The sequence below is a fragment of the Lolium rigidum genome, chromosome 7 (assembly GCF_022539505.1).
Source record: "Lolium rigidum isolate FL_2022 chromosome 7, APGP_CSIRO_Lrig_0.1, whole genome shotgun sequence".
In the NCBI taxonomy this organism is placed as follows: Eukaryota; Viridiplantae; Streptophyta; class Magnoliopsida; order Poales; family Poaceae; genus Lolium; species Lolium rigidum.
In genome coordinates this window covers 161740854-161812942 of record NC_061514.1, presented here as the reverse complement: position 1 = coordinate 161812942, position 72089 = coordinate 161740854, and the positions used below count along the sequence as shown (strand labels likewise).

General features: G+C 46.2%; 2 protein-coding genes and 1 pseudogene across 2 annotated transcripts; all 3 read left to right on the top strand.

Moving 5' to 3' along the window:
• Window positions 1–31695: 31695 nt before the first annotated feature.
• On the top strand, window positions 31696–33107 carry LOC124675767 (probable aldo-keto reductase 2). Its single transcript, XM_047211840.1, has 5 exons — window positions 31696–31905; window positions 31978–32181; window positions 32276–32448; window positions 32577–32679; window positions 32766–33107. The coding sequence occupies exons 1-5, from the start codon at window positions 31711–31713 to the stop codon at window positions 33105–33107; spliced, it is 1017 nt and encodes a 338-aa protein (XP_047067796.1). The 5' UTR covers window positions 31696–31710.
• A 16076-nt stretch (window positions 33108–49183) lies between these two features.
• On the top strand, window positions 49184–55465 carry LOC124675766 (annotated as a pseudogene).
• Window positions 55466–65405: 9940 nt separating this feature from the next.
• On the top strand, window positions 65406–66898 carry LOC124672202 (probable aldo-keto reductase 3). Its single transcript, XM_047208471.1, has 3 exons — window positions 65406–65458; window positions 66368–66470; window positions 66557–66898. The coding sequence occupies exons 1-3, from the start codon at window positions 65406–65408 to the stop codon at window positions 66896–66898; spliced, it is 498 nt and encodes a 165-aa protein (XP_047064427.1).
• The last annotated feature ends 5191 nt before the right edge of the window (window positions 66899–72089 follow it).

The window sequence follows — 72089 nt, the reverse complement described above, 5'->3', positions numbered from 1 at the left end:
TTGGCTTTATGCAAATTTGCCTAAACTCCACTAGCCAAATATCATGTAGATAATCATGCCTGAAAACTTCCACCATATAAGTGTCATTTGCCAGTACATCATTGTACTGACCTCCATTCGTGGGGCTGCATATTCAAACGTGCAGGTTCGTCTGAGGAGGAGTACTAGGTAGGATCTCGAGTCTACATTCCAACATGTCTGCCTGTGGCGCATGAATATGATGGTGGCTCACTGAAGTTATTTCCGTTGTGTTTGCTTTGAACATTTATTTTTGAGCTAGTCTATTTGACTATGCAATTTGTAAGACATTATTTTTATCTCCTGTGGATCTACGTTGTAGTAAATTTGATACTATTGCTATGGTTACTACATTTTGAAATGTGTGTGCTATCAGTGATCCCGGGAATAGCACTATACATAGGTGTCTTGCCTTTATCAAAAGGTAGGGTGCTACAGAATGGTATCAGAGCACAGTGTTGCCTGTAGGATCGAGACCCTAGGATTTGGAAGCCATAGGACAAAATTTATTTGGAAAATTTGACTTCTCTTAAATTACACATAAATCTTTTAATCTTATCTTTCTATTTACCCCTTACCCTGTTTTAATTCTTGTCTTTCTTTTCTTGGTCTTAGATGCCTCCACGTGTTTATGTTGCTGTTGCTGGGGAGGACACCACTAACATCTACAATGAGACCCTATCCGAGTTGGCTGTGTACGCTGGGATTCATGCTCCTTCTTTTCGCGGCATGTTTATATGGCGTGAAAGTGGGTTGGAAAAGTGGAGGATCAAGATTACCATCCCAGGACGCACCGCTGACCCTGAAGACAAAAGCATGGTGTACTCAGAGTATTACCTAGACTGGACGTATTCTGTAGACCTGGCCATGCAGGGCGCCATCGCCCGCATCTGCCATGAGTATCATGACCGTATTCCCAGGACTTCAGCATACTTTCAGTTCGGAGAGCGAACTGAGGAAGGAGACCCCGTGGAACGCATAGGATCGGATAGGTGGACTATCGTCCATCGTTATTTGATGGAGAGGGAGTTCTCTACCGTAAACATGGAGAACTTACTAAGGGTACAACTAGCTGGAATAGAAGAACTTAAAGAGAAGCTCAAGGACAACATCCGAGAAGTCGTGCATGCTCGAGATATTGTTGAAGAACTGGATGATCAGAGACTGGCATTAGAACAGCGCTTAGAGCTTCTTGAAGACCCATTGAAGATGGAGGAGAAACTGATTTGCAGCGACGTCTGGACGGAAATACCCCAGAAGATGTTGGTGCTGACAATTGAAAACAGGAACGCTGAGGCCAAGAAGACGGAAGCACTGAGGAAGGAGATGGAAGCGCTTAAGCTGGAGAATGCAAAGCTGAAGGAGTCTCTCTCCGAGTTCACATCCTCGGAAGAGAGCCCATCCGATAGAAACTCTGCTCCCAGGAAACGCATGAAGGCTTCCGAGTACAGCAATTTGTTCGTGCCAGCACCTAGTACTTAGTTTGAGTCGTTAAATGCCTACCATGAGACTTGTAATTCATTACGCTCTTTTGTATTGTCCTACTATTTGATGTAAGGCAGTACCATATATCTTAGTCGTATCTTCGAAACTCAATAAGTTTTAGTAAAGTTTGAATTTCTGGTTTTTGATGCTTTTGTTTGGTGGTGTGACTTGTTTGTGCATGGGTAGGAAATTTTACTTCCTAGATCTATCTATCTTGTTCTTATCTATGCTAAAACTATATCAGATGCTGCCAAGACGTGACCCTACTCAGGACGCACTGAATCAGATGATGATAGCTCAGGCACAGCTCATGCAGATGATGACCCAGTTCATCCAAACCACCCAGAACAACAACAACAACAACAATCCACCACCACCACCTCCACCACCGCCACCACCTCCACCACCACCACCCCCGCCCCCAGTGGACAGACTTGCCAAATTTCTGAGACTCAGACCAGCCAAGTTCTCTAGTGCCACTGAACCAATTGTAGCTGATGACTGGCTTCGTTCTATCAGCAAGGACTTAGTCACCTGTGAGTGCACGGAGGCTGAGAAGATTAGGTTCACCGCTCACCTGCTGGAAGGACCTGCTGCGATGTGGTGGGAGACTTATCAACTCACCCATCCTATAGATGACTTAGACTGGGAAACCTTCAAGGAGGGATTCCGTACTGCCCATATCTCCTCGGGCATTATGAACCTCAAGAGGGATGAATTCCGCAGTCTGAGACAGGGAGGAAGGAGTGCGAAGGAATACATGGATGACTTATGTGCTTTGGCAAGGTATGCCCCAGAAGACATTGACACTGATGCGAAGAGAAAGGAGAAGTTCCTCAATGGACTTAAGGGTGAACTGAAGATTCCATTGACTGTAGCTTACGCACCCAGTTACCAGTCCCTACTTGATCAAGCCATCGCCCTGGATAATAATATCAAGAAGGAGGAGAACCGCGAGAGGAAGTTTAGCAATAGCAAGAACCACACTGAGCCGTTTCACAAGAAGCACCATTCTTCTGAAGGCAGTGGGAGTCACAACTCACACAAGCATAATGGTCATTTCGGTAAAGGGAACGGCAACAACTACAATGGTCATAGGCACAATGAAGGATTCAAGGGAGACCATTCCGACAGTCACCCCAATGGTAACAATGGTCATCACAATGGAAACAATGGCCAGCACCATCCCAATTCAGGGGACAATAGGGACCTGTCCAACATCACATGCTACAAGTGTAAGAAGACTGGGCACTTTGCCAAAGATGCCCCGAGAACAAGCCTGAGGAGGTTACCAAACCTAATCCATTCCAGAAGGGACAGGTGAACCACCTGTATGTGGAGGAAGTGGTGAATGAACCTAACACTGTGATGGGTATGTCTCCACTCAACTCGTTACAGCATTAGTTTTAATTGATAGTGGCGCATCGCATTCATTCATATCAATAGTTCGATTTACATCCCAATTACATATTGGTGATATTAGGCTAAACATCTTAAGGGGGTTAGCCTAGATCAGATACCCATGGTAAAGGAATACTCACGCCAAGACTATATAGTTCTGCAAGGTTCAGTGGAGTCACCATAGTGAGGAAGAGGCAACTTGGGAAGGTGAAGAAAACCTTCGAGAATATCACCCACACCTAATTGCTAGCCTTTCCGAAGCCCGGGGACGTGCTTCATCTTAAGGGGGTTAGTCTGTAACATCCCAAGTTTTCAAAATTCAAAACTTGCATGCATTCATATTATCTTTGCATTAGTTTGATCACATAAAATAATAATCACAATATGAAACAACTATAGCTTTAAAATCCTAGTGTAAAACTCTTAATTTTCCTACCATGCCATTTTGAAAAAAATCATGTACTATTTTGTCTAAGTCAAAGCCCTTAATTTTACAAAATTCTAGAAACTGGTTTGAGTCATTTTGGAATTAGGATTCAAGAGTTATGAAGAAAACAGTAAAAGAAAAAGGAAAATGAAAAAGAACAAAAAAAAGAAGACACGGATCAGACTGGCCGAGTTGGGCTAGCCCGACCGCATCGGCCCAGTCGGCCTGCCAAAGGTGGCCCTTGCCCGCACCGCCTTCCCTTCTTTTTTTTCTCCCCTCTCGCTGACAGGTGGGGCCCACCCGTCAGCGGGGCCCACTGTCAGCGTCGTCCCCTACCTCCGACCGTGGCCGACATGGACTCTCCGTCCCGCCGCAGCCCTAACCCTAGCCGGCCCCACCTCGATGTCCGCGCCTTGGAGAGCACGCCCGGCCCCCTATAAATAGCGCAGCAGACCCCGCTGATGTCTACGCACGCTTCTATTCTTGTAGATAGTGTTGGGCCTCCAAGAGTAGAGGTTTGTAGAACAGCAGCAAGTTTCCCTTAAGTGAATCACCCAAGGTTTATCGAACTCATGGAGGTAGAGGTCAAAGATATCCCTCTCAAGCAACCCTGCAATTACGATACAAGAAGTCTCTTGTGTCCCAACACACCTAATACACTTGTCAGATGTATAGGTGCACTAGTTCGGCGAAGAGATAGTAAAACACAGGTGGTATAGATGGTGGTAATATTGCAGGAAGTAAAGATGCAGTAAAACAATAAACAAGCGATGTTTGCAGTATTTGGAAACAAGGCCTAGGGATCATACTTTCACTAGTGGACACTCTCAACATTGATCACATAACCGAATAAACAAATACTACTTTCTCTACACTCTCTTGTTGGATGACAAACACCATTCATTGTGTAGGGCTACAAGAGCTCCCTCAAGCCGGAGTTAACAAGCTCCACAACATTCGGTGTTCATATTTAAGTAACCTTAGAGTGCATAATAGACCATTGCAATTATACCGAGTACTAACATAGCATGCACACTCGTCACCGTCGGGCTATGAAAGGGGGAATAGATCGCATCAATACTATCATAGTAATAGTTAACTTCATAATCTACAAGAGATCACAATCATAGCTTATACCAAGTACTACATGATGCACACACTGTCAACATTACATCATGAAGGAGGAATAGACTACTTTAATAACATCACTAGAGTAGCACAGAGATGATATTCAACTACATCACAAAGCTCATGATCACATAAAGATCACATGGGAGAGAGAGATGAACCACATAGCTACGGTACAGCCCTTAGCCTCGGGGGAGAACTAGTCCCTCCTCATCATAGGAGACAGCAGCGGTGATGAAGATGGCGGTGGTGACGATGGAGATGCCTTCCGGGGGCAATTCCCCGTCCCGGCGGCGTGCCGGAACAGAGACTTCTGTCCCCCGAATCTTGGCTTCGCGATGGCGGCGGCTCTGGAACTTTTCTCGTATCGTGGCTTATCCGTATCGAAGATTTAGGTCACGAGGCATCTTATAGGCGAAGAAACGGAGTCAGAAGGGGTCTGGGGGGCGCCCCCCCTCTGGCCGCGCCGCCACCATGTGTGGAGGCCCTGGGCCTCTCCTCTGGTCCCTCTTCGGTGGTCTGGAAGCTTCGTGGAAATATAAGATCGCGGGCCTTGATTTCGTCCAATTCCGAGAATATTTCCTGTGTAAGATTTCTGAAACCAAAAACAGCAGAAAACAGGAACTGGCACTTCTGCATCTCGTTAATAGGTTAGTTCCGGAAAATGCATAATAATGACATAAAGTGTGTATAAAACATGTGGGTATCATCATAAAAGTAGCATGGAACATAAGAAATTATAGATACGTTTGAGACGTATCAAGCATCCCCAAGCTTAGTTCCTACTCGCCCTCGAGTAGGTAAACGATAACAAAGATAATTTCTGAAGTGACATGCTATCATAATCTTGATCAATACTATTGTAAAGCATATGAGATGAATGCAGCGATTTGAAGCAATGGTGAAGACAATGAGTAAACAACTGAACCATATAACAAAGACTTTTCATGAATAGTACTTTCAAGACAAGCATCAATAAGTCTTGCATAAGAGTTAACTCATAAAGCAATAAATTCAAAGTAAAGGCATTGAAGCAACACAAAGGAAGATATAAGTTTCAGCGAGCTTGCTTTCAACTTTCAACATGCATATCTCATGGATAATTGTCAACACAAAGTAATATGATGAATGCAAATAAGCAAGTATGTAGGAATCAATGCACAGTTAACACAAGTGTTTGCTTCTAAGATAGCAAGAAGTAGGTAAACTGACTCAACATAAAAGTAGAAGAATGGCCCTTCGCAGAGGGAAGCATGGATTACTATTTTTGTGCCAGAGCTTTTATTTTGAAAACAAGAAACAATTTTGTCAACGGTAGTAATAAAGCATATGTGTTATGTATAAGATATCCTATAAGTTGCAAGCCTCATGCATAGTATACCAATAGTGCTCGCACCTTGTCCTAATTAGCTTGGATTAACATGGATTATCATTGCATAGCATATGTTTCAACCAAGTGTCACAAAGGGGTACCTCTATGCCGCCCGTACAAAGGTCCAAGGAGATAGATCGCATTTGATTTCTCGTTTTTGATAGATCTCAACTAAGGACATCCATACCGGGACAACATAGAAAACAAATAATAGACTCCTCTTTAATGCATAAGCATTCAACAACAGATAATATTCTCATAAGAGATTGAGGATTAATGTCCAAACTGAAACTTCCACCATGGATCATGGCTTTAGTTAGCAGCCCAATGTTCTTCTCTAACAATATGCATACTCAAACCATTTGATCATGAAAATCGCCCTTACTTCAGACAAGACGAACATGCATAGCAACTCACATGATATTCAACAAAGGTGTAATAATTGATGGCGTCCCCAGAAACATGGTTACCGCTCAACAAGCAACTTATTAAGAAATAAGATACATAGCTACATATTCTTCACCACAATAGTTTTTAAGGTTATTTTCCCATGAGCTATATATTGCAAAGACAAAGGATAGAATTTTTAAGGTAGCACTCAAGTAATTTACTTTGGAATGGCAGAGAAATACCATGTAGTAGGTAGGTATGGTGGACACAAATGGCATAGTTTTTGGCTCAAGGATTTGGATGCATGAGAAGTAATCCCTCTCAATACAAGGTTTAGGCTAGCAAGGTTGTTTGAAACAAACTCAAGTATAAAACGGTGCATCAAAGCTTACATATGAACATATTGCAAGCATTATAAGACTTTACATCGTCTCCTTGTTGTTCAAACACCTTAACCAGAAAATATCTAGACTCTAGAGAAACTAATCATGCAAACCAAATTTTAACAAGCTCTATGTAGTTCTACATTAATAGGTGCAAAGTACATGATGCAAGAGCTTAAACATGATCTATATGAGCACAACAATTGCCAAGTATCAAACTATTCAAGACATTATACCATTTACCACATGCGGCATTTTCTGTTTCCAACCATATAACAATGAACGAAGCAGTTTCAACCTTCGCCATGAACATTAAGAATAAAGCTAAGAACACCAGTGTTCATATGAACGAGCGGAGCGTGTCTCTCTCCCACACAAGCATGAATTTATTCAGAGAATGAAACTAACAAAACGAAAATAAAAGCACACAGACGCTCAAGTAAAGCACATAAGATGTGACGGAATAAAAATATAGTTTCACCAGAGGTGACCTGATAAGTTGTCGATGAAGAAGGGGATGCCTTGGGCATCCCCAAGCTTAGATGCTTGAGTCTTCTTAAAATATGCAGGGATGAACCACGGGGGCATCCCCAAGCTTAGACTTTTCACTCTTCTTGATCATATTGTATCATCCTCCTCTCTTGACCCTTGAAAATTTCCTCCACACCAAACTCAAAACAAACTCATTAGAGGGTTAGTGCATAATCAAAATTCACATATTCAGAGGTGACATAATCATTCTTAACACTTCTGGACATTGATCAAAGCTACTGAAAGTTAATGGAACAAAGAAATCCATTCAACATAGAAAAAGAGGCAATGCGAAATAAAAGGCAGAATCTGTCAAAACAGAACAGTCCGTAAAGACGAATTTTTCAGGGGAACTTAACTTGCTCAGATGAAAAAGCTCAAATTGAATGAAAGTTGCGTACATATCTGAGGATCACGCACGTAAATTGGCAGATTTTTCTGAGTTACCTACAGAGAGGCATATTGAAATTCGTGATAGCAAGAAATATGTTTCTGCGCAGCAATCCAAATCTAGTATCAACCTTACTATCAAAGACTTTACTTGGCACAACAATGCAAAAAAATAAAGATAAGGAGAGGTTGCTACAGTAGTAACAACTTCCAAGACACAACAAAACAGAAGCAAAATAAAACATGGGTTATCTCCCAAGAAGTGCTTTCTTTATAGCCATTAAGATGGGCTCAGCAATTTTAATGATGCACTCGCAAGAAACAAGAGTTGAAGCAAAAGAGAACATCAAAAAGCAAGTATGAAACAAATTTAAGCCTAACCCACTTCCTATGGGAAGGAATCTTGTACACAAATAAATTCATGAGGAGCAAAGTGACAAGCATAGGAAGATAAAACACGAGTAACTTCAAGATTCTCAACATAGAGAGGGGAAACTTAATATTATTAAGACGCATATAACCATGTTTCCCTCTCTCATAATAACTTTCAGTAGCATCATTGATGAAATCCACAATATAACCATCACTTAAAACATTCTTATCATGGTTCATATGCATAAAGGTATCATTAATTTTGGTATACGAAAAACTCTTCTCATTAATGGTAATTGGAGCAGGATCATTATCAAGAATTTGAACATGGTAAACAAGTTGCATACTAAGGGAATGATTTTTAGCGATCCCATCATAACTATGAAAAGTTTCATAAGGATAATTATAACATGTGTCATAGCATTCTTTATAATAATTGTCAAAGATTGGAGGCATAGTGTCATCATAAGAAATAGAATAGTTATATTCCACAGTATGTTCATCTGTAATCTTACCATCATTGTTACTAGAAGGAGATGTATCAAACATATAATCATCAGTAGCAAAAGGATTTTCAAACACCTCATCCCCAAGCTTAGAGCTTTCTATATCATTATGGGAAGAAGCATGAATAATACTAATACTATGACAATTATTAACATCATCTTTTTCAGAATTAGTTTCCCAGAGATTTTCAATATCAAAAGTAGTGTCCTCTTCTAAATCATAATCACTAATATAGGTAAAGGGCATAGGAAGATCATTGTACTCAGATTCATTATCATAATAATCATTAGGAGCAACATACTTACGGTTACCTATCGTTATCTCATACACGCGGGGATATGCCGTTACCTCTTTGTTTTTATTTCCCCTCTTCTTCTTCTTCGTTCCCTTCTTCTTCTTCTTTTCCTTCTCCTCGTCACCTTCTTTAGCGGGGAGAGGCTTGATGAGGGGCTCCTCCACATAACCTGATTTGTTTCCAGAAACAATAGAAGAAACTTGGGAGGATTCCTCCTTTTCATTAATAAGTTCAAAACACACGACGGTCCTATCATATTTTGGCAAAGTGTCATCTTCTAAAATATTTTGTATGTAAGTATTTGTATGGCAATTATCAAGGCAATAAGAAAGACACCCATGCAGGACATCATCAATATCAAGATCACTCATATGTAACAAAGAGATTTTTCTTGATAACTCTTCACACCACAAAAATAAAGTAAGTTCGTCATGCTCGATTAGGAGTAATTTCATCATCACAATACAAATTTGCAGCACTCATGGGGTTCGAATTATCATTGGAGGAGCATTGAAAATTAAAATGACCCACTCTATGGCAAAGTTCACAAATAAAAGGATAGATGGCACAAACTTTTTTACCAAGATCATCTAGACCTATAGACCACTTTCTAGTTTTTTCATTCCCATGATGGATACAATATTCAGCTTCGATTTGATTAATTCCACAAGGTCTATGCATTCCACAAAAATTAACATGCTTATAAGAAATAGTATTTTCAGAAGTTTGGGCATGCTTATTGCAATCATTAATAACAATTTCATCCTTCATGCAAGCGTCTTTAAAAGGTTCATGATAGTTATCAAAATTCTTCCTAGGCAATTCAAAATGAGAGGCAAAAGCTTTATAAAGATTTGCAACAACTTGAGAGTCAAGACCATAAGTAGCACTCATATTTCGAATTTTATCAGTATCCATAAAAGTTTCAATGCATTCATAATCATAATTTATACCCGACTCTTTACCTTTGTTGTTCTCCCATCCTTCAGTATTCTCCCGAATCCGATCAAGAAGGTCCCTTTTAAACTCTTCTTCATTGCGTGTAAATGATCCGGAACAAGTAGTATCCAACAAGGTTTTATCTTGAAAAGAAAGTCTTGCATAGAAATTATCAATGATGATATTACCAGGAAGCTCATGAATGGGGCATTTGAGCATTAAAGACTTCAATCTCCCCCATTCTTGGGCAATACTCTCTCCATCATGAGGCCGAAATTATATATGCGGTTCCGGTCTTTGTGAATTTCACTTGGAGGATAGAATTTAGAGTAAAATAGAGGCACAATATCCTTCCAATCAAGAGAATCCCCATTCTTAAGCAATTTATACCAATGCGCCGCTTTACCAGACAGCGATATAGAGAATAGTTTCTTCTAACTTCATCCATAGAGATACCTGCACACTTGAATAACCCGCATAATTCATGCAAAAACAGTAAATGATCTCCAGGATGGACAGTTCCATCCCCTTCATAGCGGTTATCCATAACATGTTCAATAATTTGCATAGGTATTTTATACGGAATACTTTCAGCAGGTGGATTTAAAATATCAGAAGCATCATTAGAGTTATCGCATATGGGAGATAAAGCATTATCAGAGCAAAATATTTCTTCCAAAGCTGAGGAGAAAAAAAGATTATTTTTATATAAACTAGCTTCCCCAAGGTTAGACTTTTCCATAGCATTAGCAGTAATTGCATTCATACTAATAACATTGCTACTATCATGCAGATAAGGTTCCATAGGTTTTTTAATTTTCGCATCAAACAATTCATATCTTAACTCAGGAAATAGATTAAAAAGCTCATTGTTGTTTTCCATTATTCCTAACTAGTGAAAAATAAAAACAAGAAACAAAAAGATGCAATTGCAGGATCTAAAGGAAATAGCTTCGAGCACTCACACACCGGCAACAGTGCTAGGAAATAGCTTAGTAGTCGGAGGATGTGAATACCTTTTACCTTACCTCCCCGGCAACGGCGCCATGAAATAGCTTGCTGTCCACAACTGGCGCGTGGTTGACGTGGGAGGTAGAAATCTCTGTGGTGTAGCTTTTCTTCGTTCCCCGGCAACGGCGCCAGAAAATAGCTTGATGTCTACGCACGCTTCTATTCTTGTAGACAGTGTTGCGCCTCCAAGAGCAGAGGTTTGTAGAACAGCAGCAAGTTTCCCTTAAGTGAATCACCCAAGGTTTATCGAACTCAGGGAGGTAGAGGTCAAAGATATCCCTCTCAAGCAACCCTGCAAATACGATACAAGAAGTCTCTTGTGTCCCCAACACACCTAATACACTTGTTAGATGTATAGGTGCACTAGTTCGGCGAAGAGATAGTAAAACACAGGTGGTACAGATAGTGGTAATATTGCAGGAAGTAAAGATGCAGTAAAACAGTAAACAAGCGATGCTTGCAGTATTTGGAAACAAGGCCTAGGGATCATACTTTCACTAGTGGACACTCTCAAGATTGATCACATAACTGAATAAACAAATACTACTTTCTCTACACTCTCTTGTTGGATGACAAACACCATTCATTGTGTAGGGCTACAAGAGCTCCCTCAAGCCGGAGTTAACAAGCTCCACAACATTCGGTGTTCATATTTAAGTAACCTTAGAGTGCATAATAGACCATTGCAATTATACCGAGTACTAACATAGCATGAACACCGTCACCGTCAGAGCTATGAAAGGGGGAATAGATCGCATCAATACTATCATAGTAATAGTTAACTTCATAATCTACAAGAGATCACAATCATAGCTTATACCAAGTACTACATGATGCACACACTCGTCAACATTACATCATGAAGGAGGAATAGACTACTTTAATAACATCACTAGAGTAGCACATAGATGATATTCAACTAGATCACAAAGCTCATGATCACATAAAGATCACATGGGAGAGAGAGATGAACCACATAGCTACGGTACAGCCCTTAGCCTCGGGGGAGAACTACTCCCTCCTCATCATATGAGACAGCAGCGGTGATGAAGATGGCGGTGGTGTCGATGGAGATGCCTTTCGGGGGCAATTCCCCGTCCCGACGGTGTGCCGGAACAGAGACTTCTGTCCCCCGAATCTTGGCTTCGCGATGGCGGCGGCTCTGGAACTTTTCTCGTATCGTGGCTTATTCGTATCGAAGATTTAGGTCACGAGGCATCTTATAGGCGAAGAAACAGAGTCGGAAGGGGTCTGGGGAACCCACACACCAGGGGGCGCCCCCCCCCCCCCTCTGTCGGCGCCGCCACCATGTGTGGAGGCCCTGGGCCTCTCCTCTGGTCCCTCTTCGGTGTTCTGGAAGCTTCGTGGAAATATAAGATCGTGGGCCTTGATTTCGTCCAATTCCGAGAATATTTCCTGTGTAAGATTTCTGAAACCAAAAACAGCAGAAAACAGGAACTGGCACTTCGGCATCTCGTTAATAGGTTAGTTCCGGAAAATGCATAATAATGACATAAATTGTGTATAAAACATGTGAGTATCATCATAAAAGTAGCATGGAACATAAGAAATTATAGATATGTTTGAGACGTATCACCCGCCTCCTTTTCCCCCAAACCGTGCCGCCCCTAGCGCCGCCAATCGACGGCGATTGCTCATCGGAGTAGCCGCAGCCGCCGCCGCCTCCAGCCAAGCGCCGCCGCCGCTCTAGCCTGCCTCTGGCCGCGTCGCTGCCACCAACAGATCCACGAGGTCGCACCGCCCCCCGTCGTCTACCTCGCCGAGCTCGGGATCCCCCGCCGCGCCATCGGCGCATCACGTCCGAGCCCCGCGTCGAGCCCGCCGCCGCCGCCATCAACCCCGGTGAGCTCCCCTCCCTTTTTTTTTTTGCTTTCGGCCGTCGGATTTAATCGGGCGGCCCAGGTTAAATCTGAGCCGAATCAGTATCGGCCAATCACGTCGCGCCGCGTGGCGGTCCCAGTCAGCACCGCCGGTCAGATTGGTCAAATCGTTTTTAAATTCGAATTTCAAATCTCAGATTTGTTGTACAACTTGTAAATTCGATATAAAATCAACCACTGGGCCAAATTTTGCAAATTTTATATCGTTGAAAATATCATAACCTGTACAACAACTTTATGCAAGGATACTGTATAAGTTTTGTGTTAGGTTTCGCACTAAAATTCAAATAGTGAAATTAACTCATTTGCACACAAAAATTAGTATAAAATAATCTATTTGCTCAAATTTTATGATTTTGTACTTTCTGGAATCCTCAGATCATGTACTTCAACTTGGTATAGGAGTTGTACAACTTTGATACATGCACAAACTTGCTTTAGTAAAATCTATTCAAATCAGTAATTTGATGATAATTCAAATTCTATAAAGTATTTTTGAATAATTCTAATTGCTCTACTCTTGTATTACTGTAACCTATCCAGGGAAATCAAGTTTATATTTTTACTAAACCTAAATCGTGCGGTAGCTAATTAATAGGATTGTATATGTTAAGTAGATACCCAATTAATGTTTTTCTAAATCAAATTAAATTTCCAGAAAACTTTATTAACATTGTACATATCAGAGAACACCTAATACAACACTTACACACTACTTTTCTTGTGAAATTAATTGGTGCATATCATGCATGCATACATGTCTATGATTGTTCATATTGAATGTTTGTTTATTTTTGTTTTTGCTTGCTTGTTTAGATTGTGAAGGAGGTCAAGGTTACTCTTGTGATTGCTGTGATTGTGCGGGTTGCTTTGATCAAGGCAAGTAACATTCAAATCCTACTTATTTTCTTTATGCATTAGTGTTTTAAAACTAGTACGCATGGTAAGATTTTGTTTTCAAAAGTAAAGTATTATGCTATGCTTAGCAAATCCTAGTAGTGTGTAGCTACTCCTAAACCCATTGCTAGGATATTTTAATTTTTGCTTTGCAACAATCGAAATGCCAAATGTTGTTTCGTTATTGGTTGTGAGTGTTTGAAAATTTTAAAATTAACAACTCTAATGAAACACCTGGGTGGATTGGTTGATTGGTGGGCGACTGCTCAGGTCCACGCCCCTAGTGGGCTAAAGTGGTGAATCCCTGAGAGTTCGCATTTGTAGAGTGGTCGCTTTTGACTTCACACCTGGTTTTCACCAGGGGATCGTGTGGGGGTTTACTACCTGTGAGGGGTTTTAAGCTTGTGAGTTCCACTTGTGGTTGGCCACCCAGGATTAAAGAGATTATTATGTCGTCCATATTTTAGATAGCTTCCAGTGCAGCCTTATGGTATTATGGGCTCTGCCGGGATTAAGTAAGTTGTGGGGGTTCAACTTGTGGCTAGACAGTGGGTGGAGACGACGGCCAAGGGAACGGGTCTAGTTTGTATGGTTGAATTTTCCTTCTGAAAGGTCTTGTCTCATTCTTCTCTTGGGAAGGGTGGGTCGTAAGGTGAAAGTGCACAACCTCTCGAGAGTTAAACCTAAGATCTTAGTCGTGTCCCCGGTGATGGACAATTTGAGCTTCTAGGCAAGGAATGTACGGAGGAATCTCATCACCTTTTCTGAATGAATTAAAATTTGAGTAGCTACTGTCGGATAGTACATGGGAGATATAACCATGATACTGTTTATGACAACATTACAAGTTTTGTAAAATGTTTTGTTTTGAATAAAATTGTAGGATAAAATTGGCTTTATGCAAATTTGCCTAAACTCCACTAGCCAAATATCATGTAGATAGTCATGCCTGAAAACTGCCACCATATAAGTGTCATTTGCCAGTATATCATTGTACTGACCTCCATTCGTGGGGCTGCATATTCAAACGTGCAGGTTCGTCTGAGGAGGAGTACTAGGTAGGATCTCGAGTCTACATTCCAACATGTCTGCCTGTGGCGCATGAAGATGATGGAGGCTCACTGAAATTATTTCCGTTGTGTTTGCTTTGAACATTTATTTTTGAGCTAGTCTATTTGACTATGCGATTTGTAAGACATTATTTTTATCTCTTGTGGATCTACGTTGTAGTAAATTTGATACTATTGCTATGATTACTATATTTTGAAATGTGTGTGCTATCAGTGATCCGGGAATAGCACTATACACAGTTATCTTGCGTTTATCAAAAGGTAGGGTGCTACACGTTGGGAGAGGAGGTGCCGACCAAACCGTCGCGCATTGGAAGATGCACGTACATGCTGAAATATACTCAACTCAGTTGATGCCACTAGTGAAAAACGGGGCAATAGGCCCGGTCCATTTGGGCCTTTAGACCCGGTTCCCGAACCGGGACCAACTAGGCGGGACTAAAGGGGGTACCCTTTAGTCTCGGTTCAAAGATAAACCGGGCCTAAAGGCCTCGACACGTGGTGCGGCCAGGGAGCTCGCGGTGGAAGGCCTTTGGTCCTGGTTCGTGGTACGAACCGGGCCTAGGTTCTCTCGCCGCGGCGAGAATTGCTATTTCTCCGCCGCGGCACAGGTTTAGGCTGTACCAGCGTTGCTGCGCGGCGCAGAAACAGGCGTTTCTCGCCACTGTAGAGTTTCAGCAATGCATATATATCATTCAAGAAACCACAAAAAATCGTCATGAATATATATAGACATCGTCAACGGTACACGACATCGTCAACCAGTACACGTAATGCATGCATATTTACAATACAACATGTCCTCGACGGATTTCGTTCCCCGTCACGATCCGCCGATAGTGCTCTCCACCTGGGGTAAGGACCTCGGTAATAAAGAATCCCGCGATTTCCTCTTGAATTGCTTTTATTTGATCCGCTGTTATGAGAGTGTCCCGCAGGCGTGTCATCTATATTTAAAAAAGGAGATCAATATATGAATGGAACTCAATACAATAGATGGTACTAATTAAGATTAATTGTGAAAATTTGTTATCGTACACGAGTGTGGTGTATTTGGGCATCCCCACCCTTGGGACAGGACATGTCACGCATGAAGGTGCATACGTAGTATCCACATAAGTTATTCCCTTGTTCCTGCCTCATACACTTTACGAAAAAATAGTTCGATCAAACTAATAATCAAGCATCGTATTGAAAGTAAATATCATATATAAAGTTTCACGACATAGCTATATATATAGTACTACTTACAGTGGTAATCTCTAAATGTAAGCTCCGGTTTCCATTCACCCGGAACAGTATTGATGAACCGTTTCCAAGCCCTGCCCGGCAAAAAATAATGAGTAAATGAGTAATTGATTAGTTGATGATATCTTCGAATTAGAGCATATGAAGATGCCAATACGAAATTGATTGAAACTACCTCCGGAGGATGGCAGCCATGTCCGCCCATTCCGCATATTCTTTACGTTTCGAGTCCATGACGTTTACGACTCCAAGGTGAAGATCAATGATTAGGAGAATAAAGTGGAAACCGCACAAGCATAGCTCAATGATTACGAGAATAAAGTGGAAGGTGCACAAGCATAATGTATGTTATATATAACACTCACTTGAAGTTGTAGGGAAACAATATATCCTCTTTGTCTCGCTTGCTTCTCTAAAAACATTCCGATGTTGTCCTCTCGTGTCCTTGGGGTACCGTCGAACCGTAACTTCATGAACTCGTGTTTGGGTCTATGAACCCCAGCGGTATGAGCTTGCCTCTTTTGTATTCCAGCTTCTTCATTCTCGCATAATTAAATGTATAGCGTACACAAAGAATATAATGAGGATAATTGTTAGTGCAAATGAATGAGCTACAAACTTAATTACACAAATAAATCACTTACATGCGAGTAGCAACCGATGACAGCTTTGTCGAGGGCGTCTTGATTGAATAACCGAAACAGCTTCTTCTAACTCAAGGTTTATCTCGTCTTCCCCCGGAAGTAATGCTCATCTCTAAGATACACCGTGAGGTAGCTTTCACTTCTTCGACAGGCTTCGAGTACCATTCATGCAACCTTCGCATCCGAGTCCCTAGACGCGCGAGCTCGCCAGTGTTTGACGAGATCTTTTCCGTATCTATACGTGTTTACCACTTGAGCCGTTGGATAGTAATATTCGTACTCAACCGATGCTCCCCGAGCTCTAGCCGCCCGTTCGATCATCGATGCCGTCTCCGGATCATGATATGGCTCCACGATGAAGTGGGGTGCGGCCCGAATGTCCCGCTGTCCAAGCCGGGCGACTTTTTTTGCTTCTTTGCTCGCTCTAGAGGACTGTCCAAGAGAGCGGTCATAATCAGCTCTCAGCTCAGGTCTCTTCATTCTCGTCTCGGCAAAGTGCTTCACCGTCTCGCGGTCGAATAAACACCTTCTTCGGTGCAAGAAACGCCTTTTGCTCTTCGGTCCGCTCATGTGGTAACAACTCCGGAGTCTCGTGCCCTCATTGGAGTTGATGATCTCTTCGGAGCTGTAGGAGGTGCCGCGGACAGCTTCCTCTTTTGCTTAAGTGGAGGCGGCGGAGTCTCCCGACGAGGAGGAGGAGGCGGCGGAGTCTCCCGACGAGGAGGAGGAGGCGGCGGAGTATTTTCACGCGGAGCAGACCGGTCATGGATAGGGGAATCATCATCGCGCACGGGAGAATCATCACGCGGAGGAGACTCAGGTGGCGGAGGAGGCGGAGGTGGCATGCTTGTTGGCTTCGCACCCGGAAACACAATGTTCTCCTTCCGCCATTGCACGGTGGTTCTACGGGCTTCTCCCAGCTTCTTTGATTTCCCCATCTTCACCTCGCAGGTGCTCAAGCACCAACCCCTCATAATCTCTCATCACTTCATCCACCATCACAATAGCAAAGTCGTCTTGGACCGAACGGCAATGGTAAGACCTTGTAGGTAAGAGGATGTCGACCGCCGCCTTGAAGGATAGGTTGAAAACTTTAACATGCAGCTCACAAGGACGGCTCTCAGTGAGATCATGCACGGGGGGGTAGCGAGGAGGCTCGACCACCTGGTCATCATCATCATCATCATCCACCTGCCGAGAGGAAGCCACGCTGCTTTTCCGGTGTGGTTGAGATTGCAGCTGGGCGATGGCATTGAGCAATGCAGATCTACAGCCTGCCCCCGAGCCATCTCGAGATGTAAGTACTTGGGTTACCATGGTTAATTGGGCTTTCATGGTGCTCATACCCTCCTCTAAGTTAGCCAGGCGGTCTGTTTCCCTTGCCTTCCTCCTCTCATGGCTTTTATCGTAGAAATCTCTTCCTTTCCGCAGAAAGCCATACTTCCACGGAACGGAGCCTTCTGTGCCTCGTGTTCGTCCGCCGTGTTCTTTGTTCCCAAGGGCGCGTGTCAGCTCATCGTTCTCTCTTTCGGGCTGGAACAACCCCGCCTCCACGTCCCTATGTGCTCTTTCCAAGGCATCAATGGGAACCTTCAGATGAGCATTCTTATAGATGCACTTCCCTGTTTCTGGATGCAACGTTCCCCCAATCCCGTAGAACCACTCCTTGCACCGTTCGATCCAACCGTGTGTCCCTAATCCGATCCCTTTATCGGTCAGCTCCGCCTCAGCTGCTTGCCACTTAGGACGGTTAGCCCCGTATCCACCTGGACCCGTAATTTGGTGATATAGCTTCAACGCAAAGCATTTGCCTTATTTATTTCCGACCTTCTCTTAAATTCTTCTGACTCCGTGCTGTACTTCACGAATTCTTCCCAGTGAGTTTTTACCTTCTCATTGTCCGGAGTCTTCTTTATCTTGATAAGGCGGCGCAATCTTTTCTTGTGGCTCTTGAATAGTTCGGCCATCTTCTTCTTGCCAAACTCGCGGAGGGCCTGCTCCATCTTGGCCTTTTCAGCGTCACCCCCTCTTTCGGGTACTATGTTGAAATGTGACATGAGCTTGTCCATAATGCTGTTTTTGGCTACATCATCGATATAAAGACCTTGACCTTCTTCCTCTCGCAGACAGCACTAGTCCCTTCGGCTTGTGCCATTCTCGAACGGTGATCGGGACGTGGTCCCTAACAAGCACTCCGCATTGAGCTATAAATTCCTTTGCACCTTTCTCTCGGAGCAATCGGTTTACCATCCTTTTCGATGTGGGTGATGTCGTGCCTAACACCGTCATCCAACTTTTGGCCGGGCCTCGCTTCCTCGACTTTACGAAGAAGTGCTCGATCCGGAGGGCTAAAAAAGAAATAATTCATAGTCGATACAATTTAATTAGTTAATGCATCTAGTCGATCAACAGCGACTTAATTAGTTTATATACCTCGGTGATAACTACAGTTCGGGAGCCATTATGATGATCTTGTTCCTCACCGGCGTCACTAGGATCTTCTTCCTCAATATTCTCCGCTCCCTCACCGGAGTCATTCAAATAAGTTGCGGTGACATCGTCACCGCCATCATCCGGAATAACGTCGTCGTCGCGATCATCCAGCAGTACCGTTTGCTATGAGGTTCTCCATGAAATTTTCTTCAAATTCATCTCTCGTCCATGATTTCTACAACGACCTGCAAGCTATACATATATAGGAACCATCATATGATCAAATTAAGGATAATGCGTAAAACTGAAAATGGAGTTAGTACATCCGTAGTTCTTAACTAAGGATCGATAATATAGTGCCGAAAGCGATAGTGCGTTACATGCATACATAGATCGGGTTCATGTTTATTTAACCCTAATACATATCAATCACTACTACAACCACTCAACCGCGCAGACCGGGTCCTACAGGGCGCCGACCGGGTCCCGAGCCGCGCCGGGTGTACCCCCAAAGCCACGGAACAACAACGGGAGCATAGCTAACATGAGATCCCCGCATAACGCTCCATCCGGTCCTATACATGTTGTCTAACGCGTACATGTAACGGCGAACGTGCCGGTCCTCCGCTTCAATGCGCCGAGCTACCTCCTCCGGCGGGGCCGGCTCCCTCTGAAACGACCGTGGCCCATAAGACCTCCACCAAAGAATATCCGGGTCGACAACGGGACCCGGATTCCGCACCAAGGTGCGCGACCCGGAAGCTAAGACCTCCCAGTGCCACCCCGGCGGAGCCCAGTCCCGGACCTCCCCCATCTGCTCCATCTCCGCGGCATCGTAGCTACGAAAACAAATCATATATGTACTAATATGAATTAAAAAACATGATATTGTGCTAAATAAAAAAACTTCACTACTTTTGTACTAACGCCGCGTTCCTCTCCTCTCGTTCTTCTCTCTATTTTGGGGGCGGTAGCGGGAATTGAACGACCGTATTTTGGGGGCGCCGGCAGGGGCGTCGACAGTACCGGCACCGCCACGGACTCGGCGCTCCTCCTCTCGCTCTTCTCTCTATTTCGCGACCCTACTATGTCGCGGCGGCACCGGCAGGGGCGCCGGCACTACCGGAGATGGTGGCGGTCGGCCGGTGGTGGCACTAACATAGGGGTATGGTGGCGGCACTAATTAACATATAGGGGTGCCGGCACTACGGGAGTATGGTGGCGGCACTAACATATGGTGGTGGCGGCACTAACATGCTAACAAAATTATTTACTAATTAACTAGCCTAACTAACAAATTATATATCTAATTATCTAATATAACAAATTATATATCTAATACATACACTATGTATTACAAGGATGTAAAATTGTCAATATTTTTGAATTTCTTGGTAATACATACACTATCTAATACATACACTATCTAATACCGGTATTTTTGAATTGATACATAGATAAAATTGTCAATTGATGTCAAATTTGATAATTAAGAAACAAAAAAAATAAAAAAGGCCGGGTGGCCGGGGCTCTCACCTTGCTTGCCGGCGGAGAGGAGGCGCGTGGCGGTGGAGGATCGAGGACGCGGCCGACGCGGGCGGAGAGAGGAGGCGGCGGCGGGCGTGGAGGAAGCGGCCGGCGGTGGAGGAGTCGGCGACGGCGGGCGGAGCGCGGGCGGCGGCGGAGACGGCCGGCACGCGCGCGGCGTCGGGAGAGAGGAGAGAGGGGCGGCGCACGGCGGCGGCGGTGGCGGTGCGCGAGGCGGAGGGCGGTGGCGGTGGTGCGCGCGGCGGTGGCGATTCGCGGCGGAGGCGGTGGCGGGCGGGGCAGCCTGGCGGCGCTGTGGTCTCCTCCTCGCGCGATTGATTTGCGCGAGGAAGGAGACGAGCAGTTATACTCCCCCCCTTTGGACCCGGTGCGCTTTACAAACCGGGACCAAAGGCCTCTTGGACCCGGTTTGTAATACAAACCGGGACTAAAGGCCATTTTTGCTGCGTTTCGCTGCGCGCGCAAAAGGCGTTTTTAGTCCCGGCTTGTATTACAAACCGGGTCCAAAGGCCAATTTTTAAAAAAATTTCATTCCCGCCTTATTTCAAATAAAAAAACACGCATCGGCCACCGCCATGCCACACGTGTCCACCGCCGCCTCCGCCATGTACTGGCCACCGCCGCCACCGCCACCGCCGTGTACTGGCCACCGCCGCCCCCGCCACCGCCGTGTACCGGCCACCGCCACCGCCGCCGCCGCCATGTACTGGCCACCGCCACCGCCGTGTACTGGCCACCGCCACCGCCACCGCCGCCGCCGCCATGTACTGGCCACCGCCACCGCCGTGTACTGGCCACCGCCGCCACCGCCACCGCCGTGTACCGGCCACCGTCACCGCCGTGTACTGGCCACCGCCACCGCCGTGTACTGGCCACCACCGCCACCGCCGTGTACTGGCCACCACCGTCACCGCCATGTACTGGCCACCGCCGCCGTGCCACACGTGTCCCTTCCCCGTGCCACGTGTCCCTCCGCCGTGCCACACGTGTCGCTTAACCGTCGACGCCGTCGTGCGACGTGTAGCCACCGCTTCCACGTGCCTCGCCCCGCCGACGCCGGTGTGCGACGTGTGTAGCCGTGGCTTACACGTGCCATGCCGCGCGTGCGCTATATAGAGCGACGAGTGCGGGCGCAACCAGACGTCGCCACCGCCTCCGCTCATTCATCTCCAGGATGCCTCCACGTCGTCGAGGGGCGTCCGGTTTCCGTGGCGTTCGAGTGCGTCCGAGCGGTAGGTTCACCGTCGAGATACGCGCCGGTGGCTTCCGCCTCACCCTCGGCACGTACAACACGCCGGAGCTGGCGGCGCGCGCTTACGACGCGGCGGCGTGGCGCTTCGGCGGCCGTGGCGAGACATGAACTTCCCGGATGTTGAATCGCTAGAGGAGGCGGAGTTCCTCGCGCCGCCGCCGTGCCTCGTCGACGACGAGGACCGTCGCCGGCACCGCCAGGTGCAGCGCAGGATCGCCATCGCCGAGCGCGACGAGCGCTGATGCGCCGGTGGAGGGCGCAGCTCCCCAACGATGCCGACAACACCGACGCGTTCTTTGCTAACCTTAGGGCACAACGCAGGTCCGACAGGCGCCACCGTCGGGCCGTCGCCGCCTTCGAGCTCGAGAACCCGAATACAACTTGGACCGAAAACGACCCTCGGTGGGAGGACATTTGGACGGAGACAACCTCCGACGACGAGTAGAGACTAGACTAGTAATTTATCTATTTTATTGTAATTTCAATAAAGTCGTTGTCGGTTCTATTAGTTTAAATTTAGTTTATAAAGTCGATGTCGGTTGGTTTTGTTCAATAAAGTGGTTGACACGAAATTTATTACGATTGAACTGAAATTAAAGTACAGAGCTCCTCGGAGAAAAGTTTCCCGCCACATACATGGAATTAAAGTACAGAGCTCAACTGAAAATTAATTAAGATACATCACCGTATTCGACTCGTTCTAGTCATTCAGTCATACTCGTGCCTAGCCCTATAGTACTCGCCACCGTAGTCGTCGTAGTCGCCGTCATCATCGTCGCCGGCATCGGGGTCGCGGTAGTCGAACCTCGACGGGAGAGCACGCGTGGGCCGGGACCGAGGGTAGCGCAGCGGGGGCCACGGTAGGCCATGACGCCTCGGAGAGTCCGGCCGCACCACCACAGCCGACGGCCGGCCTCGTTGAAGTCCGAAGGAGGCGGGCCGCCCTCCTCGTGCCTCGGCAAGCGCCCTCTCACGCCGATTGATGAAGAAGCTTTCCCAAGTCGGGAAGTAGTCGGGATGCCACTGGGGATTCCTCCGCCGCTCTGGCGTGAGCTCGAAGTAGTAGTGGTTCGTGATGGCCATCTCGCGCGCCACACCTAGAGGGACAGGAGGGACCGGTACGCCTCCGACGCTCAGCAACCAGCCGGTCGGGACACGGTAGCCCGGCGGGCAGGGGTAGTTCGACGCGCAAAGCGCCTCCGCCTCCCGGAGGGTTAGAGATACGATGGAAGCCATGGGACAGAGTGATGAGGTTTGCAGATATGAGTCTAGATGTGATATGTAAATGGAGGCCAAGCCTACATATATATATAGTGAAAAAATTGGCGGGAGGACAGAGGCGGGAAGCGAAGGAAAGCGCGGGAAGAAAAATAGGCGGGAACGCAGTGGAAAGCGCGGGAAGAAAAATAGGCGGGAACGCAGTGGCACCGAAAACATTAGTCCCGGCTGGTGGGTACAACCGGGAGTAAAGATCATTTTTTTGTCATATCTAACAAAAGTGTCGGTGGGATAAAGACGTGTGGGTAACCTTTAGTCCCGGCTGGTGGGTACAACCGGGACGAAAGATCCTTTTTTTGTCATCTAACAAAACTCGTCGGTGGGATAAAGACGTGTGGGTTACCTTTAGTCCCGGCCGGTGGGTACAACCGGGACGAAAGATCCTTTTTTTGTCATCTAACAAAACTGCTCGGTGGGATAAGGACGTGTGGGTAACCTTTAGTCCCGGCTGGTGGGTACAACCGGGACTAAAGATGCTCGGCAGGATAAGAACGCATGGGTGGACGCACCGCTCGATGAGATAAAGCATGTAGCGCACGACGCCCTGTCGAGTAGAAGCGGTGCTGTGCCTATAAAAGGAGCATCGATACGGCTTGCCAAGCGGATCAACAAGCCAAGCAGAGATTCATTCCCATGGATTGGAAAATCTCCCGTGGCGCAGCTTCTCGAAGATGTTGTTGGTGCACACGCCCTACGGCATCTTCGGAAGCCGCGCCTGGAATTTTTTCCCCGCAAGCCCGTGAACGACTACATCTCCTCTAACAGTTGTTGGGGAAAGGGTTGGGAAATCTCCCGTGGCGCAACTTCTCGAAGATGTCGTTGGTGCACAAGCCTTACGGCATCTTCGGAAGTTGCTCCTCGGAATTTTTTCCCGCAAGCCCCCGAACGACTACATCTCCTCTAATAGTGTTGGGGAAAGGGTTGGGAAATCTCCCGTGGCGCAGCTCGAAGATGTTGTTGGTGCACATGCCCTACGGCATCTTCGGAAACCGCGCCTCGGAATTTTTCCCCGCAAACCCGTGAACGACTACATCTCCTCTATATATATGGTACAAAAAGCCAACCACATCTCCACTTTTCATATCTTACATACAGCTTAAATGATTACACAAAAATAAATGGGAAATTGATTGCCATGTTGAGATACTCATTTGTGCCATGGAGCATCTTCATCATTTAATCTTCTTCGGCCTTAACCATGGAGCATCTTCATCATTTAACTTGATGCTTGGATCAATGTTCACTCGAAGGGTGGAATTTCATCAAACTTATTATAATCTTCTCGACATGTCCGTCTTGTCCTCCACTCCCACGATGTTTCTTTTCCGTAAAGAACTATGTGGCGCTTTGGCTCATCGTTTGATGTATTTGTTTCCTTATGTTTCCTTTTTCTTGGTTTGCTAGACATATCCTTCACATAGAAAACCTGGGCCACATCCTTGGCTAAGACGAATGGTTCGTCTCTATACCCAAGATTGTTGAGATCCACCGTTGTCATTCCATACAACTTGTCTACCCGAACCCCGCCTCCCGTTTTGTTGACCCATTTGCACCTAAACAAAGGGACCTTAAAAGAAGGTCCATACTCAAGTTCCCGAGATATCCTCTATGTAACCATAATATGTGTCATTTGGGCCTTCATTCATTATTGCATCAAAGCGGACACCACCGTTTTGGTTGGTGCTCTTTTTATCTTGGGCGATCGTGTAAAATGTATTCCCATTTATCTCGTACCCTTGGAAAGTCACTACGATCGAAGATGGTGTCCGGGCCAGCAAGTACAGCTGATCTTCAATATCTTCGTTATTCAGAGATGTTTTTGCAACCAACCGCCGAAAGTCGACATGTGTTCACGTCTAATCCAATCGTTCGACCGCCTCGGGTTCCGGGAGCGTAGAAAGTTCTTGTGCTCACCGATATACGGAGCCACCATGGTGGAACTTTGTAGAACCGTGTAGTGTGCTTGAGTCAAAGAAATCCCGTCCCTACATATCATTGATTTCCTTCCTAGCGTGCCTTTCCCACTTAGTCTCCCTTCATGCCGCGATTCAGGAACACCAATCGGCTTAAGGTCGGAATAAAGTCAACACGTGAATTCAATGACCTCCTCTCGTTCCATAGCCCTTGGAGATGCTTCCTTCTCGGCCTAGCACGGTTATGAACATATTTCTTCAAGACTCCCATGAACCTCTCGAAGGGGAACATATTGTTTAGAAACACAGGACCGAGAATGGAAATCTCATCGACCGGTGAACGAGGAGATGTGTCATAATATTGAAGAAGGATGGTGGGAACACCAGCTCAAAACTAACGAGACATTGGACCACATCATTCTCGCAACCTCGGTAGAATTTCCGGGTTTATTACCTTCTCGAGAAATTGCATTGAGGAATGCACATAGCTTCACAATGGGCAATCGAACATTTTCCGGTAGAAGCCCCCTCAATGCAATCGGAAGCAACCGTGTCATTATCACGTGATGGTCATGAGACTTCGTGTTCTGGAATGTTTTCTTCTCCATATTTATTATTCCCTTTATATTGGAGGAGAAGCCGACGGGACCTTGATACCGCTAAGACATTCAAAAAATATTTCCTTCTCTCGCTTTTGTAAGAGCGTAGCTGGATAAATGACGTCCTTTAACTCTCTCATGCAGATTTTTGGGGTCTTTCCAACGTTGCCGGTCCTCCCGTGCTTCCGGTGTATCTTTTGTCTTCCCGTACACGCCCGTAAAGCCTAGCAGGTTCACGCAAAGATTCTTCGTCACGTGCATCACATCGATTGAAGAGCGGACTTCTAAGACTTTCCAATATTCTAGCTCCCAAAAAATAGATTTCTTCTTCCACATGGGCGCGTGTCCGGCAGTCGTCATTCTGGAATCAGTACCGTCCGCCGAGACCCTTTCCAAATATTACATCTAGATCCTTGACCATACCAAATATATCAACACCATCACGATGGGGAGGCTTCCTCCGGTGATCAGCCTCACCGTCGTAATGCTTGCCTTTCTTTCTTACGGGATGGGTAATCCTAAGAAATCGACGATGCCCTGTGTACACGACCTTCCGACCTTTTTCCAAATAATCACCTTCGAGCTCATGTAAACAGTGTGTGCATGCATTGTATCCCTTGTTTGATCTGTCCCGAAATGTTACCAAGAGCAGGCCACTCATTGATGGTTACGAAAAGCATCGCTCTTAGGTCAAATTCCTCCTCGCTTGTGCTCGTCCCACACACGTACACCTGCTAGGGACCACAACTGTAGAAGTTCTTCGACTAATGGCTTCGGTACACATCAATGTCGTTCCCGGGTTGCTTCGGGCCTTGTATGAGCACCGGCATCATAATGAACTTCCGCTTCATGCACAACCAAGGAGGAAGGTTATATATACAAAGAGTCACAGGCCGTATGCTATGGCTGCAGCTCGCTCTCCAAAAGGATTCATGCCATCCGTACTTAGACCAAACCTTAAGTTCCTTGCATCCTCGTGCAAAGTTTGGGAACTCTCTATCGATTTTTCTCCATTGGGATCCATCAGCATGGTGCCTCAACATCACGTCTTTCTTACGGTCTTCTTTGTGCCATCGCAACAACCTAGCGTGCTCTTTATTCCCGAACAAGCGTTTCAGCCGTGGTATTATAGGAGCATACCACATAACCTTGGCAGAACCCTCTTCTTGGGGCGCTCGCCCTCAACATCACCAGAGGTCATCTCGTCTGATCTTATACCGCAATGCAAGTGCACACCGGACATGCATCCAAATTCTCGTACTCACCGCGGTAGAGGATGCGATCATTAATGCATGCATGTATCTTTTGCACATCTAATCCTAGAGGGCGGACAATCTTCTTCGCTTCGTACGTATCGGCGGGCAATTCGTTACCCCTTGGAAGCTTCCTCTTAATTATTGTCAAGCAACTTTCCAAATCCCGAGTCAGTTGACACCGTTCTCTCGCCTTCCATTGCAACAATTCCAAGTAGTGCTGCCTAGCTTTTTATGGCCATCTTCGCAAGTTGGGTATAACAATTTGTTGTGATCTTCTATCATCTTGTCGAAGGCCAACCTTTCCTTTTCAGTTTCACATTCTCTCCTTGCATCAGCAATGGCCCGGCCAAGATCATCATCAGCAGGCTCATCTGGTGCCTCTTGATCTTCTACTTCATTGTCTTCATTGCCTTCTGCAGTATCATCGTATTCATGGAAATTGGGATAACCGTCATCATCCTCTTCCTCTTCTTCATTGTCTTCCATCATAACCCCTCTTTCTCCGTGCTTGGTCCAACAATAGTAACTAGGCATGAAACCGGATCGCAGAAGGTGGCTGTGAATGAGACTCGAGTGAGCGTAATTTACGATATTCTTGCAGTCCACACATGGACAATACATGAAGCCACCATGTTTGTTTGCCTCCGCCACGGCCATAAAATTATCCAGGCCCGCAGAGGAACTCGTCAAACCGTCGGTCAATGTACATCCATTGCCGATTCATCTGCATGATATAATTAAGCTGATCAAAACCATTACGTAACATCACGATGTATATATACACATGCATTTTATCAATTGCGGATGAAAAGAATAAAGTCGTTAACCTCGATGAAGAAGAAAAAGCAAGTTAAGTGTGGCTTGATTTGTGTAAACTCAAGTGGCAAATCCTCTTAAGCATTTCATCGAACACCTCTTGTGCATGTGAAGAAGAGAGGAAAGCAATACACCCCTCTTGTGAAGATAGTGAAAAAATGGCTAAGTGTGGCTCACACTTGGGCAGGGGCAAGGTTATATAGCCGTAGGGGGCTTTGGACCCGGTTTGTCATACAAACCGGACTAAAGGGTTCCCCAGGCCGACACGGCCTGCCGCGCCCGCGGGTGGACCTTTGGACCCGGTTTGTATGACAAACCGGGTCCAAAGGCCGCTACAGGACAGGCGCCAGCGGGTGGGGTCGTCCTGGGCAGAAACGAACCGGGTCCAATGGGGGCATTGGACCCAGTTTGGTTCAGCAGTGGGACATTTGCTTGGGACCAAAGGCCTCTTCTCCACTAGTGTGCACTAAAGAGAAAAACATAAAACCTGTTTCTAACTTGATCTTGATTCATGTGGTATGTGCTGCTCCAGTGGTTGGGCCGCGCATGAAGTTGGGCTCACGGGATTTAGTGGCTGCCACTATAAAGCAGTGTTTGACTAGTCTAATCACATCTGATTGTGTAGACATGTGACTACTGTTTAAGACAACGTAAAGCCTCGGCACCAGATAGATTTTGGGTTAAGGGCATCTCCAGCGGCGCGCCGTGACCGAAAATGCGTCGTGCACCACCTTCAGCGGCGCGACGCAAAGTGACCGGGCCGTCCGCAGAGACGCAAACCTGGCCCAAATATGCGCCAGGTTTGCGTCTCGGCGGACGCTGCGCGGACGCGCAAAGTGACCGCTTGGTCCTGGCACGGGCCCGCCTGGCAGCGGCACAACTGCTTCGTCTTCGGCGGCAAACCTGGCCCGCTGCCGTAGCGCCACTCAGTAGATCCACCATGAGCAGCGCCGGGCGCGGCCAGGCTGCCGCGCCTCCACCTCCACCTTCACCTCCCACTCCACCTCCCCCGACCTCGAGCTCCGACGACGGGTTCGACTCCGACGACAGCACCGACCTCCTCCACCCGGTCGTGGACGCCGCGGACTCGGCCGAAGCGGAGAAGGAAGCGGAGGAGGAGCGGGCGGCCCATGCGGCTGTCGACGCCGAGCTGGAACAGCGCAGGCTGGCGGCCGCCGCTGCAGCCGAGGACCCTGACTCGAAGATTTCATGGTCATCCGATGACCCTGATGCGCCGACGCCGGAGGAGAAGGCGGCGGAGCACCGGGCCCTCGTCGCGTCTTTCGAGACGCTCAAGGACGAGGCCGCCAACGCGAGGCTGGAGCAGGCACTGCAAGAGGACGCGGCGGCGCACCGAGCCATAGCGGCCGCGCGGGAGGCGGCGGAGAAGCGGGCCACGGAGCGACGCAACAACGGTGCCGGCCCGTCAGGAACCAAGTAGTCTAGGTCTTCTATAGTTTTTATGTACTTTCTATGTTTGGTTTTCATATGAATCAATCGCTCGTGGTAGAAAACCAAAGGAATTGTACGAAGATCAAACTATGTTGCAATTCAAAAATGGGTCGCCCCGGTGGGAGCACACCCAGACGCAAACGGACGCGCGGTCAAAATATGTCCGCTGGGCGACGCAAACGGACGCTCCCGACCACTTTTGGGCGTCTGAAATGCGTCGCGCCGCTGGAGATGCCCTAAGAAAAAGGTCAAGAATTACTAATTGGCTGGCATGCCTACTCTTTTTTTTTTTTTTTGGTAGTGACGCCGATCCATTGACTAGTAGTGACTCTGGACAAACACAACCGGCCTGCATAATTGTGTAGTAAGTAGATGAGTGCATTAATATTACCAAGTGCAGCTATTTTATGGATCCAGTTGAACAAACGAATTGACTGGCAGACTTGTCTTCTGTTATATTTTGCGATGGACTTGGTCAAGTAACGTGCACACATGGTATACATCTTACATTTTACTACGGAGTATTACAGAAAACTTGACTTTGAGCACGTACAAGTATATTGTTAGAGCATCTAGAGCTCCCAATAGTTCTATTAGGGTTCTAGTGAGAGAAAGCGTTCGCATCAGCGCTCCCTAAAAGACGTCGGCATGTTTTGGAGCCCCATAAAAATACCGGCACTCCCGAAATGATCCCTATGCAAAGGGCTTTGATCGGAAACGCCGATACCAAATTTTTGCTCAAAAGATGCTAACCGGTCACCGTATGGGGCGCCGGTATGGGAACAACGTCCCCAAATAGAGAATGTTGTGCCGACGCTCTCTATACGGCTGTGCCGACGCCCCTACTGGCACCTATTTAGGAGGCACCGGTGAAGATGCTCTTATGAATTCATGATCAAAATACATGATAGAATCATAGAAATGAGGGCAAAAGAGACTAGAGAAAGTTCTGTCAGTCAGTGTGACACCCGTTGAGCGAAGAAAGTTCTGTACGCAGTGACGTTACCCGACGGCTAAAACCGATGATGGCATGAGAGCTCCTTTTTAGTTACAGTTGTAATATCCTACTGCGACTTCATGACGCCTCTCCACCGTATGCGTGGCAGTACTGCGTATATGTTTGACTATTTTTTAGAGCGTCGTACTCCGCCAGTCGTACCTTTTTTTTTTTTAAGAGAATGCTTTAAGAGCCCGACTTTGAATTAACAAAGTCCTCAACTGATCAGGATTACAACACATCTCGAATACACACACGCACGCTGGGGTTACCAGCTTACAGTACAACCACATGGTAGAGCAAAACAACACCTGAACAAGAGGAGAGCGACTGCACTAAACAATGAGGTCTTCGTCTCGAACAATTGAAGAACACAGGATGCTGCCGGCGAACACCACCGGGATCCCCACGGACTGACTACCCAAGTGCAAACGCCAGGCACAAGTGACCACAGAATGGGAAGCAAGAGAACGCCGAAGTCTCAGAAGCAACGCCTCCAGGAAGGGGAGTGACACACAAGGTGACACCGTTGCTCGATCCATCAAGGGTCAAGGTTTTCACCTAGAGACATTCAACCGAGATGGGGCTAGAGCCTAGGCTCAACGAAGACGCCTCCAAGGAGGATAATGGCGCCCACGGGCGTCACCGTCATCGGCTCCGGATAAACCGGCCATGGCTTTCGCCCGAGCCGTCGACTTCAAACCCACACCCGCCACTCCACGACCGGAGACATCAAAATCCACCCACCGTGATACCACCTCACCGGAGTAGCACCGGGAGCCCGAAAGTTGGGACCTTTTCCTCACAGGACCAAAGGGAGCCGCCTGCGGGCCGAGTGAAGGATAGGACAGCGCAGATGCTCGGCGGTGCCAGTGAGAGCAGCCATGGGAGAGAAGATGAGGACCGAGGGAGCCCCTGCTCCGGTCCCGGCGGCAGCGAGTCACCCTAGACTGCGCTAGCACACCCCTTCTTCCCAAACTCTCCCAAGCCAGCACACAAGGAAGACGGCAGCGCCGCCGGACCTCACAGGAACCCACCACAGCAGCAGACCTGGTCCAAGCCGGTCAAACCCACCTCCCATCGGCCCAGATCTGACCATCTGCGCACGCCGAGGTGGCCTCTCTAGCAGCAGGCCGAGCCACACCGGCCGGATCCAGGACGAAGCCGTCAGATCCGCCGTTGATCATGCGCCTCTGTCGGCGCCCAGGGCCAGGCCGGCCAGCAACTACCCCCTGGGCAGAACACACACACCACACACAGGGGAACACCCGTCGCCGCGTCCACCCAGGAAGGCTTGCAGCAGCCACAGGCATCACCCGCCGCCACCTCGACATGCGCAAGGTCGCCCCTGGCGCAGCTCGCCGGCCGCTGCCACACCAGGCCCCGCCGACCTCCGCCGAAACGCACCGCCACCAAGGAGGACGCCGCCCCGCGCAGCTCCCCTCGCGTCGGGTAGAGGAAGGCCCGCCGCCGCCGGCACCGCGCGGGCTTTTCCCGGCGGCGCACGCCGGCGGCGGCCGGGGGGGGGGGGGAGGAGAGTGGAGGTGGGGAGGGGCTAGAACTAGGGTTCCGCCCCAGGGTCGCGCGGAGCGACCGAGGAGCGGGATAATGAGAGGAGGCCTCCCCGGTTGGGTTGACGCCAGTCGGTCGTACCTCACTACAAATTGCACTTGGGCGATGCACTGAACACACACAAATCATTATCATCAGTCATCACAGACGCCATGGCTACTCCTGCTCCGGTGGTTGTGCCTCGCATGAAGCTGGGCTCGCAGGGGCTGGAGGTCTCGGCGCAGGGCCTCGGCTGCATGGGCATGTCAGTCGCCTACGGCGAGCTCAAGCCCGAGCAGGACTTGATCGCGCTCCTTCAACACGCGGTCGCCACCGGCGTCACCTTGCTCGACACAGCCGACGTGTACGGGCCTCACACCAACGAGATCCTAATCGGCAAGGTCGGTCGGTTCTCGATTGGGTTCTTTTTTGGGTATATGAATGTGCGCTCAAGGGATTCCATGTAATGGCAGGCGCTGCAAGATGGCGTGAGGAAGAAGGTGGAGCTGGCCACCAAGTTCGGCGCTCTCGTCTTAGCCGACGGCAGCTGGGATGTCCGCGGGGACCCGGCGTACGTGCGGGCGGCATGCGAGGCCAGCCTCGCCCGGCTTGGCGTCGACTGCATCGACCTCTACTATCAGATTCGTATTGACAAGAATGTCCCCGTCGAGATCACGGTCAGAACCTACTTATATGTTCACTTCATTTAAACATTGAGAACTTCATCGTCGAAGACACTGATGAGCATGATTTCTTGACTTCCGTCGGCAGATGGGTGAGATCAAGAAACTAGTCGAAGAAGGCAAGGTAAAATACGTCGGGCTATCTGAAGCATCGGCGTCCACGATCAGGAGGGCACACGCGGTTCATCCTATTACTGCCATCCAGCTCGAGTGGTCCCTCTGGTCAAGAGACGTTGAAGAAGATATAATCCCCACTTGCAGGTATTTGCAACAATATCTACCAAACCTTGTCCCCATTTTTTTTCCAAGAGTAATTTCACAACATATCAAACTGTTCCTCCTGCTGTGTGTAATTCTACGAACAACTTCTTAATTATTTTCCTTCTCAGAGAACTTGGCATTGGAATTGTGGCATACAGTCCACTGGGTAGAGGGTTCCTATCCACTGGACCTAAACTGGTGGACACATTAACAGACAACGATTTTCGCAAGGTGAATGAAGAGCTCTACCCATGATCACCCTACATGCCGCTAGCTAGCTTACTTCTTTTCTAACAAATATCTCGATGCATTGCCAGTACCTACCACGATTCCAACCTGAGAACATGGAGAAGAATGCCGCCATATTTGAGCATGTGAGTGAGATGGCTGCCAGGAAAGGATGCACGCCCTCGCAGCTCGCGCTGGCCTGGGTTCACCACCACGGACACGATGTGTGCCCCATTCCTGGCACCACAAAAATTCAGAATTTCAACCAGAACGTGGGTGCTTTGTCTGTGAAGCTCACGCCCGAGGAGATGGCTGAGCTCGAGTCATTTGCCGCCATGGATGTTGTGCACGGTGATCGCTACCTCAACATTCACCCCAACACCTGGAAGGACTCTGAGACCCCTCCCCTGTCATCATGGAAAGCCACTTAGATATTCCTTATGGGATTTGATATGTGGACGGTTTATTCCCCTGGTTCAGAACAGTTGCACATGATTAAAATGATTCAATAAGAAGTCTGTTAATCATATAATATGAAGTATCGAGCTAAAGGAAGTGGAAGACAATATACTTGGTGTAATTAACATGAAGATCCTACTTATGAATGATGACATGCACTATAATAAACCACCACATACCATGGTATGTTACGTGGTAGAAGGGCATTTGTTTCATCACCACAACGGGTTCTACCACATGCACGGACTGTACGCAGTTTCGTTTCATAATCCATTAACCTTACTGATTATTATGTCCCCTTGAGTAGCTTATGCATTGTGTGATACTATAAAATACTGCTTATAATCCTTCATTAACAGATAAGGTTCCTGCATTCAGAAAATCTTAAATCAGTAGCAATGCTGTCAGCCTCGAGAATTTAAGGAGACTGCCAATTTTATCCGTGCAAAAGAAAAACATTTGGCTATCCAAATTAGTTCACACAAATGCACGAACACAAATCCTCAGCAGGACCTATCATTTTTTTCATCAACTGAAGAGGAGTAACAATTCAGGCTCATCAGGTTCAGAGAGCAAGGATATATTAGAAACTAAATCTTGTAGCATCAAGTATATGTCATCTCTCTCTGGATGATTCCGGTCTTCCACAAGGAATACATGAACTATATCTTTTAGCTCAATCCAACTGCACCCTGGTTCCTTCTTCACGTCGAGATTCCTCAATCTTGTTCTTACCTTCACAACATCATCCCACTTCCCCAATTTAGCATAGATATTAGACATAGCAACATATGCAGATACATGCTTTGTGCCCATGCAAAGCAACTTTTCAGTAACTTTTTCACCCATCTCCAAGTCCATTGAATACCAGCAGGCAGTGAGTAGGGCTCCCCATACCACCCCATCTGCTGGTACAGGCATTTCAGAGATGAACTTCTCAGCTTCTCTGATACGTCCGGTCCGACCAAGAAGATCGACAACACAGGTATAATGCTCCACAGTCGGAACTAGTCCATAGCTTTCCATGGAGTGGAAGAACCTCATCCCCTTGTTAACTAAACAAGCACGAGCACTGGCCATAAGGAGGCCCAAAAATGTGATCTCATTGGGATTGACATCCTGCTTCAGCATCCTCCCAAATTCAACTATAGCTTCCAGCCATTGACCATTCTGTGCAAGCCCATTAATGAGTGATGTCCAAGAAGCAACATTTGGCGATGTGATGCAACAAAATGCGCTTCGTGCATCACTGACACACCCACATTTCATGTACATATCTACAAGAGCTGTCCCTACATAGCCATTGGACTCAAAAGGAGTCTTGCAGAGGTGAGCATGAACCATTTTGCCTTGCTCGATGGTTCCAACAGCAGCACAGGCCTGCAATAGAGCAGGGAATGTTGACGGGCTGCATGCAATGGATAATCGGCACATGACCACAAATAGTTTTAGAGCTTCTGAAGGATGATCATTTTGAATATAACCAGAAATCATCGAGTTCCATGTTATCGTGTTTCTTTCATCCTTTATCTGTTCAAATAGCTTCAGCCCCTCCTCCAACTTTCCATTCTGGAGAAGAACTGACATCATGGAGTTTAAGGTCACGATATTTCTCCGCGGCATCTTTTCAAACATCCTCTGACAATGTTCAAGTCTCCCTTCAATACCATATATTTTAATCATCAGATTGTAGGAACCTGAATCATGCTCTGGCATCTGCGAGAAAACTACCTTTGCTTCCTCCGTCCTGCGCATTGCTATAAGTCCCGCAATTAATGTATTGGACGTGATCAAGGACGGCATTTCCAGGTCACTGTAAACCAGCAAGGCATCACCCACAGCATCAGAACTGCAGTAGAGATCCACAAGAGCACTGGTGATTAACTTCTCGGACTCAAACCCACTTCGAATCAAACAGCCATGAACAGATCTCCCGAAATCCAACGCTCCCATCTTCACACAGGCCCTCAAAACACTGTCGAAGGTGAACTCATTCGGCATCACGCCGTCATCCGCCAATATCTGCACAAACAACCAGATCGCTTTGCGGCAGAGCTCACCTGCTCCCCGTGCATGGCCTGATATAACAGCGGTCCACGCAAACACGTCACGGGGCGCAGGCATCCGCTCAAGTAGGTCCAGGGCGTCACTCGGCAGGTTGAACCTCACGAGCGCGACGACCATCGGGCTCCACAGTAGCTCGTTCCTCGGATGCAGCGAGTCGAAGAGCATGCGTGACGCACGCAGGTCGAAACACGAGGAGTAGAAGTCGAGAAGGGAGGCCCCAACGACCTCCAGGTTCTCAGACCCGGACTTCACCACCTGGCAGTGCACCTGCGCCCCGAAGCGAAGGTGGTGACCGCGGGCGCAGGCGCCAAGCACCGACGCGTAGGTGGCCTCGCTGGGGCTCACCCCCGAGCGGTGCATCTGCGTGGCTACCTCCAGCGCGTCAAGTGTGCTCCCGCGCCTCGCGTGGCCCGCGACCATCGCGTTCCAGGTGACAACGGTCCGGCGCGGCATTTCGTCGAACAGCCTGCGGGCGGCCGCCATGTCGCCGCTGCTGAGCAGAGCTGTGAGCCGCATGTTTTGCGCCGGGATGGATGCATCTTCCTGGGGCTGCGTCGACGAGTGGCGCGGCGGGAGCCTTCTTGCGTGGGTAGCTGGTGGTCTTGGTTTCCAGAAGGCGGAAGGTCTGGACCTGGAGAGCATGCAGTAACCCCGCGGAGGCCGGAAGGGGGATCGCGTGGCGGCGAGACGGCGTGGTGCTGGCGGCTAAGGAGTGGCGGAAGAGGGTGCCGCGACGGGTCGACGGACGACGGGATGACTGCAAGTAGCCGAGGAATCTGTCGAGCGGCCGGCCGGCGCCGCTCAGGGCGGACGCGGGTTGTTTGACTAACTTCTCGTGAACACGATGCTTGCGTTATATTTTTTCTTAAACACAGGGCTCAGAGCCCGGCTTTAAATTAATAAAGTTCCAACAGCAGCATCCAACAAAGTAATTACTTTCTATAAATGTTGCTAGTAGTTTACCCGGCCATCCAGAGAGTCTAAAAGGGGCAAAATGATCATGGTCGCTCGTTCATCTCGCCAGAGTAAAATTCTTCTCCCACTTTTCACTCCGTACCGTTGGATCCGGTCGTTATGTTTTCCACTTGTTCAGCTTCCAAGAGAGTCCATGACATGTAGGATCAAATACGTGCGGGGTCCAGCCGATCGAGCCGTGACAGTGCGCCGGTCATCATCACCTTCCTTCTTCACGCGTGGTGATAACCTAGACACCCAATCCATCGCCTCGCTCTCCTCCTCCCTACTCCCGCCTCCTTTCCTCGCCCCAATCGGCCGCCTCCTCTCCTCCCCCAATCGTGTGCCTCCTCTCTTCCTCCCAATTGGCGACCTCGATCGGAATGGAACGAACGACGACAAGCCGGGCAGGACGCGAGACGCGGCCGGAGACGCGCCGGCGGCGACCGGAGGCGACGGCGCGGCCGGAGACGGGCACGACGCGGGGCGGATGAAATATGCATATTGGGTTTCTTCTGTTATTGCCTTCTTGTTGGCATGCCCCGCACACCTGCACCCTGCGCTCTTTGTGTCCTAGTGGTCTTCCATTTTTAGTCATCGGAGATTTCTACGCTTCTTGCCTAGGTGCACCCTTAGTGGACACTTTCAAAGGATCACCAATAGCAATATCGCATGGTCCACTAGCATCTTCATTTTCATGCACCGAGCTGAGGGGACCATATGTTTGTCTTACCATACCCCTCTCTTCTAGAAATTATGCCATCAATGGTACTGTTCAGCAGATCATATTCATCTGAATTGTTTAATGCAATATGCATAGCATGTGATACCCTAATATTCATATTGATGTATTTCATCCGCTCCTCTGGCCCAGGCCAACCCCACCCAAACATGTCGCTGGTGTGTCTAGTCGGCAACCCAAACCTCGGTATTTTTTCTCGAATCGTCATAGAGCACAAGTATTGTGGAATTTCGGTAACTTTCAAGAAATGCAAGACATGCAAGTATGTGCTTGCAAGGGATCCCCTTTCGAATCATCCTTTGACAAGTTCGCACCTTATAATTTCGCCTCGTTGGGTCTATGTTCCACGTAGCACCTGGTCCTAACTTTATTCCTCCATGCCACAGTGAAGATGTTTGAGTCTCCTACCTGCATTCTTTCTAAGATCTCTATACCGTCAATCTTTGAAAGCTCACCTTGAAAAATATAGAACACAGCAGGAGTGAAGATGTTTGCAGCAGCAACGTCTAGTTCTCTGAAATTAGTAATTGGCACTGGTGTAGTCTGTGAAGCCATGCAGTCATCGTGGGCTTCGTTCTCACGGAGACGGACAATTGCGTTGTTGTAGTGCATAATCATATCAACAATTGTCATTTCCCCATCTAGGTGAAGGTCCAGACAAGAGTTTAAACTTTCACTCCGCTGGTTGCTTTTCATACCCAACCAGAATCCTTCAGAGAGATACGCTGCGGCCCAAAGTCTCCTCTTGTTATACATCCTCTTCATCCATGTCCCGGTTTTTGGGATTGCCATTTTCTCGTAAAATGCATGTCATCGCTCCTCAAATACTTGCTCCGAGGTGGTGTAATATAAAAGAGTCCCGAACTCGTTCAGTGACTTGTTAGGTAGATGCATCTTCATATTTTTTTTTCAATGTGAAAGCTGCAGATGCGATGCGTCACACCAGAAAATACTTTGCTGATTGCGGACATCATCGTAGCATCTGCATCTGTGATTACTGCATTTGGCTTCTGTTGACACATCGCTTTCAGGAAAGTGTTTAGAAGCCAAACATATGTTTCTTCATTCTCGCTTGAAAGGATGGCACACCCAAAGACCGTTGTCCCACGGTAGTTGTTCAACCCCACAAAAGGAACAAATGGCATCTTATTACTACAACATGTAAGGCTGTTGCTGACCCAGCCTGCTGAGCCTATCCTGGCGGGGTGCCTTTACAGCCGTGGGATTTCCAGCTTAGATGATCTACATCGTTCGTTCGATCTGGTCGGCGTGTTTTTTTGGCACTTTACTCTTTGTGTCTTCTCTGGCTGACATTTGGTCCCACTTGCTACAAGCCACAATTCACAACGATGGGTAAATCTTCAAAGGTGTGAAAAGGAAAAAAGAGACAGCTTTGCCTCGCACGCTCAACCCCCAGACCCGGCCCCGAGAGATGCAGCCCATCCATTCTCTCTTTCCACTCTTTCCTTTCTGCTCTAGGGTTCACCGCCTCCACACCCGCCGCCTCCACGCCAGCCGCCGCTGCCCGCTCCCATCAAGATCCGGCCGCCGCCCCGCTCAACACGGCCAGCAGTTCTTCCTCGTGCATCTTCTCGATCGCGCCTCCTTCCCGCTGTCACTCCCGGCCTCATCTCGACCATCACGGTACCAGGCGCGCAGCGACGGGGGTCGGGGAAACTCTGCTCCAGGGGGTTTCGTGGGGCCATGGAAGAGAGCTTAGGCAGAGGGGCCGACGGCTGTCTAGCCTACGCAGAAGGTGCGGGGTCTGGATGGGGCTTGGAGGTGCTTCATGTCCCCTGCTGAATTGCTGATCTACATGATAATAAACAGTGTAGGTAGCAACTGAACTCAGGTGTGTATCTCGCCAACTAGGAGCTAAATAGACAATCAGTTGAGCTGCAAGGATGGTCTGAGTTGTAGAACGTGCATCAATTATTCAATTTGGGTCTTACCCATGTGCAGAGGATGAAGCTCACATTCCATTCTGTGAATCTATTGCCACACAGCTAAATTGAAAGACTTAAATTGGACTGAATTGGCTAGCAGTATCAGGTGAGGTTTTGAGAATACAAAATAAGGCTCCATTATTTTCGATGCAACTTTTACTTAGAAGCCTGCCCAACAAGTGTTACCAGAATGTCAAAGCTTTTGAACTGTTTGTGTCGTACTGGCAGGTACAATGGCCTTTTTTAGTGTTTGAGGAAGAGATATATCATACTCTACACTCTGATTTGGGGAAAGTGACGGCGGTGGTTGTTGTCGTTCCTTCAAACAGCTGATTTGGGGAAAGTGCAGGTGATGGGTGTTGTCGTTGCTTCGGCATACTGGTTTGGTTGTTCTCAGTAGTGCCTGTGTCCGATCTGTTTCCCTTGGTTCGATTGGCTATTTTGTGTGGGGTGGAGCGGCCAGGGTACAGGGAGCTGGAGCGAGAGGGAGATTGAAGGGACAGGGTGATATGGTGGTGTAGTGATGCGACAATGGAGATGGTGTTTCGGTGAGGAGAGGCCTTCAGCAGATTCTTGCATGGCACAAGGAGGACCTAACACATTCTGGGCAGCACATGGTGTTCTTCTGGATGGAGAGGAAGATGCCTGCACAAAGGTGGGGGCGGGGATAAGCAGAGAGAGAGGTGGCGTCAGCCTTGCCATCTGTTTGCTCCCAAAAAATTTATCCTCTTCTCGCAATGGTGGAGCAGTTGCTGCACAGTCGCCGCCGCCGCCGTCGGTTGTGGCCGGTTATGTGTGCATGAGCATCCTTATTCTCTTTTCCCTGCCACCACTGCCGTGGTGCACAAGATGACTTGCAGCGGTGAGACCTGGCGCCGCCTTGGCTTCCATCTTTTTGTGGATGCCTCTTCACTGTCAGGTACAACTGCTCCCTCTCCCCTTCTGTTCCCAAATCAATGATTCACTTAAGTAGTTAAGTATCTCATTATTAGTAGTTGAGTATCACTTCTTTCAATTCTTTCCTTCATACATCTGAAGGAAGATATGAGATAAGCTCATCCATTTATTGAGATTGTGTTCTTATAGGTAGTGTGGAGAACTGGATATGAAGTCTGTAGACCTCGGTAAAACCAAGATGGATAGAAAAGACAAGTTGTATGGAAAAAAAAGTTATCCTAGGCCACCGCTGTAAATAGTGAAACAACTTGTATTAATTAGTAGAAGTTACAATTGTTAGAGTACGTAATGGGCTTGGGCTGGCGCTATAGCCCATTAGTATTAGGGTTAATTAGAGATAAGGGTAGCTTGCTTAGGGGTCAAGTAAACCTCTCTATATAAGGAGAGGAGATGTATCAATCTAATCAAGCAAGAATTAAGAAGGAAATCCCTTCCCTCTTGCCATCGGCCGTGGGCAAGGCCCCCGGCCGTCCCTCTCGCGCCATCCCTCTAGCAAGCACCATAACACTTGGTATCGCCTTTCCCGGGTTCGATCATGTCCAGCCCTCCACCGAGTTCTTCCCACCCGCCGCCGCCGCACTCCGACGTCCCCGCCGTTCTCTCCCCAGCGGAGATCACCGCAGCCCTCCGCGATCTCGCCACCGCGGTCCAGAGATCCACCTCTACTTGGCCGGCCCCTACGGGCCGCCGCCGGCCGCGCCACCAGCCGCCACCACCGGGCCGATGCTCCCGCCGTGGCAGCCGCCGCATCCGGCGATCTCCACCGCGGTCGCCGCCACCACTCCGCCCGGTTACGGTGGCCGTCCCAGCCCTCGCGGGCCCCGTCGCGGCCGTGGCCTCGCTGCAGCAGCCGGCGCTGCCGCCGCCCTCGTTCCCGTGGCCGTCCCGGCCCTCGCGGGCCCCGCCGCGGAGCCGGCCGCCTTCTTCCCCGCCGGGACGCCGCAGCAACGGCAGCTGCCGCCGCCACCAACGCCGCCGCCGCAGCCGCTGTCCTCACCGACGCCGTCCCTCGCTGTTCGGTGGGCAGCCGCAACAAGCAGCAGCCAGCCGCCGTCGCCACCAACACCGCAGCAGCGGCCGCCGCCGCCACCGACGCCGTCCCTCGCCTTCGGCGGTGTGGGAGCGACCTTGGCCCCGGCTCTACACCGACACCGCCCGGGATGCCCTTCCACCAGGTCCGCTTCCATCCGTCGCCGTCACCGCTTCCGGCTTGGATCGCTATCCGCCACGTGTCGGCGGCGGCGAGGCCGCAGCTGCCGCGCGCGGCCTCCTAGTGCGTCGGCATGTGCGGGAGATGCGTGATCCGCAACCGCAGCTCCTCCAAGTTGCGCTTCGTTGCGCAACGGACCTCGATCTCGTCCGCTTCGTCGGGGATTTTGGGCGTGCGGTTTCCCCACGCGGCGGCGGACATGCTGTTTTTCCCGCGGGCAGCGACCTCAAAGTCCGCGCCATCGATAGTTATCCGGCGGGAGAAGGCATGGTGTCACCGACGGAGCGCACCGCGTAGCACCACCGCATTCCGCCGCCGGCCGCCGCACGGGCTCCTTTTGCCCCGCCGGTTTCCATGGGATCCGGTGGCCGTACTCGGTGCACGTCCGACGAGCGGATGGTGTCCACTTTATGTTCAGGGGTCAACAATAAAGCGTCCGAGTCCATTTCAGGTTGAGAGTAATAAAACAAGCCGAGATGTAAAAGGCTCGTTTTTAGGTGTTAGGTTTGTGTTGCGTCGAGTCATGGTTTGTTTAGGTTGCAGCTCGAGGACGAGCTGCGTGTCCAGTGGGGTGTAGTGTTAGAGTACGTAATGGGCTTGGGCCGGCGCTATAGCCCATTAGTATTAGGGTTAATTAGAGATAAGGGTAGCTTGCTTAGGGGTCAAGTAAACCTCTCTATATAAGGAGAGGAGAGGAGATGTATCAATCTAATCAAGCAAGAATTAAGAAGGAAATCCCTTCCCTCTTGCCATCGGCCGTGGGCAAGGCCCCCGCCGGCCCTCTCGCGCCATCCCTCTAGCAGCACCATAACAACAATAAACATTTACTAGAACTGCATATCAATAAATATCAGATGACCTGCAAACTAAAATTTAGCCAAGTGGTTATTTTATTTTGTTGCTACACTATAATGCTCAGCGATCATAGTGCAATTGTTTGATCTTCGCCATGTCGTTGAAGTCATTCTTAAGTTGTTCATTCTGAAGCATTTGTATATACCAAAATGATTATCACCCCGTTATGAGTTGGAGCTGTATCTTACATGACAAGAATTAGACTGTGTGAGTGTGTGATAGTAAAGTTTTTTGTTTTGTTTATCTTTAGCCATTCGGACAACTAATTTTAGGTGGTAATACTTTATCCGGTACAACATTTGGCATGCCATTTCATGTGTGTTGTATCTTCTTGCCATCTACTACAGATGTATCATTATCTTTCATGAACATCGATACCATACCAATATAAATATTTTGTTATGTATGGTTTTATGCTATACTATTATGAAAATGGTCCCTAAGGATTAGTGATAGGGGCTTTTTATTCATGACCAACTGTATTTACTTCTGACTTCCTTTCGTGTGTACTTATAAGCACTTCATGCCCCTGTGGTAGATTGAGCTTTTTTCTTTTGGCAAAGAGGCTGATTAAGAGCCTATTTCAAAATTTCACCAAAATCTGGAGAAGTTCTCTGGAACCATCCATATAAAATGAACTTTGTGAGAAATGTTATAAAAAAGTAATACACATTTTATAGGTTTATAATGTCTTTGTTTTTATACTACATTCACCATCGACAAATGACCTTGTTGTTAGGTTTACTGAACTGCCGGGTGGACTGGAGGGTGGTGCTGACCCTCCAAGTTTCCAATGAGCTGAAAATTGGAAGCTGCTTAGGAGGCAATGCTTGGACAGTCAATTTGTGAGATACGCTATTATTGAGTTGAAGATAACATCATGTCGAGTGAGGATTCTCTTGTGGGTCACGAATATTTGACACGGAAGAGGAGTTAGAAGCGGAACAGGAGGAGATGGCTTATGCAACTAGAACACAGCCGCCACTACCAATGTAAAAGTAGTATACTCTGGTTTCTAATTTTGCGCAATGGCCTCATGTGAGTCATCTATGTGATTCTCAATACATGGAGGCCCCAGTCGATTATTTCCCCATTTGGCCTCTGTTTTACTTTCTGTGTTAATAGTTGAATGCTTTTACCTTCATTACATTTTGGAAGGAAAATATATCATGTATATAATTTGCTGCTTGCTGCCCATGATTCCCAATGAACCTAAGGTGCAGTTTACGGCAAAAATCTTCCCAATAAGACCCATCGCCCAATCATCTTCATGTTTTTTCTCTTATCTTCTTATGTGATTTTTTTTCTTTTCAGCAACCGCTAATTGTTGTTATTGCTTCTATGTTCGGCTCCTTTAGGAGTGTTCTCCACCTAGAGAAACAGGAATGTGATAGGCTGAAGGATAGAAAAAAAACATATTATGGCTTTTATTCCAATGTCTTTGGTACCTTTGGATGATCCATGCTTTTTAGAGGTTATTTCAGGGTTTATTTCGCCGTTCTCTAAATAATTTGTGGTGCTCTCCATTGTAGAAATCATGGCATTTTTTATTGTCGTTTGTTATAAATACACTTTCTGTATGAATAATATCTTGTGTTTCGCTAATATTGATCTATGGTCGATATTCTGAATTTCTTATATTTCTGATTTTTTATATTGGTCTAATTGTGTTTTTACCATATACAGATATACCCAATCCTTTTAGGTTTATTCATTGCATCTTCTGCAGGAAGTTTGCTTTGACGTCACTATTATTTGTTGTGGTTCAGGCAACATATTTTACTGCTGAAAATGGTACTGGCCAAAGCTTTTCTCAGCTATATAGTATTGTTAGCAATTTTATTTGAGTTCCCTTGCAGTGGGATTTGAATTTAGATCTATGATGAACATTTGGATTCTATTCCATGTGTGCATTACCGTGTTCGTTTAAGGGAGCTAATTGACTCACGATGTACATTTTGGTATTTAGGTGTTTTGCTCTGATTTTCTCACAATATTGGTAGCATATAATTTAGGGCTGAGTAGTGCTCTGGTATGTGCTATATTCTTTCCATGTTTGTTCCATGAATAAGAACTTTGAAAGGAATCGATAGGCGATTTCCCAGTTATCAGCTCGCCACTCAGGTATTGGAAACATTAAAGGCTTGTGCATTTGCTTAGTAATAAGTAATCATGGGTGGCTTACTATTTCATATGGTGGACTCAATTCTTCTCAATTTGTGAGCATTTCCTGGAAATGATGACCACAACCAAGCAGGCGACGTATGACTTCTCTTTTACATGTGCTTTAGTTTGTCAAGCATCTGGGGAAACGTATTGATTTGCATCTTAGAAAGAAATCCACCGGTCTTTTATTCCAAGCCCTCACACAATTCTTTTTTATCTTTATTGGGATTTGGAGTCCGCACGAAGCATTGTAGTATTTAGATAATCTATTTAGACTTGTTATGCACTACTGTGCCGTGCGTCAATATAGTTGTGTGAAACAAACACAATTTTCAAGTACAGGACATTTATCTTCAAGTACATTAGTGGATGTGCCATACTGTAGCTGAACTACCATATATGGCCATGCCACATTCTCTACATTATTGTACTTGACTTTTTAGCACTACATTGGAGATAGCAAGTTTTTGGTCTTAAACACCTACTGACGGCTAGGGACAATAATCAGGTGTGTAAACTGAAACTTCAGTCTGGGCTCATGCTAAATTGAGCATTATCTTCCAAATTTATTAGGACCATGTTCCTACAGGCTAAGTCAAAAGTAATACATATAAAGAGTTTTCGTTGCATTTAGAAAAAAATGCATATGCATGGCATCTCTTTTGATAAACCTACTATTGAATATATCTGGCTGAAATTGTGCTTTATATAACTAAGTCCAAGTTTTGCTGGATGTAAGGAAGAATTATTCTGAGATCCTAAAAATATAATCTATTCATGGCAAGCAGTTTTGACTGCATGGATAATTAAAAGTTTACACAGGAATTCTCTTATGGTACAAATCCCTGATACTGCTTTTTTTCCCATACGGAACAAACCTTGATCGAAGTTTTGGAGTACAGAACACCATTCCTTCATGTTCAGAACTCATGTGCAAACTCGCACCAGACGGCGGGTAAACTGATTTGTTTTTATTTTGTATTTTATCGTGAACCAGTTTAGCTTTTGTAACCATATCCGGAACATTTTGATTACTGGAATTTATTTGAGCTTGCGTGAAGACAAATTATGTCTAATTTTTTCTTCTTGTGGCGGCTTCCTGCTGCCGGGACATGAACTTCCATCCATATTCGCTGCTTTTATGTAAGATGCCTCAGTGTATTTCTTTTTTAAAAAACTTATACCATGTCGCAGCTATATTCTGGTGTAGTATACTTATTTGATTCAGCAAATTTCATGATTTATGCAGTGGTCAAACTATATATGCACGTATTCACAAGTTTTTTAACCCTTAGTCGGTTTCATTTGTCACCTTAGGAAATCTGTAAACTTCTGTTCCAGTTAAGAGACATTCAGATGTATATGTGTAGCCAATTAGTCTGGCAAGAAAAGAAGTCTATATGGCTGTACCTATAAATTGGAAACCTGTAACTATATATCCATTGATGAAGTGTCTTTCGATATATGAAGGCTAATTGGAAAACAAAAAAGATTTAGTCTGTGTTGCATTTGTGGTTGTCTCTCTGCAGCAGCTAGCTAACTGAAGTCTTCCAAGTTTCTTAAGCTAAAGTTTTATTTTTGAGCCATATGTGTATAAGCAAGTAGCAATAGTTCTAGAGGTCAACTGATTTTACACGATGTTGTTTCAGCTGCTAGGAGTCTGTTGGATGCTGGGAGGAAATATGATCACCTGATATTTCCCTTTTTTTTTTTTTGCATTGCTATCTAGACGTGAGTGAGATGGTATGATGGAATCCAGGTATTTTAGAGGAGGCGCACACTTTGGCTGAGCCAACTTATGGATTATGTTGCCCTATGTCAAGCTAAGCAGGTTTGTATGTAGTCTTCATAGTTAGAATGTCCCATTTTAAAAACAATCTAACACCGCTGATTTCTATCTTTTGTTCCTCCTGATGCGAACATAGAGTATGTATATATTATGAATAAAAGAATATTCTGTTGTTTAGCTTGGGCCGTGCTCATTAGAAACCTTAGAATACCTATCAAAATAAGGATTTGGCTAACTATCAATAGTTCAGAATTTATCAGTGTATCACACTATAAACAACTTAACTACTCATCCTGAAACATATATAACAAGATTTGTGGATTGCTGATCGTGCTTGCCACACGATATCCTGAAACATATATGTTGGTTTCAATCAGACAAACTAATAAATATCAACACAAAAAATAGAGATCCTAGCTCGCTTCATTTTCACGATCCCAACTTTTTAACCTCTTCTGATTAGAATTCTTAGAGATAGAGCCAACAAGATATGGCTTCCCTAATGTCAACCATTGGTCAAAGGTTTGGCTTACGAAAAGGATGAACATTACAAAGATCAATCATCCACGAAGTTCACAAGATCAGCACATTATAGAGTATTTTGAGTAATATTAATGACACAGCTTACCTTGCAAGTAAATAGAGAAAGGAGAACTGGTGTCTTTAAGATACACTTTTTTTTTGTATGCCTACTATGCAGTGCTTTGCGATTGCTTTTCTCCGACAGTCCACTCTTCTATGGTTATGCAGATGTCATTGATATGGTGACTGGTATTATGCCCATTGTCAATATTGGTGCTAAAGGTCGTCCAGCGCCTAAGAGAACTTGATGACTCGGTGATACAAGGTTCACACTCGCTTTCTTCCTCTATGGTCAACATGTCCTTCAAATCTGGTGTCTACGACATCTCCTATTGTGCGATGATGTTCATCCATCCATATATTCTTGTGTCATTCTAGGAAGACATCATAAAGGATATTTGGAGCGAAGAACAGATGAAGCTCTCAAAGTTATAGACCAATATCGTAGAATTTAATGCCAAAGTGGCCCTGGTTGCAGGTTGCACATGGCATTAGGCTGTTTGTTTATGCACCAGATTTTTGTCCTCTTAGTGCCATCACGTTAATTTTTTTTATGGGCAGACCACTGTAGCAGAGATACCCGATATTTTTTTTTGTTTTCTCAGCTGTTCACGATGTGCATGACGTGATGCAGGCGGCGAGGCGAAGCTCGCATGTTCACCTAGTATTTATTCATCTTGTATGTGCTATCAAACACCAGCACATCACCGTAGTCCTGGTAATCCCTACATGACTGGGAATCACACAAGAACATGTGCTTCAGATGGACTTCGTCGTCAAGGTCATATTCATAGAAAAATTCAGGGTCCCTCTTTTTCCTCTTTGCCATAATGCGGATGGCTGTGGTAGCGTCACCGTCGAAAAGCAGCCTTCTCCTCTCTCTAGAGCACATGTTGTACATATCATTTCTTGTGAATCCAACACCGGCAAATGAACCAGAGTTTGCAATGAAGGATCTCATAATGATGTGCTTCCTGACTCCCATGGCTCCCAGTGATAATATCTCAGATCTCTGCGCGTCGTTGATCGTCCTATGGGACCGAAGAAACGGCACTTGACATGGTTCAGCTGGGTCATGGTTATGATTGTCACGAAAATCTTCAAAAATCCAGAAACCAATTTTTCCATCAAAATTCACCACCAAACGTGCCTTGCAGCCGCCACGAGACTCAGGTCTGAGCCTATATATGCGGCCTTCCGTGGTCAATAGCTTTTTGGGACGTCTGCCTTCTCTGGAATACACAAAACGCCTTGAATTACTCCATCATCAAACCGCTTAACATGGTCCAACCGAACGTTGAACCCATAATCTTTAGCATATCTGTTGTAGAAAGAATATGCTGTTGCTTCGTAAATAAAAATCATCTTCTTTATCTTCCAAGTATAAATCCCGCTTATTATCGGGATATTCATTGCCATTGCTACCTTTCGTGTCTTCTCGAGCTGACTAGCGCTTGGCGTCGCCTGCAAGTAGAAACCGTAGGCATTAATTAAAACTATAATTTTATGTGTTCCAGCTCTATGAGACCGAAAAAAGAGATAACAACCTGGCTCATGTCAAACAGAATCCCGTAAACCGATGAACCTTCCACATCATCAGTATGGCCCGTGTCCAAGTCAGATTCACCGTAATAGTCGTACTCTAACTGCGCGTCAAATTGTGCCTAAAACTTATTAATGCATCGTGGAATTTAGTAACCGTAAATTTTATAGTTGCCACCATTTTATGCATCATTTTATGAGTCACTACACATAGCTCACTAGTATTTTTCTCATTATTGCCATCCACTGTGTGTTCACCATGGTTGTCATCATTATCAAATTCATCGTACGCAATCTGCATAAATTATGAAAGGAGGAACCATATATTATTTGATGATGCTGGACTGCTGGTAATCGAAATGAAAAATAGTGCACCAAGAATATATAGTAATGTGGCTCACATCAAACTCGTCTTTGCTCCAGCCGGCTTCGTGCTGCAAATTTTCCTCCATTGACATGTCATCGGAATTATAGCTGACGTACTCGTTTTGTTCCTCAATCATACCAGACATAGAGTTGTCCATATTCTGTAGTATTGGACCATAATTAGAATTGAAAAACCGGCAGTATTGCGTCGTCTTGATTATGCTATAAGATGAAGTCATGGGTACCTCTAATTATAAACCCTAGCGGGGAAGATGTCGAGCCGGTAGCGCACCTTTCCAAGGTCGTCGATCTGCAGGGGCTTCGCGGTCGGCGGCGTAGAGATGCGAAACAACCACCGGCGGCGACGGACGTGCCGACAACAACCGCCGACGGCCGGGCCGGCAACAACCGCCTGCGTTTTACCTAGCGGCGGCGTGGATCAGCTCGATCAGATCTCTAGTGCCGATGAAAACGATGCATGCAATGACGTGGGAGCTAATCACGGTGATTAGCTTAGCACATGGGACCCACCCACGTGGGGTCGTCCGTACCCTGTATACCCATACGAGTCTTGTACAGGGCTTGGATATGGGTTTCGGTGGGCAGCACAAAAAAACAAAATCGGGACCACACCACCCCTTCGGGCGATGAGTCACGAGTTTTGGAGTGAAGCACACCTCGCAAGTATGATGATGCACATGCAAGGACTTGAGACCTGGTCTAGTCTTGATTAAAAAATGTTAAATTAACCTGCCCCTGTCCTCTTTCCAATCAACATTCGTGTTCCAGATCGGCACCAAGCATCAGATTCAGATCCACACACGCAAACGCTCGTCTAGGGGGTTTGAGGAGAGCACATCCAAGGTTCTCCAATGGAGGCCACGGCGCTGAGCATTGGCAAGTCCGTGCTGAATGGAGCGCTTAGCTACGCGAAATCTGCTGTGGCCGAGGAGGTGGCCCTGCACCGATGAGCTGGAAATGATGCAGTCTTTCTTGATGGTGGCGCACGAGGAGAGGGACGAGCACAGTAAGGTGGTAAGAACCTGGGTGAAGCAGGTCCGCGACGTCGCCTACGACGTCGAGGACTCCCTCCGGGATTTTGCCATCCGTGTCGAAAGGCAGTCTTGGTGGCGTAACCCTTGCAACCTCCTCAACCGGCGCCAAGTGGCCAGTGAGATGAAGGAACTGCGTGCCAAGGTGGAGGACGTGAGTCAGAGGAATGTGCGGTACCGCCTCATTGACGGAGGCTCTAAACCCGCCAACTCTGACCACTCCACCAGCACCGCTCCTACCATGTTCGGCATTGATGAAGCAAGAAGGCATGCCACCAGGCAGCAGCCTCAATCGAGGTTGGATCTTGCCCAAGTGATCCTGAACAAGGAAGCCTTGGGCGCGAAACAAATTGGAGTGATCGGAGTGTGGGGAACAAGTGGTACCGTTGGGCATACCTCCATCATCTCGGAGGCCTACGAGAATGCGAATGTCAAACTCAACTTCCCATGCCGAGCGTGGATCAGGGTGACTCGCCCTTTTCACCGGAATGAATTTGTCCAGAGTGTAGTGGAACAGTTTCGAGCAGGCACCGTAGAGGTGGTTGATGTTCTGCTGGAGAAGGCAATGACGTTTCATGAGCTGGCTCAAGAGTATGGTAAATATATCAATGAGAAGAGATACTTGATTGTGCTTACTAACCTGTCCACCATTGAAGAATGGCACCAGATCCGAACTTGCCTTCCAAAAAGTAAACTGTGGAGCCGGATCGTAGTGTCCACGGAGCATGTTGAAGTAGCAAGCCTATGCTCAGGCCAAGAAAGTACGGCTTCGGAGCTCAAGCAGTTATCAGCTGATCAGACAATCTATGCTTTCTACCAGCAGGTACTACTTCAATTTGGACCCGTCATTTTATTTATTATTTCATCTTGCTCAACAAAATATCAGCTATCAAGAGTCATTAGGATACATCGACTTTAACACCCATATGACTTTAACACAATTTTGTTTGTTCGCGGGCCGAGGTAGCCTTTCCATATGTTGCAGATATGCTCCTATATGTGTCAAGATATCAACTCGATGTTTTTATCTGTCTTATAGATACTTATCAAATATCAGCCAAATATAGGCATTAGATATCGCATAAGGTAAATCAGCTCGATTCCCCTGCTCATATCAAGTTATGTGTATAGACTAGGTGGGGAAGGGGAAATTCCATGTCCAATTTCTCCCATTCGACCAGGGAGTGAATAGTCCTTCGGCGAGGCCTGGAACGCGTCCACTTCTTTTATATTGAAGTAATTTTTTTTTGCGAATTTCAAATATATTAATCAAGGAACAGGGTATAGGTCCTGATTATAAGACCGCATAATGAAGTCTGGTCCTGAGTGGAGCCAGACTTGGGTGCACTGACGAGTACAACCCCATCTCGCAAGAATATGACTAACAGAGTTTAGTTCTCTACTGTAATGCCTAACCTGGCATTCTCTACCTAGCTTACAGAGGTATTTTGCTTCATTTATGAGTGCAGCAACCGGATCATTGTCGTTACCTCCTGGCAATCACTTTCTATAATGATCGGGCGATTTGTCCTCTCCAGCGCAAGAGTAAGGCCTTCAGTAAATGCCATAATTTCAGCTTCCAAAGAGCCATCACATGAGCTCAGATGCCTGCAAGCTGCAAAAATAATACCCTGAAGTAATTAACCAAGCTTTTCTACCCTGACTCCGGCAATGGCCCTCAGGCTAATCATAGTGCATAGTATCATATAGTAGTATCATACATATGATACTTGTCTATGGTATTATCTCTATGGTGGATGGTATCATAGAGTAGTATCATAATCTTCTAAAATTAGTTTTGTAGAATCCAATACAAATATGTGTACAAGATCTATTTAGCATTAACTTGTCCATGCGTAATGATACAATATCTATCTATGTTACTTTAATCCTATCTCTCCTTAACTACATATCAAATCAATAATTTTATGGGTCTAAGATGCATGATACTACCTAAGATACTACTTTCCAACCTCCTCGGATTCCTCATCAACCATATTCTTTGTCGATAACGAGTTTCTCTGGCCAAATCCCTCTGGGAGAGGTTACCATCATCTAGTGGAGAGGTATCTACTACCGTCCAGTGTAAGTGTGAATATTTCACCAAAGCCTACTTGCTCGCCAGCTCGGCGATGTATTGTCCCCTGAAACTTCACGACAAGGGTGCAAGAAGATGTCTAGAAAAAAGATAAACAATTGTATTTCATTCAAAATCTCTGTTTAAAATTACGGCAGGCTATAGCAGGCTAAGTTCATATATTCGATTTGCTAAATAATAGGAAAAAATCTAATATTACAGCAGCATATAAATCATATATATGATCAATAATTCACAGATACCATAGTAACATTGTCACATAAGAGATGCGCATGACCAAAACATATTTCACATATAGTTATGTCAAAAGTATAGTTTATACTACCTCCATCCCAAGGCTTAAGGTCTATATTTTTTTAGAAAGTCAAACGAAGTAATGTTTGATCAAATTTTTAGAAGAATTTATGAACCAATATGATATTTTGTAGGTACCATATGAAAATATATTTCATTATCTATCTAATGATATTGATTTTGTACTTTTCACGTTAATGATTTTTAATAAAAACTTTGTCAAACTTAACATAGTTTGACTTTCTAAAAAAAATAGGCCTTAAGCCTTGGAATGGAGGTAGTAGATAGTTAAGGATATAGTTATGTCCAAATATTAAAACATCATTAAGTAGTAGCAGTTCATAATATATTGGTGTTCATAAATAGGGCCACTCTGAAAAAATTTGGTCAAATTTTTTTGGGCCCATTGAGCGAGAAGAATGCCGCCATTAGGCTAAATTGGAGATAAATAGTTATAACCGGGCTATTAGCAGCTATTTCTAGTTAGCCTTTAAAGGCTCTAGCTATAGCCGCGGGCATCGCGGAAGGCTATAGTCAGGCTATAACCCGGTTATGGGCTAGTTTGAACAGAGCTTAAAAGACAAGCATTGTTGCAATGCTTGATAAAGCAATTGTCCGTGATGTTTCTAGTGTTATAGCTCTTCATGCCATGCTGAGCGGTAATGCCAACTTTATGCTGTCATGTAGTACTAGTAAACTTTTTTATATGATTAATGAAGTTGTGTTCATGTTCCGACTTGTATACATCCCATTCGAGGTTGATGTATTATTTCTTGGTTAACTGGGACATTGGCATTCCTATATATGTGGCATTAGGACCTGCGCTAAGCTGGTTCATAAAAAAAATTGAGTTATTCTTCATTAACAGTTTATCTAACTACAGTTACTTGTGTTCAGAGTTCTCAAGATGTTACATACTCATCCAAACCAGCATCTAGCTCAATGTTACCGTACACCACTGAGAATGAGATACAGGCAGACCAATCTAACACTGATATTGATGGAAAATTTATAGTGCAACAGAGGCTCACCCGCACCAAAACAATGGCTACCGTTCTGGAGGAATCTCAGGTTATTGGGCGAGAGAAAGAAAAATCTGATATTATTGGACTAATTCTAGAAGAAGCTAGCACCCAACAATTTCAGGTGATCGCAGTGTGGGGAATGGGTGGTCTTGGAAAAACCACTCTAATGAAAGATGTTTACGAGAGGAACGAGGTCACCGACATATTTGGGAAACATGCTTTTGTTACGGTCTTGCGACCATTCAAGCTTGAGGAGCTCCTTAGGACTTTGGTAGCGCAACTAGATGCAAGGAAGGAAGCCATGGACTTTGCAGGCGATACCCGGAAAAATATTGCTTCTATGGGAGTTGAAAAGTTGACTGAATTGCTGAGTAGGCTTTCACAAGGAAAGAGTTGCTTGATTTTTCTCGATGACCTCTCATCTACCACAGAATGGGATAAAATATTGGCAAGTTTACTTTCAATGAGAAATCCAAGATTGGTCATTGTGATCACCACAAGGCGAGAGGATATTGCTAAGTATTGTTGCAAAAAACCAAAGTGCATACGCTTTCTCAATGGTCTTGGAGAAAAGGATGCATGTAACCTCTTCACAAAAAAGGTACTGAAAGAGTATTACTCATACGGGTATATTCACTTTCTCGTCTACTGTGGACGGAGGTACTGAAAGACATTGTTGCATAGCCTAAGTGTACTCGCCAACCAAACTGGGATAAGCAAGTTAGTAGTAATAAATAATAATAACGAGGATTGGTTAACATGCGCCTGATTAATTTCATTGCACAACAGCAAGAAGACTAATTATATTTTACACAATTGCAGGTATTTAGGAACAAGGCCACATGTTTGGATAAGGACTATCCGGAGCTGGTTGAACCTGCAAAGCTGATCCTAAAAAGGTGTAATGGGCTTCCTCTCGCGATAGTCACCATAGGTGGCTTCTTGGCAGACCAACCAACAAAAACTGCTGTGGAATGGAGGAAGCTGAATGAGCACATCAGTGTTGAGCTGGAGATGAATCCAAAGTTTGAGGTCATAAAAACAGTCCTTATGAAAAGTTATGATGGCCTACCATATTACCTCAAGCCTTGTTTCCTGTACATGTCCATCTTCCAAGAAGATCGTAATGTTAGCCGGAGGCGTTTGGCGTGCCGATGGATTGCAGAAGGCTACTCGCTGGACAGATCCGTAGCGGACAGATACTTCATGGAACTTTTAGAGAGAAGCATGATAGTACCAACTCAGCAATCAGTTGTCAGCAGACAAGGAATCGACTCCTGCCAGCTACATGATCTAATCCGAGATATCAGCATCTCAAAGTCAATGGAGGAAAATCTCGTTTTCAGGCTGGAGGGAGGTTGCGGCTCAAACACCCAAGGCGCAGTACGCCACCTTGCCATAAGTAGCAATTGGGAGGGAGATGAAATGGAGTTCCAGAGCATAGTGGAGCTATCCCGCATACGGTCCTTACCAGTGTTTGGGAAGTGGAGGCCATTTTACATTTCTGCCAAGATGAGGTTTCTTCGAGTGCTGGACCTGGAAGGAACGGAAGGTCTAGCTAATCGTGACCTTGAGCACATCGGGAAACTTCTTCATCTGAGATACCTTTCTCTAAGAGGGTGTGACGAAATCTATTACCTCCCAGATTCGGTGGGTAACCTGAGACTGCTCGAGACACTAGACATCAAAAAGACAAAAATAGCTATGCTGCCCAAATCCATCATCAAGCTTAGAAAGTTACGTTATATCCATGCCAAGAGTCGATACGCATGGGGTGTAGGAGAGCCAAATTGGTATGAAAAGCGTTGTGAGGTATGGACTTATGCTTGCTGCAAACCATACCCTCAAATGATTATGGGCTTAGATGGCGCTGGCGTTAAGGTGCCAAGAGGGACCAGGAGACTGAAAGCCCTGCATACATTGCGGTATGTGCACCTTGCCTGGAGAAATGCCATTGTAGAAGAGATAAAAGGTCTCACCGGGCTGCGGAAGCTAGGAGTGGTCGGTATCACCAAGAAAAATGGTCTGGGGTTCTGTTCAGCCGTTTCCAGTCTCAGCTACCTTGAATCATTGTCAGTGCTGTCAGATGGTGACTTAATTGGCTGTTTGGATGGCATGTCCTCAGCTCCGGAAAACCTGCAGAGCCTCAAGCTGTCAGGCAGCCTGGAAAAATTGCCTGAATGGATCAAGGGACTCCAGAATCTCATGAAACTGAAGCTAGAGTTCACTGGGCTATCATCCAACTGTGCAGCCGTGCAGGCCCTTGGGAACTTGCCAAACCTATCCATTCTGGGTTTGTCGGAGTTTGAGACTAAGATCGATGTGCTTCAGTTCCAGAGTGGCCTTTTCCGAAGGCTCACAGTGCTCTATCTTGACCACAGACTATCTGAAATCAACTTAGTGAAGTTTGAGGAAGGATCAATGCCCCATCTTGAGAGGCTGAACCTTCAGCTTTACGAAACTGAAACTGCCTTCAGTGGGCTAGAATTTCTCCAAAGCATCAAGGAAGTATGTCTCAATGTTGGTTTTTCCATGTACTCAACCAAAATCCCATATGGTATGACTACTGAAGAAAGGGAGAAAGAAGCAGAAACGTTAAAAAAAAAATTGAAAGACAAAGTAAAGGAGAATTTGCGGATCCAACTTGATAGAAACAAAAATCGGCCCGTTTTTAAGGTGGAATGAGCTCAGAAACTTGGGGTTCTTGTGGACAGAGGTGAGGGCCTAACCTGAGGTAGGAGGTGAAGGAGATATGCCCTAGAGGCAATAATAAAGTGGTTATTATTTATATCTTTATGTTTATGATAAATGTTTATATATCATGCTAGAATTGTATTAACCGAAACATTAGTACATGTGTGATATGTAGACAAACAAGAAGTCCCTAGTATGCCTCTTAAACTAGCTTGTTGATTAATGGATGATTAGTTTCATAATCATGAACATTGGATGTTATTAATAACAAGGTTATATCATTGTGTGAATGATATAATGGACACACCCAATTAAGCGTAGCATAAGATCTCGTCATTAAGTTATTTTCTATAAGCTTTCAATACATAGTTACCTAGTCCTTATGACCATGAGATCATGTAAATCACTTATACCGGAAAGGTACTTTGATTACACCAAACACCACTGCGTAAATGGGTGGTTATAAAGGTGGGATTAAGTATCCGGAAAGTATGAGTTGAGGCATATGGATCAACAAGTGGGATTTGTCCATCCCGATGACGGATAGATATACTCTGGGCCCTCTCGGTGGAATGTCGTCTAATGTCTTGCAAGCATATGAATGAGTTCATAAGAGACCACATACCACGGTACGAGTAAAGAGTACTTGTCGGGAGACGAGGTTGAACAAGGTATAGAGTGATACCGAAGATCAAACCTCGGACAAGTAAAATATCGCGAGACAAAGGGAATTGGTAATGTTTGTGAATGGTTCATTCGATCACTAAAGTCATCGTTGAATATGTGGGAGCCATTATGGATCTCCAGATCCCGCTATTGGTTATTGGTCGGAGTGAGTACTCAACCATGTCCGCATAGTTCTCGAACCGTAGGGTGACACACTTAAAGTTGGATGTTGAAATGGTAGTTCTTGAATTTGGAATGAAGTTGGAATATTTGTTCGGAGTCCCGGATGTGATCCCGGACATCACGAGGAGTTCCGGAATGGTCCGGAGAATAAGATTCATATATAGGATGTCATTTTATGTGAATAAAATGTCGCGGAAGGTTCTATGGAAGGTTCTAGAAGGTTCTAGAAAAGTCCGGAAGAAACCACCAAGGAAGGTGGAGTCCACAAGGGACTCCACCTCCATGGCCGGCCAGCCCTAGTGGGGGTGGAGTCCCAAGTGGACTCCACCATAGGGGGCCGGCCACCCCCACATGGGAGGTGGGAATCCCACCTTTGGGTGGGAGTCCTAGTTGGGCTAGGTTTGCCCCTCCTATGGAAGGTTTTGGTTTCGGGTCTTATTCGAAGACTTGGACACCAACACTTGGGATCCACCTATATAATGAGGGGCCAAGGGAGGGGGCCGGCCACCCCTAAGACCATAGCTTGGCCGCCCCCTTGAGTGGCCGGCCACCCCTCCCAAACCCTAGCTTTGCTCCTCCACTTCATATTGCCCGGCTTGCTTAGCGAAGCTCCGCCGAACTTCTACACCGCCACCGACACCACGCCGTCGTGCCGTCGGATTCAAGAGGAGCTACTACTTCCGCTGCCCGCCGGAACGGGGAGGTGGACGTCGTCTTCATCAACAACCGAACGTGTGACCGAGTACGGAGGTGCTGCCCGTTCGTGGCGCCGGAACCGATCGTGATCAAGATCTTCTACGCGCTTTTGCAAGCGGCAAGTGAACGTCTACCGCAGCAACAAGAGCCTCATCTTGTAGGCTTTGGAATCTCTTCAAGGGTGAGACTCGATACCCCTCGTTGCTACCGTCTTCTAGATTGCATCTTGGCTTGGATTGCGTGTTCGCGGTAGGAAAATTTTTGTTTTCTATGCAACGTTATCCTACAGGTGGTATCGAGCCGTGTCTATGCATAGATGGTTGCACGAGTAGAACACAATGGTTTGTGGGCGTTGATGCTCTTGTTATCTTTAGTTGAGTACTTTGCATCTTTATGGCATAGTGGGATGAAGCGGCTCGGACTAACTTTACATGACCGCGTTCATGAGACTTGTTCCTCGTTCGACATGCAACTTGTATTGCATAAGAGGCTTTGCGGGTGTCTCGTCTCTCCTACTATAGTAAAGATTCAATTTACTCTTCTATTGACAACATTAGTATCAACGTTGTGGTTCATGTTCGTAGGTAGATTAGATCTATATCGAAAACCCTAAACCACGTAAAATATGCAAACCAAATTAGAGAGCGTCTAACTTGTTTTTGCAGGGTTTGGTGATGTGATATGGCCATAATGTGATGATGAATATGTATGAGATGATCATTATTGTATTGTGGCAACCGGCAGGAGCCTTATGGTTGTCTTTAAATTTCATGTTGAGTAGTATTTCAAAGTAGTTGTAATAGTTGCTACATGGAGGACAATCATGAAGACGGCGCCATTGACCTTGGTGCTTCGCCGACGATGATGGAGATCATGCCCGAAGATGATGGAGATCATATCCATGCTTTGGAGATGAAGATCAAAGGCGCAAAGACAAAAGGGCCATATCATATCACATATGAACTGCATGTGATGTTAATCCTTTTATGCATCTTATTTTGCTTAGATCGCGACGGTAGCATTATAAGATGATCCCTCACTAAAATCTCAAGATAATAAAGTGTTCATCCTTAGTAGCACCATTGCCAAGACTTGTCGTTTCGAAGCATCTCGTGATGATCGGGTGTGATAGAATCAACAAGTGCATACAACGGGTGCAAGTCAGTTTTGCACATGCGGATACTAAGGTGGCCTTGACGAGCCTAGCATGTACAGACATGGTCTCGGAACACGTGATACCGAAAGGTAGAGCATGAATCATATGATTGATATGATGAACACTTTGAGTGTTCGCTCATTGAAATTACACCTTGTCTCGTGATGATCGGACTATGGTGTGGTGGATTTGGTTCGTGTGATCACTAAGACAATGCGAGGGATATTGTTTTGAGTGGGAGTTCACCTAGATTTTTAATTATATTGAATTAAAATTTGAACTCAATTTGTCATAAACTTAGTCTAAACTATTGCAAATATATGTTGTAGAGATGGCGTCCCCAATCAATTTTAACCAGTTCCTAGAGAAAGAAAAGCTTAAGAGCAACGGTAGCAACTTCACCGACCGGTTCCGTCATGTGAGGATCTTCCTCTCCGGCGGAAATCTGCAATATGTGCTTGATGCACCGCTAGGTGACCCTCCTGCGAAACCGAAACCGATGAAGTAAAAGCTGTTTACGAGACTCGGAAAACTCGGTACTCTCAAGTTCAGTGTGCCATCCCGTGCGGTCCGGAATCCGATCTTCAAAAACGTTTTGAGCACCACGATCCTCATGAGTTGATGAAAGAGTTAAAGACTATTTTCGAGACTCATGCGGCCGTGGAATGCTATGAAGCATCGAAACATTTCTTCACCTGTATGATGGAAGAAGGCAGCTCCATTAGTGAGCACATGCTCGCCATGACCGGGCATGCGAAGAAACTCAGTGACTTGGGAATAGTGATTCCTAACAGATCGGGGATTAATCGTGTCCTTCAATCACCGCCACCAAGTTACAAGAACTTTGTGATGAACTACAATATGCGGAACATGAACAAGGAGTTACTCGAACTCTTTGGCATGCTAAAAGCTCGCTGAGATTGAGATCAAGAAAGAGCACCAAGTGTTGATGGTCAACAAGACCACTAGTTTCAAGAAACAGGGCAAGTCTAAGGGAAAATTCAAGAAGGGTGGCAAGAAAGCTGCCACGCCTCCTATGAAACCTAAGAACGGCCCTAAGCCTGATGCTGAGTGCTATTATCGCAAGGAGAAGGGACACCGGAAGCGTAATTGCTCCAAGTATCCGGCTGATCCGAAGAGCGGCCTTGTCAAGAAGAAGAAAGAAGGTATATCCGATATACATGTTATAGATGTTTATCTCACTCGGTTCTCGTTCTAGTACCTGGGTATTTGATACTCGGTTCGGTTGCTCATATTTGTAACTCGAAACAGGAACTAAAGAATAAACGAAGACTACCGAAAGATGAAGTAACAATGCGCGTTGGAAATGGATCCAAAGTCGATGTGATCGTCGTCGGCACACTTCCTCTACATCTACCTTCGGGATTAGTTTTAAGCCTAAATAATTGTTATTTTGTACCCGCGTTGAGCATGAACATTATATCTGGATCTTGTTTAATGCAAGACGGTTATTCATTCAAGTCCGAGAATAATGGTTGTTCTATTTTTATGAATAATATCTTTTATGGTCAAGCACCACAAAAGAATGGCTTATTTCACGTTAGATCTCGATAGTAGTGATACGCATATACATAACATTGATGCTAAGCGAATTAAATTAAATGATAATTCTACTTATATGTGGCACTCGTCGTCTTGGTCATATTGGAGTGAAGCGCATGAAGAAACTCCATACCGATGGATTACTTGAATCACTTGACTTTGAGTCACTTGATAGATGCGAAGCATGTCTAATGGGAAAAATGACTAAGACTCCATTTTCTGGTATGATGGAGCGAGCTACAGACTTATTGGAAATCATACATACCGATGTGTGCGGACCAATGAGTGTAGCATCGCGCGGTGGTTATCGTTATGTTCTAACCTTCACGAGATGATCCGAGTAGATATGGGTATATCTATTTCATGAAACATAAATCCGAAACTTTCGAGAAGTTTAAGGAATTTCAAAGTGAAGTAGAAAATCAACGTAACAAGAAGATAAAATTTCTACGATCTGATCGTGGAGGTGAATATCTGAGTTATGAGTTTGGCATGCATTTAAAGAAATGCGGAATACTTTCACAATTGACACCGCCGGGAACACCACAACGAAACGGTGTATCCGAACGTCGTAATCGAACTCTCTTAGATATGGTTCGTTCTATGATGTCTCTTACTGATTTGCCATTATCATTTTGGAGTTATGCATTAGAGACAGCCGCATTCACTTTAAATAGAGCACCATCAAAATCCGTAGAAACGACACCGTATGAATTATGGTTTAATAAGAAACCTAAGTCGTCGTTCCTGAAAGTTTGGGGTTGCGAAGCCTATGTAAAGAAGTTACAACCGGACAAGCTAGAACCCAAAGCGGAGAAATGCATCTTCATAGGATACCCTAAGGAAACTATAGGGTACACTTTCTATCACAAATCCGAAGGCAAAATATTTGTTGCAAAGAACGGAACCTTTCTTGAGAAAGAATTTCTCACTAAAGAAGTGACTGGAAGAAAAGTAGAACTCGATGAGATTAATGAATCTATACTCGTTGATCAGAGTAGCGCAAGCACGGAAGTTGTACTCGTACCGCCTACACCGGCAACAGAGGAAGCTAATGATAATGATCATGAAACTTCGAACGAGGAAACCATCGAACCTCGCAGATCGACAAGGGAACGTGCCACTCCTGATTGGTATGATCCTTGTCTAAATGTCATGATTGTGGATAACAATGATGAGGACCCTGCGACGTATGAAGAAGCAATGATGAGCCCGGATTCCAACAAATGGCAAGAAGCCATGAAATCCGAAATGGGATCCATGTATGATAACAAAGTATGGACTTTGGTAGACTTACCCGATAGCCGAAAGGCTGTCGAGAATAAATGGATCTTCAAGAGAAAAACAGATGCTCGATGGTAATATTACCGTCTATAAAGCTCGACTTGTCGCAAAGGGTTTCCGACAAATTCAAGGAGTTGACTACGATGAGACTTTCTCACCCGTAGCGAAGCTAAAATCTGTGAGGATTTTGTTAGCAATAGCTGCATTTTTCGATTATGAGATTTGGCGGATGGATGTCAAAACGGCGTTCCTTAATGGAGACATTGAGGAAGAGTTGTATATGGTACAACCCAAAGGTTTTATTGATCCTAAAAATGCTCGACAAAGTATGCAAACTTCAGCGTTCAATCTATGGACCGAAGCAAGCATCGAGAAGTTGGAACCGACGCTTTGATAAGGTGATCAAAGACTTCGGGTTTATACAAGTGTCATGGAGAGGCCTCGTATTTACAAGAAAGTGAGTGGGAGCTCCGTAGCATTCCCGATATTATATGTAGATGACATATTATTGATCGGGAATGATATAGAACTATTAAGCAAGTGTAAAAGGTTATTTGAATAACAGTTTTTCAATGAAAGACCTTGGTGAAGCATCGTATATATTAGGCATCAAGATTTATAGAGATAGATCAAGACGCCTAATAGGGCTATCACAGAGTACATACCTGGACAAGATTCTAAAGAAGTTTAGAATGGACGAAAGTAAGAAAGGGTTTTTACCTATGTTACCAGGCAAGGTCTTGAGTAAGACTCAAGGACCGGCTACTGCAGAAGAAAGAGAAAGGATGAATCAAATCCCCTATGCTTCGGCAGTAGGCTCTATTATGTATGCCATGCTATGTACAAGACCGGATATAGCGCATGTCGTTAGTTTGACTAGTGGATATCAAAGTGATCCGGGAATGGAACACTCGGACAGCGGTCAAGAATATCCCGAAGTACTTGAAAAGAACTAAGGATATGTTTCTTTGTTATGGAGGTGACCAAGAGCTCGTTGTAACAAGTTACACCGATGCAAGTTGGAACACCGATCCCGATGACTCTAAGTCACAATCCGGGTACGTGTTTATATTGAATGGTGCTGCATAGAAGCCGGGCAAGCTCGAAGCAGAGTGCACGGTGGCGAAGTCTTCAACGAGAATCGGAGTACATAGCGGCTTCAGAGGCTTCATCGAAGCGGTATGGATGAAGAGGTTCATTGTAGAGCTCGGTGTGGTTCCTAGTGCATTGGACCCATTAATCATTTACTCGTGATAACATGGGTGCCATCGCCAATGCACAAGAGCCAAGGTCACACAAGAGGCTGAAGCATATCAAGCTGCGTTACCACTCGATTCGCGAGTACATCGAAGATGGAGAAGTAAAGATTTGCAAAGTACACACCGATCCGAATGTAGCAGCATCCGTTGACTAAAGCTCTCCCTAGGGCAAAGCATGACCAACACCGGAATGCCATGGGTGTTAGGTATATTACAATGTAATCTAGATTATTGACTCTAGTGCAAGTGGGAGACTCGAAGGAGATATGCCCTAGAGGCAATAATAAAGTGGTTATTATTTATATCTTTATGTTTATGATAAATGTTTATATATCATGCTAGAATTGTATTAACCGAAACATTAGTACATGTGTGATATGTAGACAAACAAGAAGTCCCTAGTATGCCTCTTAAACTAGCTTGTTGATTAATGGATGATTAGTTTCATAATCATGAACATTGGATGTTATTAATAACAAGGTTATATCATTGTGTGAATGATATAATGGACACACCCAATTAAGCGTAGCATAAGATCTCGTCATTAAGTTATTTGCTATAAGCTTTCAATACATAGTTACCTAGTCCTTATGACCATGAGATCATGTAAATCACTTATACCGGAAAGGTACTTTGATTACACCAAACACCACCGCGTAAATGGGTGGTTATAAAGGTGGGATTAAGTATCCGGAAAGTATGAGTTGAGGCATATGGATCAACAAGTGGGATTTGTCCATCCCGATGACGGATAGATATACTCCGGGCCCTCTCGGTGGAATGTCGTCTAATGTCTTGCAAGCATATGAATGAGTTCATAAGAGACCACATACCACGGTACGAGTAAAGAGTACTTGTCGGAGACGAGGTTGAACAAGGTATAGAGTGATACCGAAGATCAAACCTCGGACAAGTAAAATATCGCGAGACAAAGGGAATTGGTAATGTTTGTGAATGGTTCATTCGATCACTAAAGTCATCGTTGAATATGTGGGAGCCATTATGGATCTCCGGATCCCGCTATTGGTTATTGGTCGGAGTGAGTACTCAACCATGTCCGCATAGTTCTCGAACCGTAGGGTGACACACTTAAAGTTGGATGTTGAAATGGTAGTTCTTGAATTTGGAATGAAGTTGGAATATTTGTTCGAGTCCCGGATGTGATCCCGGACATCACGAGGAGTTCCGAATGGTCCGGAGAATAAGATTCATATATAGGATGTCATTTTATGTGAATAAAATGTCGCGGAAGGTTCTATGGAAGGTTCTAGAAGGTTCTAGAAAAGTCCGGAAGAAACCACCAAGGAAGGTGGAGTCCACAAGGGACTCCACCTCCATGGCCGGCCAGCCCTAGTGGGGGTGGAGTCCCAAGTGGACTCCACCATAGGGGGCCGGCCACCCCCACATGGGAGGTGGGAATCCCACCTTTGGGTGGGAGTCCTAGTTGGGCTAGGTTTGCCCCTCCTATGGAAGGTTTTGGTTTCGGGTCTTATTCGAAGACTTGGACACCAACACTTGGGATCCACCTATATAATGAGGGGCCAAGGGAGGGGGCCGGCCACCCCTAAGACCATAGCTTGGCCGCCCCCTTGAGTGGCCGGCCACCCCTCCCAAACCCTAGCTTTGCTCCTCCACTTCATATTGCCCGGTTTGCTTAGCGAAGCTCCGCCGAACTTCTACACCGCCACCGACACCACGCCGTCGTGCCGTCGGATTCAAGAGGAGCTACTACTTCCGCTGCCCGCCGGAACGGGGAGGTGGACGTCGTCTTCATCAACAACCGAACGTGTGACCGAGTACGGAGGTGCCGCCTCGTTCGTGGCGCCGGAACCGATCGTGATCAAGATCTTCTACGCGCTTTTGCAAGCGGCAAGTGAACGTCTACCGCAGCAACAAGAGCCTCATCTTGTAGGCTTTGGAATCTCTTCAAGGGTGAGACTCGATACCCCCTCGTTGCTACCGTCTTCTAGATTGCATCTTGGCTTGGATTGCGTGTTCGCGGTAGGAAAATTTTTGTTTTCTATGCAACGTTATCCTACAGGAGGCTGCAGGGAGGAACTCTCTCTTCTTAGGGTTACAGAGATAGAAGCACCTTATATAGGTCAGGACTGGGCTGGGCCAAATGGGCCACAACAGAGAACAAGAAGACAGCCCAACAGATACACCAACAGTTGTTTAACACTCCCCCTCAAGATGGGTGATAAATGTCAATCATCCCCATCTTGGCACAGGCAAGATTACACTCCTTTGAGCCCAGTCCCTTTGTTAAACAGATCCGCCACTTGTTGTCCCGATCTCACATAAGCCAATGAGATAATCCCTGCATCAATCTTTTCTTTAATAAAGAATCTGTCTATCTCCACATGTTTAGTTCGCTCATCGTTGGACGGGGTTATTTGCTATGTTTATGGCAGTACATATTATCACACCACACTTTCAAGCTTCCTTGCCTTAAAATTTTCAGCTCTCTTAGAAGGTTTCGTACCCACAACATTTCACCTAGGCCCCGTGACATAGCTCGTACTCAGCTTCGGCTGTTGATTTCGAGACAACGGATTGTTTCTTACTTCTCCATGACACCAAATTTCCTCCAACAAAAACACAATACCCTGAGGTGGATCTTCGATCATCTAAGCAGCTAGCCCAATCCGCATCACAATATCCATCTACATTTAGGTATCCATTACTTTTAAACAACACTCCTTTTCCCGGAGTGCCCTTCAAGTATCTCAAGATTCTTTGAGCTGCTTCCAGGTGTCCATCCCTCGGATCATGCATATAGCGACTCACTACACTTACTGCAAATGATATATCTGGTCTCGTGTGGCATAAGTATATTAGTCTCCCAACAAGTCTTTGATATTTCTCCTTGTTTATGGGTTCTACAGACTCTGCTGTGATTTTAGTGTTCTGGTCAATAGGTGTTGAAGCCACTCGGCACCCCAGCATGCCCATATCATCTAAGAGATCCAATGTATACTTTCTTTGAGATAGTGATATCCCTTTTGACGATCTTGCAACTTCTATTCCAAGGAAGTATCTAAGTTTTCCCAAATCTTTCACCTCAAAGGCCCGACTCAAGCATCCTTTCAGTTTTGCGATTTCCACAACATCATCTCCCGTGATGATAATATCATCAACATACACAGCAAGGATAGTGATTTTCTCGCTCCGAATGTCTGTAAAATAAGGTATGGTCTCCATTGCATTGACCATAACCCATGCCACACACCACTTGTCTGAACCTGTCAAACCAGGCCCGTGGAGATTGTTTGAGACCATATAGAGATTTCTTCAGTCTACATACCTTCCCTTTAGTTTCAGGTCTGACAAATCCTGGTGGCATCTCCATATACACCTCCTCTTGAAGATCACCATGCAGAAATGCATTTTTGACATCAAGTTGATGCAAGGGCCATCCGAAATTTGCTGCACAAGAGATCAAAATTCTGACAGTGCTCATTTTTGCCACTGGTGCAAATGTCTCATCATAGTCAATGCCATAAGTCTGACTATATCCTCTTGCCACAAGTCTTGCCTTATATCTCTCCATTTTTCCTTCTGCATTTTGTTTTACAGAATAGATCCACTTACAGCCTACTGTATTCTTTCCTTTAGGGAGATCTGTTAACTCCCATGTTTTATTTTTCTTCAAGGCCTCTAACTCTTCCATCATAGCATTGCACCATCTCGGGTCCAACCTGGCTGCCTTCCAATCCTTAGGAACAGATACAGTTTGCAGTGAAGCAACAAAAGCCCGAAAAGTGGGTGATGGCGTGTATTTCACACGTTCGTTGGGCAACCCCAAGAGGAAGGTATGATGCGCACAGCAGCAAGTTTTCCCTCAGAAAGAAACCAAGGTTTATCGAACCAGGAGGAGCCAAGAAGCACGTTGAAGGTTGATGGCGGCGGGATGTAGTGCGGCGCAACACCAGAGATTCCGGCGCCAACGTGGAACCTGCACAACACAATATCTACCAAACCTTGTCCCCATTTTTTTTCCAAGAGTAATTTCACAACATATCAAACTGTTCCTCCTGCTGTGTGTAATTCTACGAACAACTTCTTAATTATTTTCCTTCTCAGAGAACTTGGCATTGGAATTGTGGCATACAGTCCACTGGGTAGAGGGTTCCTATCCACTGGACCTAAACTGGTGGACACATTAACAGACAACGATTTTCGCAAGGTGAATGAAGAGCTCTACCCATGATCACCCTACATGCCGCTAGCTAGCTTACTTCTTTTCTAACAAATATCTCGATGCATTGCCAGTACCTACCACGATTCCAACCTGAGAACATGGAGAAGAATGCCGCCATATTTGAGCATGTGAGTGAGATGGCTGCCAGGAAAGGATGCACGCCCTCGCAGCTCGCGCTGGCCTGGGTTCACCACCAGGGACACGATGTGTGCCCCATTCCTGGCACCACAAAAATTCAGAATTTCAACCAGAACGTGGGTGCTTTGTCTGTGAAGCTCACGCCCGAGGAGATGGCTGAGCTCGAGTCATTTGCCGCCATGGATGTTGTGCACGGTGATCGCTACCTCAACATTCACCCCAACACCTGGAAGGACTCTGAGACCCCTCCCCTGTCATCATGGAAAGCCACTTAGATATTCCTTATGGGATTTGATATGTGGACGGTTTATTCCCCTGGTTCAGAACAGTTGCACATGATTAAAATGATTCAATAAGAAGTCTGTTAATCATATAATATGAAGTATCGAGCTAAAGGAAGTGGAAGACAATATACTTGGTGTAATTAACATGAAGATCCTACTTATGAATGATGACATGCACTATAATAAACCACCACATACCATGGTATGTTACGTGGTAGAAGGGCATTTGTTTCATCACCACAACGGGTTCTACCACATGCACGGACTGTACGCAGTTTCGTTTCATAATCCATTAACCTTACTGATTATTATGTCCCCTTGAGTAGCTTATGCATTGTGTGATACTATAAAATACTGCTTATAATCCTTCATTAACAGATAAGGTTCCTGCATTCAGAAAATCTTAAATCAGTAGCAATGCTGTCAGCCTCGAGAATTTAAGGAGACTGCCAATTTTATCCGTGCAAAAGAAAAACATTTGGCTATCCAAATTAGTTCACACAAATGCACGAACACAAATCCTCAGCAGGACCTATCATTTTTTTCATCAACTGAAGAGGAGTAACAATTCAGGCTCATCAGGTTCAGAGAGCAAGGATATATTAGAAACTAAATCTTGTAGCATCAAGTATATGTCATCTCTCTCTGGATGATTCCGGTCTTCCACAAGGAATACATGAACTATATCTTTTAGCTCAATCCAACTGCACCCTGGTTCCTTCTTCACGTCGAGATTCCTCAATCTTGTTCTTACCTTCACAACATCATCCCACTTCCCCAATTTAGCATAGATATTAGACATAGCAACATATGCAGATACATGCTTTGTGCCCATGCAAAGCAACTTTTCAGTAACTTTTTCACCCATCTCCAAGTCCATTGAATACCAGCAGGCAGTGAGTAGGGCTCCCCATACCACCCCATCTGCTGGTACAGGCATTTCAGAGATGAACTTCTCAGCTTCTCTGATACGTCCGGTCCGACCAAGAAGATCGACAACACAGGTATAATGCTCCACAGTCGGAACTAGTCCATAGCTTTCCATGGAGTGGAAGAACCTCATCCCCTTGTTAACTAAACAAGCACGAGCACTGGCCATAAGGAGGCCCAAAAATGTGATCTCATTGGGATTGACATCCTGCTTCAGCATCCTCCCAAATTCAACTATAGCTTCCAGCCATTGACCATTCTGTGCAAGCCCATTAATGAGTGATGTCCAAGAAGCAACATTTGGCGATGTGATGCAACAAAATGCGCTTCGTGCATCACTGACACACCCACATTTCATGTACATATCTACAAGAGCTGTCCCTACATAGCCATTGGACTCAAAAGGAGTCTTGCAGAGGTGAGCATGAACCATTTTGCCTTGCTCGATGGTTCCAACAGCAGCACAGGCCTGCAATAGAGCAGGGAATGTTGACGGGCTGCATGCAATGGATAATCGGCACATGACCACAAATAGTTTTAGAGCTTCTGAAGGATGATCATTTTGAATATAACCAGAAATCATCGAGTTCCATGTTATCGTGTTTCTTTCATCCTTTATCTGTTCAAATAGCTTCAGCCCCTCCTCCAACTTTCCATTCTGGAGAAGAACTGACATCATGGAGTTTAAGGTCACGATATTTCTCCGCGGCATCTTTTCAAACATCCTCTGACAATGTTCAAGTCTCCCTTCAATACCATATATTTTAATCATCAGATTGTAGGAACCTGAATCATGCTCTGGCATCTGCGAGAAAACTACCTTTGCTTCCTCCGTCCTGCGCATTGCTATAAGTCCCACAATTAATGTATTGGACGTGATCAAGGACGGCATTTCCAGGTCACTGTAAACCAGCAAGGCATCACCCACAGCATCAGAACTGCAGTAGAGATCCACAAGAGCACTGGTGATTAACTTCTCGGACTCAAACCCACTTCGAATCAAACAGCCATGAACAGATCTCCCGAAATCCAACGCTCCCATCTTCACACAGGCCCTCAAAACACTGTCGAAGGTGAACTCATTCGGCATCACGCCGTCATCCGCCAATATCTGCACAAACAACCAGATCGCTTTGCGGCAGAGCTCACCTGCTCCCCGTGCATGGCCTGATATAACAGCGGTCCACGCAAACACGTCACGGGGCGCAGGCATCCGCTCAAGTAGGTCCAGGGCGTCACTCGGCAGGTTGAACCTCACGAGCGCGACGACCATCGGGCTCCACAGTAGCTCGTTCCTCGGATGCAGCGAGTCGAAGAGCATGCGTGACGCACGCAGGTCGAAACACGAGGAGTAGAAGTCGAGAAGGGAGGCCCCAACGACCTCCAGGTTCTCAGACCCGGACTTCACCACCTGGCAGTGCACCTGCGCCCCGAAGCGAAGGTGGCGACCGCGGGCACAGGCGCCAAGCACCGACGCGTAGGTGGCCTCGCTGGGGCTCACCCCCGAGCGGTGCATCTGCGTGGCTACCTCCAGCGCGTCGAGTGTGTTTCCGCGCCTCGCGTGGCCCGCGACCATCGCGTTCCAGGTGACCACAGACCGGCGCGGCATATCGTCGAACAGCCTGCGGGCGGCCGCCATGTCGCCGCTGCTGAGCAGAGCGGTGAGCCGCATGTTCTGCGCCGGGATGGATGCATCTTCGTGGGGCTGCGTCGACGAGTGCCGCGGCGAGAGCCTTCTTGCGTGGGTAGCTGGTGGTCTTGGTTTCCAGAAGGCGGAAGGTCTGGACCTGGAGAGCATGCAGTAGCCCCGCGGAGGCCGGAAGGGGGATCGCGTGGCGGCAAGACGGCGTGGTGCTGGTGGCTAAGGAGTGGCGGAAGAGGGTGCCGCGACGGGTCGACGGACGACGGGATGACCGCAAGTAGCCGAGGAATCTGTCGAGCGGCCGGCCGGCGCCGCTCAGGGCGGACGCGGGTTGTTTGACTAACTTCTCGCGAACACGATGCTTGCGTTATATTTTTTCTTAAACACAGGGCTCAGAGCCCGGCTTTTCTATATCTATACCTAATAATAAAGAAAATAAAACTTCTTGTTCGTCCGTCAGTTTTTGCCCTGATTTTGGATCAAAATTACGTGATCTGCCACCGCTTAAGTGAAATACCCGTTCAGTGTCTATTTCTTCATCAGCCTGAAACGTTCTTTCTGCGGGGACCCCACCTTCCCAGGACCGTATCCTCCCATCCAAGCAGAGAAGAACATAAGGAGAGGGCCGTCCCACGCGCGCGGCGGAGGTCGGGGGTGCGCACCACCTCGCCGGTCGGATCGGGTCCTCCCACGCATGGATCTCGGCCTGACGCCCCGGGTCAGCGCTCCGCCTCCATCTCCCTCCACCATATCCCACCGGCCACCGGCGAGCACTATGCCGCCCACCCGCCCCCTTCCACTCTGTAGCCCTGCCTTTAGACGAATCATCCACTCCACGTCGGTTGATCCCAATCTACAGATCCTTCTGCTGCCGATGCAGTCGAGTAGCAGGTGGTACGGTCAGGTGACGCCGGCAGTAGCGCACGAGCTCGGTTGCAGGGGAACACCCGGGACGAAGAAAGGGGAGACGCTGCGTGGCGGGGCAGCGTGTGGTAGTAGGGTGGCGGGGGATCTCGAGTAGATGCTCAGGCTAGAGGAGAAAACGTACCAGCGACCAGGGGAAGGAAGCGCGACGGTGGTCGCTGTGTCCAGAGATGAGAGTAGATAGGGAAGGAAGGTGAACTACACGGGGATAAGAACGAGCCATGTTTATTTTCTTTTTCTTCAGAGGGGCACATCAGTGAGAAGGTAGAGGCCCAGGCAGTACATCTTGCTGGTGCAGTATACTGCCGATAAGGTGAAGCTGGTTGATCAACCATGAAACTCTACCCTCAAATGTTATTGAGGTCGGACATCGCTCCTGCTCCAGTTTAGTCTGAAGATTCGTTTGAACAACTCATTTTTTGTCCAATTCAGCAATAGTTTGAATCATGGTGAGTGCCTGGACTGTATCAAATAGGCTAAAGTTCATTTCAGATAAAACTCACTACAGAAAGATTGTTCTCTTTCCATGAGGTTTATGCAGTTACAAAACTGCCGATTCTCTATATGGTAATTCAGTTGGAATTGGATGACATGTTTACCGCTCGTCATCAATCAGACCTTGACAACAAATGGATCCTGCGGTCCTGCCATGAAAAAGATTACATTTTATCAAATGGCAGATGGCTATACTTGATTTAAAAGTAGACGCACTTCTATAGACGATTGGATTTATAAGAATATGCGGGCAGGTATATTTTATTAAATAGAAGAAAATTAAAAAACAATAAAGATTAAAATATAATAAAATTAAAGATTCAAACTAATAGTGTAACAAATTAAAACATATTAGAATAAATAATGATTTAATTTTATATACTCTTTACTCATTTTATTAATTTACTTATATTGTGTATTTATGTGGATTATTGTGTTATACCGATTTGGTATTTACATAAAATTAGAAATATCGGTAAAATACAGGGAGAGGGAACTCATTGGAATGGTGGTGCAAACCGAGGCAGCATTGCTTTAAAAGAGCTATCCAAGTGAGCATATAAATTTGCCGCTTTAATTAGACTCGCTCTAAGTAGAGAACCGTTGCTTGTGCGATGTTGCAAGAGAAAATAAGGAATGGGTGAACCGAGACTAGGGTTATGTGGGTCGATCAATTTTGAGGTGAAATATTTTGTGTGGTATCTTCCATACAAGACTTTTTCATGATAAAATAAAATTCATCCGTAGCAACGCACGGGCATATTTACTAGTAAATTAATAAAGTTCCAACAGCAGCATCCAACAAAGTAATTACTTTCTATAAATGTTGCTAGTAGTTTACCCGGCCATCCAGAGAGTCTAAAAGGGGCAAAATGATCATGGTCGCTCGTTCACCTCGCCACAGTAAAATTCTTCTCCCACTTTTCACTCCAGCCGTTGGATCCGGTCGTTCTGTTTTCCACTTGTTCAGCTTCCAAGAGAGTCCATGACATGTAGGATCAAATACGTGCGGGGTCCAGCGGTCAGAGCCAGGACAGGCGCCGGTCATCATCACCTTCCTTCTTCACGCGTGGTGATAACCTAGACACCCAATCCATCGCCTCGCTCTCCTCCTCCCCAATTCCCGCCTCATTTCCTCGCCCCAATCAGCCGCCTCCTCTCCTCCCCCAATCAGGTGCCTCCTCTCTTCCT

Coding starts and splice junctions, on each gene's coding strand:
- LOC124675767 (XM_047211840.1), top strand. CDS start 31,711: ATGAAGCTGGGCTCGCAGGGGCTGGAGGTCTCGGCGCAGGGCCTCGGC. Junction 32,449..32,576: donor GATATAATCCCCACTTGCAG/GTATTTGCAACA, acceptor TTTCCTTCTCAG/AGAACTTGGCATTGGAATTG. Junction 32,680..32,765: donor CAGACAACGATTTTCGCAAG/GTGAATGAAGAG, acceptor ATGCATTGCCAG/TACCTACCACGATTCCAACC.
- LOC124672202 (XM_047208471.1), top strand. CDS start 65,406: ATGATAATATCATCAACATACACAGCAAGGATAGTGATTTTCTCGCTC. Junction 65,459..66,367: donor GTGATTTTCTCGCTCCGAAT/GTCTGTAAAATA, acceptor TTTCCTTCTCAG/AGAACTTGGCATTGGAATTG. Junction 66,471..66,556: donor CAGACAACGATTTTCGCAAG/GTGAATGAAGAG, acceptor ATGCATTGCCAG/TACCTACCACGATTCCAACC.